Source organism: Staurois parvus, unplaced genomic scaffold (genome assembly GCF_062004578.1).
Source record: "Staurois parvus isolate SC_StPar_1 unplaced genomic scaffold, SC_StPar_1.0 ptg000549l, whole genome shotgun sequence".
NCBI lineage: Eukaryota > Metazoa > Chordata > Amphibia > Anura > Ranidae > Staurois > Staurois parvus.
In genome coordinates, this window is record NW_028318345.1 from 4,688,034 (window position 1) to 4,760,122 (window position 72,089).

The 72,089-nt window shown below is 43.5% G+C and overlaps 1 protein-coding gene across 3 annotated transcripts; it reads right to left on the reverse strand.

The window, feature by feature from the left end:
* Positions 1–18,211: 18,211 nt before the first annotated feature.
* On the reverse strand, positions 18,212–53,765 carry LOC149451077 (uncharacterized). Of its 3 annotated transcripts, XM_089691030.1 has the most exons (8): positions 53,592–53,765; positions 47,287–47,478; positions 44,133–44,246; positions 40,244–40,368; positions 30,217–30,297; positions 25,753–25,875; positions 22,906–22,998; positions 18,212–18,498 (listed from the first exon to the last, which is right to left on the reverse strand). In XM_089691030.1, the coding sequence occupies exons 2-8, from the start codon at positions 47,351–47,353 to the stop codon at positions 18,493–18,495; spliced, it is 609 nt and encodes a 202-aa protein (XP_089547156.1). In that variant the 5' UTR covers positions 47,354–47,478; positions 53,592–53,765; the 3' UTR covers positions 18,212–18,492. The 3 variants fall into 3 exon arrangements, with proteins under 3 accessions (XP_089547156.1, XP_089547158.1, XP_089547157.1); XM_089691032.1 differs by lacking the exon at positions 25,753–25,875; XM_089691031.1 differs by lacking the exon at positions 22,906–22,998.
* Positions 53,766–72,089: the final 18,324 nt, after the last annotated feature.

Sequence of the window (72,089 nt, forward strand, 5' to 3'; positions counted from 1 at the left end):
GTACTGCTCCAATGGGTGAACATTTTGACAACTGCAGATAGGCAGAGAAAAATGAAAATAATCCATCATTTGCCATATGGCCCGCACAGTGGCTTAGTGGTTAGCACTTTTACCTGGCTAAGGGTTGTAGGTTCGCAGCCCAATCATGACACTACCCACATGGAGTTTACATGTTTTCCCTGCTCTTGTGTCCCAAGCCAGCTTGTAGATTATTTGGCTCTTGCCTATATGTCTAAATTGGTCCCAGTATGTACATAAATGTGAGAGCTGGGAGAGTACTTGCGCAAGGACAGCTCAAATTGGGTGCCAAAAAGCTCTCTAGCTGGCAACTATGCAAGCATGTTTTAGATGCCCTACTGGCACCCAACCAAAAACCTCAGCCATATGACTTAGACCTACATGTACTCTTCTGAATACAGTCTCAAGGCACCTAAACAGTCAGCGTAGTAGAGTGGCTCCTAAAAATTGTGCTTGTGCTGTAAAGGCATTGGCAGTAAACTCTCTGCACAGCATGTATCCCTACTAGCAATGCTTTACCTGCATAAGTGCTCTCCCAAACACAGCCTCAGGGTATGCGAACCAACAGCTGCTCTACAGGACACAGTCCTGGGTATTAAGAGTACTGAGGCTTTGTTCAGGAGCTGCTCTGAAAACAGATAAGCAGAGTTTATAAACTGACAGCACTGATTCTGTTTCCTTTATTAGAAGCTTATTTGAACTTATTAGAAGAGGTGTTGTGACACTGCGACAATAGCTTCAAAAATTTACTGCACAAAAATAAAAAAATAGAAAAACAACCCTACATTAGGAGGCTCTCTGCTGTACAGAACAAATGACACAAATTTTATAGTCCTCCCAAATCAATAAATGGTGAACAATCAACTTCACCACAGGTTACTAAAAGAACAGTTACAAAGTTTGGATTTTATGTAAAACCCTTTAATGGCTAAAATGAGATATAAAGGCTGAATTCAAAGAATTCAGATCCTTTGTAAAAAGTGAAGGTATACTATGAGTTAAGTCCAAGGAGGTGCATGACATCTACTGAACTTATCTCTATTATTTGCATCTGGCAGGTTTACGTTAATCCTGGAAGACAGATATTGTTGTATTTCCAGGAGTCCGATGCTGATTCTTCGGGTCTCAGTATCTTCAAGAATAGAGTCACTTTAGCTGCTGTGCCTGCCCCTCCGCTTCTCCTGCCCAATCACAGAATCATTTGTATTATGTAAACACATTCAAGGCTTCTCTGAATAGGCAGCAAGGAGGAGGGGAGGACATACAGTAGCTGTCGTAGCTGCTCTCCCCTCTCTCAAAGCCCCTGGTGTCTTGTATATCTTCCAGCAGAGTAATACACCTGTCACATATAAATACAAGAGGTAAGTTCAGGAGATGTTTCACATCTCCTTGGACTTAACTCATAATGTACCTTCATTTTTTAGTGCCTGAAGTGGCTGAATTTCTGGAATTCAGCTTTAAAGATGCAAGCTTACAGGTCCCTTAATTAGGAAGAGAAAAGCAAACATTTTCATTGAGAAAAAAGCTTTGAAGTGGCACTGACATACAGACCAAGCATCACTAGGTTGATTTTAAAGATGTAACCAAAGATGTGTCAAGAATGAAGGAAAAAAGTTACAATGCAGTGAAGTATAAGACTAAGTTATAGAATTTCCAACAGTGAAAAAAACAGATTGGTTCTTCATGCACAGTTGTTCCCTGAATCCTAAAAGAATGGCTTACATGGCTCTGCTCACTATCCTAATATGTTGAATATATTGAATTTATGATGACATTATTCACATGTACATTCCTATTGCTTTACAAGGGCTTTATAATAAAATAAGGTATGGCACTAAACATACATATTAGGTGAACAATATTCCAACTGTGATATAAACGTAAAAACCTAAAAGTGACATAAATTAATGAGTAAACAATCAAGAAGAAAAACAAAAACAAAAGTCCCACACCAGGTTGTAGATCAAAACAAGGCATATTCTTCTGGTGCCAAATAAATTGCTCCATGCAGATCCTTTGTGCTCCACTACCATAAGACAATATATTGCACTCACCAACCATCCATGACCTCTTAATTAAAAGAAAGTCTAATGCGCTTTGTGTCCCCAAAAGTTTGGAACAACTGTATATCTTCTCAATGGTCTCCCAATTTACTCCATAGTTGAGGTTAGCAAGAAGGAGAAATGTCTCATAGTATAGTAGGTTTATTAAAAAAAAATCAATAAAATCAACCAAATATGCACTCACATTAGTTTGTGCCCAATCCTCGGCACTAATACACTCAGCTCAGGATAATAGCACCACTTGACAGGAACGGTGACATGTGTTCCATAAACTGGAAACAGAAGTGGTGTCACTGGATCCGGATGTGACTGGACGCGATTCTGCCTCTACATGTTTTGCCTACCAGGTATCTTCAGGAAGCTCAGTGTCCAGCCACATCCGGGTCCAGTGGCAACACAAAGCCCATTAGACCTTCTTTTAATTAAGAGGTCATGGATGGTTGGTGAGTGCAATATATTGTTTAATGGTGGTGGAGCACAAAGGATCTGCATGGAGCAATTTATTTGGCACTAGAAGATTATGCACCATTGTTTTTGATCTACAGCCTGGTGTGGGACTTTTGTTTTTTTGCTTTTGTTCTTGATTTTTAACTCATTAATTTATATCGCTTTTAGGTTTTTACATGTTTCTATCACACTTGGAATATTGTTCACCTAATATTCATCTTTAGCACCATATCTTATTTTATTATATGGTCACAAGTGATTTTCCAATCCAAGGGGCAGCTAACATTTTTTGGCACACTAAATGGTTGAGTAATTATTTATTTTTATTTTGTTGCATAGAAGATACACTGTTTGTGTAAGGTAGTATCTCTGTTTTGCATGTAAAGAGAAGGCACTTAGTTTCTCACAAAATTGATTACAAAGGCTTTGCTGTGTTCTGGATTAGTGGAGGAGTTTTTCATTTTTTAAAGGACAAGTTAATTTTTAGAGAATGTGTCCTTGATTAAATTCTCCCCACCACCTGAGTTCATCCTGCCATGTTACTTATCTTCCCCCATGTTCCAGCAATCATTACTGTGTGGACTTGTCTAGTGTTGCACAGCCTTTCTTCCAAAAATGGCCCAGTCGGCTCCTCTTAGTACATGTACTTGCTGCAGCCCCATTCACACCTAGAGGTAAGCTGTATTCCATCTATCCTGCAGAATAAAGCTCACCTATAGTAATGGATAGTACCATGGCACATCTACGCATTAAGAGGAACTAGTGGGGACCTTTCTGGAACGAAGGCTGTGTGGGTCATATGATGGTCATGGTGTCAGACCCCAGCCACCTTCACCAACTTGTGACAAATGGCTGGTCAAACTTGCACCTCACTGTCACTGATATACGATGATGGCACTCTTGGCCTCATCCTGCACATAGACTTTCAGCTTGTGGCTTCACAATCTAAGTAACAGCAAATTGAGAGCGATCGTCACTTGGTTTGGTTACAGTGATATTAAAGGCAAAAAAAAAACATGTTATACACACCTGCAGTGTGCATTGGTTTGCTCAAAGCATCCCCAGTGCTCTTCTTCTTGGGTTCTCTGCTGGTGCTCCAAGCCCATTCCTCCTGCCAAGTGTCTCCAGAGCAAGCAGCTTGCTATGGGGGGACCCAAGCAGGCTCACTTACGAGCCACTGCTCTGCATATCCATTTACACACAGGGCCACGACTCGACCCCCTCTCTCTTCTCACTGGCTGTGATTGACAGCAGCAGGAGCCAATGGCTGGGGGCCCTGCTGCTGGGGAGATCACATGATCAGACCAGAGCACCCTGAGATTAGGTAGGTACAAGCATTTTTTTTTCTACTAGGGTATTAAGAATAGGAGTTAGGAGGGGGTAAGAGCAGTTTGAGGCTTAGTTAGAACTAGAATGAAATTCCACTTCAAAGTTTTTTCAGTAAATTACTAAATCTAGGAAAATCATAGCTGTGTGGGAGAGTCCAAAACCACACATCTGAAAAAGATGTTTTACAAAGTTGACTGTTTTTATTGAGATGTATTTGATGTAGCCCAACAGTTAAAATGTTATTCAGGATATGTGTATTGATCTTGTTGTAGACTTTATACCCTGAACATTGTCAACAACATTTATACCCTCCTTGAGATCTTTAACCGCTTTAAGACCGCCCTATAGCATATATACTGCTACAGTGTGGCACCCTGGATCAGGATTACGTATATATATATATATATGTATTGCATTTCCTTCTAGGGGGCTCACGCGCCCTATCCGCGCCATCATTTGCGGCTACGGATGTCAATCACCGGGTCTCGGCTGGTAATTACCCACCGATCCCCGGTCATTACCAAGCTTCTCTGATGGAAAGGAAGATTGTTTTGTTTACAATCTTCCTCTCTGTCAGCTCGAGTACACTGCTTGGGATGGCTGTGCACAGTACAGCCATCCCGATCAGTGTGCTTACAGTGAGGAACACGCCTCCTAGTAAAACACTCTCAGCACACAGTTAACCCTTTGCCACTCACATTAACCCCTTCATGCCCAGCGTTATTAGTACAGTGTCAGTGCTTTTTTTTTAGCTGTGCTGGTGTCACTGGGGTGTCAGTGACATCAAGTTAGTTCCCCCAGTGTCAGAATGTCCTCCACAGTCCCGCAAAAAGTCGCTGATCGCCGCCATTACTAGTAGAAAAAAAAATCCCAGTATCTATACCGCCATTTGTAAACGCTATAACTTCCACTTAAACCAATTAATTTACACGTATTGGGATATTTTTTTAGCAAAGACATGTCGCAGAATACATTTTGGCCTACATTTATGATGAAATTTGATTTTTTAAATTTTTTTACTGCACATGTTTAATAGCAAAAAAGTCCAAAATATTGTTTTTTTCTCAAAACTGTCAGACTTTTTTTCTTATAGCGCAAACAATAAAAAACGGACAGGTGATCAAATACCACTGAAAGAAAGCTCAATTTGTTGGTAAAAAATGACATAAATTTCATTTGGGTGCAGAGTTGCATGACCACGCAACTGTCACTTAAAGTAGCGCAGCGCCATAACACAAAAAAGTGGTCATGAAGTGGGTTAAATCCAGAGGAGAGAAAGTGGTTAATAAATAAAGAATTCAAGGTGGCACAAAAGACGTATGTACACATTTAGTAGATCTGTAAACAAGTCACAAGTTTGTTTGTTTTTTTCTTGAATTTTGGTGTGGATCATGTTATCCCACTCATGATAGCTAATATTCTGTAGTATGATTCTAATATAGATTTTGTACTACTTTTTAATGTGTAACATGTTTGTGAAGATTTTTTTTCCCTGAACAATCAATAAAATGTTTAAAAAAAATGTCACAATGTCAAAAAGCCTGTTGCTTATTATTATTATTATTATTATTATTACTATACAGGATTTATATAGCGCCAACAGTTTGCTCAGCACTTTACAATATAACGGGAGACAATACAGCAACAATACAGTTCAATACAAGAGAGTTAGGAGGGCCCTGCTCCTTGGAGCTTACTTATGTTATTGAAGTTCAAAGACTGCAATGATTGTATTTTTTAACATAAAAATGGACAATGAGATAAAGAGTTAAAGTGATTAAGTAAAACAAAAAGAAAAAAAATAGGCTGATGCATACATCTAATGTGGTACTGGCACCCGAAGTTACAAGGAATGGTTTCCAAGTATGACATAGTGTATAGAGAAACATTTGTCACTAGTTTTTAACTGATGTTAATGATCCATCTAGCGGTCACTTTGAAGTACTGCATAATATACAGTAGGTTTTACCTTACAGCAGTGTTCAATGATTTCAATAAAAGTATTAAAACTCGGAGTATCATACATAATCATCTGCTGAGCTGCTGAGCTGCTGAGCTGCTGAGCTGAGGATGAGCTGCAAAAACCAAGTATGGTGTCTTTACAGTGTCTGAGCACAGGAACATTCTTGAAACTCTGTGGTGCAGCACAGGACTTACCTTGCAGCAAGCATTAGAAATTTGGCAGCTGGGGTTGAATTGTGGAAATATTGTGTGCTGCCTTTACAGTGTCAGAGCACCAGAATGGGCCACAAACTCGGGACAGATCATGGGAATAGGCAGCATACTCTGTGGTGCAATGCAGAATCTACCCTGCAGCGAACAGTAGCTACTTATAAAGAAAGGTTATCGTTGGTCCGTCTGCACCACATCCCAAATAGACTTATCAAAAATGATTTAACCACGTGCCTTCCAGAGGATTTACCCCCCTCCATGACCAGGCCATTTTTTGTGATATGGCACTGCATTACTTCAACTAACAATTGCGTTGTCTGGGAATCACATAAGGCGGTTATAAGGGGGGTCCTTATAAAACATGGAGCAAGGACCAAGAAGGAGCGAGAGGCGCAATTATCTGCTTTTAGCAAAAATCCAAATTGTGGAATCCCGTCACAAGCACGCTCTGACTCTTGACTTGAAGAAGGAGTTACTTCCTTTCCACAAGCAGTTTGCAGAACTTTTGCATTTTAAAGTTAAAGCTGCTCTCCAGTCAAGTGTTCTATGAGTCGGGCAATAAATGTGGCCACATCCTAGCTCGATCCTTAGCGATTTATGTGTCTTGTATCCAGGGGTGGACTGACCATTTGGAAACTCGGGCACTGCCCGAGGGCACGGGGTCAGTAGGGGACCCCATGAGATGCCCCTGGTACATTTTTCATAGGCTTTTTGAGTTTTGGCAAGGACACAGGGGCCCCATGATCCCCTATTGCCCGGGGGCCCCATGAGTTTTCAGTCCACCCCTGCTTGTATCACAAACTGATAACCAGGTGGCCACTCTTTCTACACAAATAGCCACAGCCTTTGGAGAATTTAATTGCTCCTTAAACAGTGGAGAAAATAATTTTTTGATCCCCTGCAGATTCCGCAAGCCCACCTACAAAGAGCGGGCAGAGAGCTGTAGTAATATGTATATACTTTATTTTTTTGTGGCTGGATGCTGGAGGTGTGGGGTATGGAGTGGGCACATGAAATTGCCATTTGAGTTTTCCTTGTGTTCCACTCTGTTATTTATCTCTTTGCTGGTCAGTTTTTTAATATATTTTCTTACATCCTTATTATTGTTTTGTTGCATTTTTTTTTACTTAGACCCTCAAAGAAGAAAAGTCTTTTTGAACATCCTATATATTTTGTTATACGTCCCTAGAAATGTAGGTTGCTTCTCGTTCACTGTGTCTCTCTATACACAGATGTTGACATGTACTCTATCTATTTAGGTAATTAATATCTGATGTTCTCTGATGTATTTCCAGTTCCTGTTTTGCTTTAAATTGGATTGTTTTGTTAGATGTGTTTTCCATGCCTGAGGAAGGGCAGACAGTCTGAATCTGTTGCAAAACTAGGAAAATACTTCTGTGAACTCACTTTATTTCATCATAAATCTATGAAGAAGAATTAAGCCCTCAGCATTTTATAGTTTAACTCATTAAGCACAAAAAATAAACATTCCCCAGTAAACTATTTATTAACCATTTGCCCTCCAGAAGTTTTGCCCCCCTTCCTGACCAGACCATTTTTTGCGATATGGCGCTGCATTATTGTAACTGTCAATTGCATGGTCATGCAACGCTATACCCAAATGAAATTTATGTCCTTTTTTTCCCTCAAATGCAGTTTTATTTCAGTGGTATTTGATCGCCTGTGCGGTTTTTATTTTTTGTGCTATAAACAAAAAAAGACTGACAATTTTGAAAAAAAAAACAATATTTTTTACTTTTTGCTATAAAATGTCCAGTAAAAAAATGTCAAAAATCGAATTTCGTCATAAATTTAGGCAAAATGCATTCTACCACATGCTAAAAATTAATTGATTCCTGTGAAAGTTAGTGTCTACAAATAGCGGTATATATACTGTAATAGTTTTTTTTTTTTTTATACTAGTAATGGCAGCCATCAATGACTTATAGTGGGACTCCAGTGGGCATTCTGACACTGGGGGGCAACTGACTAACTGTCACTGACATCCCCAGTGACACTAATACAGTGATCAGTGCTAATAAAAAGCACTGACACTGTGCTAATGACACTGGGCAGGAAGGGGTTAACATCTGGGGCAATCAAATGGTTAACTGTGTGCTGTGTGTGTTGTACTGTCTGCTGTGTTTTACTAGGGAGACATGTTGTTGTGTATTGCTCTGCTATGCAGAGCAATACAAAGCAGCATGCTGGAGCTCACAGGGGAGAGATCTGTATTGTTTACTTGCAGACCTCTCCCCCGTCAGTGATACTCGGCGATCGCCAGGTGCCGGCGGGGAATCTCAGTCTGGGACCCGTTGATTAACAGCTGTAGCCCCCTACCTGGAAATACAAAATCACGTATATATACACGTGATTTTGCACAGTAGCAGTATTTGTGCTATAGGGCGGCAGGGAATTGGTTAAATGATCACCCCAGCACTTGTAGTTTACAAGTAGTGCTGGCTCATTTTCTCTCAAATACAGTTGTCACAGGAAAATTTACACTGGACAGTGCAGTCTGCAGTCAGTCTGTTAGTTTGGTAGGCCTGAAACCTAAATTATTCTGGAACAATAATTAGCATTTTTTAAATAAACCAGCTGGTTTTTAACTTTCTATCATTTATCAAAGGTGAAATTGAATTCTGAGAAACTAAGCGATTAATTTATATCAAAACAAGCATTTAAAAAGTAACTACCACATACTAGCTAGGGACCGTTCACTTATACTTTCAGGACACAATTATGAAACTCAGAACGAATGTTTTCAATTGAAAGTTGCCATATTAATGAGAAATATACATAGGTTTATGAACGGGGAAACAGCCATTCAAAAGTGGCAGTAGTGGCAATATTATATATACTTACATTTTCTCAATAATAAAAATGATACCCTTTATCCTGGGTTCACATATGTGCAGTGCAGTATGTCACATGTGATTTGCACAGAAAACGCACTGCATTCCTGTGCAAATCACATGTGCTTTGTGTGCGGTGCGATCAGAGCTCCAATCACACCGCACCCGCACCAAAAACGTGCAGGACCCTTTTTTGTGTCCACACTAGAATCGGATTGCATGTATATTCACACCTATGCAATTCGATTCTGCACATCGCACCGTGTTTTGCGGATCACTTTCGGGGTGTTGTTAACTTAACATACACACCCACAGCGGTTTGCATGAATGGGGTGCGATTCTGATGCGGTGTGGAATTTGCACAGAAAACGCTGCAAATCCCTCACCACATCAGTGTGAACCAGGGCTTAATCTGGCAAAATAATTTGTCACCATTTTGTAATATAAGAAAATGAACTGATTAGTTTTATATCTCTTTAGTATTTATTAAAATTTGCAAAAAATACTGACTTGCCTATAATGTCAAACATGTTACCGGTTTGGGTTGTGTACACTCAGACAGTACCTGGACAGGTTCATCTGGTGCCCAGGGCAAGTATAAGGAACTGCGTCCCTTTCCCCAATTTTAATGCATGCCGTAGAAAAGGTATACTGCTCTGGGGCCATTCTCTGCTCCCTTGCTCCACTGTCCCCACTGTACTGATAAGGTGGCACTGGTGGGCATTGATGAGGAGGCGCTGTTGATGCACTTATATGCAGCAATGATAGGCGGCACTGATAGGTGGCACTGATGGGCAGCACTAACTGATAACACTGACTGGAGGCACTGACAGATGGCACTGATTGGCAGCACTGCTGGGCAGCACTGATGGGCAACACTGCTGGGCACTGATGGGTGGCACTGCTGGGCACTAATAGGTGACGCCACTGGGCACTGCTGGGCAGCACTGATTATTTGTGCAGATCTCCCATCACATTTGCCAGTTATCAGCAGTATTTTCCTCACTCTGTGACAGCATGAGGAAAGTGCAGCCGATTACTGGCAACTGTATTTACACTGTGATCTCATTGGACACAGCTGATCACGTGGTAAAAGGCCGATGTGATTGGCCTTTTACCTGATTACATGATCAGCTGTATCCTTAGGACACAGTGTTCACCGACAACTCCGAATGCACGCCGCTGGGGGCGTGTTCAGGGAGGACGTCCATGGACGCCCTCCCAGAATTAGACAACCGTGCTGTAGCTGTCTTTTGGCTATAGTGCAGTAGGGATGCAGTTAAAAGAGGTTTGTCTTTCTGTCCTAAGGACCATCTTAGTTGATTTCAACTTAATCAAGATTTATATAGTCTGTTTAGGAATGGATCCAGCTATGTATGAACAAAAAATAAACAGACAAATGAGTGACACTGCAGTGTATAGGAAACTGACAGGTGAAACTACGTGGAGTATAAAAAAGTGTCTTCTGAGACACTTCACAGGTCCCAGAAGACTGCAGGATCAGTCAGGAGGTGCAGCGTAACTCGTACATGTGCATTTTTTGCCACATTTTGCGTTTTCCAGCAGCGGGTGGTCACAACATTCCTATCCTGAATGCGATTCTTCCGCTTTGAGGAGAGGTGGGTTTAACCTCACCTAAACGCGGCAGCTCCTAAACTCTGCTAAAAGCCTATGTGTACATGGACACAGGCTTTGATGGAGTTGAGTTTAGGAGCTTTGGCAAAAAAATACCAAAAGCTCCTAAACTCGAGTTTAGCAGCTACTTGTGTGCATGAAGCCTTATGGTGTATCCATTACCTGTGCACTGGATTTCATTGTGTATGTTTTATTTAATGTCTCGATGGTGACACCTAGTGCCAATTCATAGTTACAACAACATATTTCTGTATTTATTCACCCTTTTACTGCCAGAGCCATTGTTGTGTTTTTTCTTTTCTTTTTTTCTTTTTTTTGCAGTCATGTTTAACCACTAGCCTACAGGGCACTTATACCCCCTTCCTGCCCAGGCCAATTTCCAGCTTTCAGCGTTGTCACACTTTGAATCACAATTGCGCGGTCATGCAACACTGTACCCATATTACATTTTTAGCATTTTTTTTGAGACAGATAGAGCTTTATTTTGGTGGTATTTAATCACCTCTGGGTTTTTTATTTTTTCTTAAACAAACCAGAAACCACTGAAAATTTTGAAACAAAAAGTTTTCTCTTAGTTTTTGTTATACAGTTTTGTAAATAAGTGATTTTTCTCCTTCACTGATGTGCGCTAATGAGGCTGCAGTGATGGGCACTGATAGGCTGCACTGATGGACACTGATAGGTGGCACTGATGGGCACTGATGAGGAGGCACTGGTAGGTTGCACTGATGGGCATTGACAGGCATCGCTGATTGGCGCTGAAAGGCAGCACTGATACATGACACTGATACATGACACTGATATATGGCACCGATAGGTGGCACTGATAGGCAGCACTCACTAGCACTGATAGGCGGCACTGACTGGCATTGGTAGGCGGCACTGACTGGCGCTGATAGGCGGCACTGACTGGCACTGATGCGCACTGATATGCGACACTGACTGGCACTGATAGGTGGCACTGATTGGCAGCACTGATAGGTGGCACAGATTGGCATTGATAGGTGGCACTGACTGGCACTGATGGGTGACATTGAAAGGCAGCTCAGATGGGCACTGATATGTGGCATTGATGTGCACTGGTATGCACTGATATGTGGCATTGATGTGGCACTGATGGGCACTGGCACGTGGCACTGATGAGCACTGACAGGTGGCACTTCTGGGGCCACACTGATCATCAGGGCACACTGATCATCAGTGCCATGATGATCAGTGTACATGTCCCCTCTGCGGAAAGCCGATTACCGGCTCTCCTCTCCTCTCGAGCAGTCAGCGTGACAGCTCAAGAGGGGAGAAATGCCGATAACCGACATTTCTGTGTTTACATGTGATCAGCTGTGATTGGACACAGCTGATCACATTACTGAGCCGACATCTTCAGCTCTTTCCGTGATCCGCTGTGTTCGAGGGACACAGCGCACCAGCGATCGCCATGCTGCGCGCTCCCTGAGCCGCGCATGCGCAGTGAGAATGGTAGGACGTCGTATGACGTCCTATCAGAACGAGAGAACCACCTTGCACCCGTCATTGTACTATAGGGCGGGCGGAAGGTGGTTAAAAATCTATTTAGCACTGAAGGTTGCATAAACATGCCCCACCCAAACATTATATATTTTCTGAAATAGGATACCCTAGAGAATAAAATAGTGGTAGTTCAAATTTTTGTTACATGATATTATATTAGCGCAAAGGCAAATTTCCGTAATAAAACACACTAAAGGTAATTTTAGGGCACACAAAAGCAATAAATTACCCATTTTTGGTAGAATATAAAAGATGATGTTGCGCCAAGTAAATAGATACCCAACGTGAAAACTTAAAATTGCGTGCAGCCGTGAAATGGTGACAAAATTTAGTACCCTAAATTTTCCAAAGGATAAACTTTAATAACCCCTTCAGGTCATCAGTTTGGAGTTACATAGGGGCTTTGGTGCTAAAATGATTGCTCTCACTCCGGCATGCTTAGCAATATGTAACACAATTGTGTATCACAATTGATGGGCATAGGTGCCACTGACACATGCATTTATATTCGTACATGTGTGAATGTGGGGGTGGGGCTCAAACATGTTTTGTGGAGGAATTTATGTGATTGGGTGTAACTGTTTTTCACAATTTTTTTTAGTTACTGACAGACTTCTTGAGAAGTCTTGTAAAGAAGGCATGCCAAATTTGAATATTTGAATATTTATTGCACATTTATTGGATGCACTGATATGTGATGCACTAACATTTTTAGTTACTGTATCATACTTTGACACTGTATTTGGTTTGGTTATTTACTTATATATTGATAGTTGGGAATTGATTGTTGATTTATATTAGGGTAGCACCGCACTGGTTTTTGGTTATAGACACGTTGGAAAGTTGCTGCAGATATCACACTTACCAGTCAACATCAGGGCTGGGACAAGGGGTGGGCAGGAGGTGCGGGTGCCCTGGGTGAAGCAGGGATTTTGGGAGGTTTGTGCTAAAATGAGTGATTTGGGGGGGGGGGGGGTGGACTAGGAGAGTGGATTTCTGTTAAGAAGGGGGGTTGTGCTAGGAGAGGAAATTGGGGGGGTTGTGCTAGAAGAGGGGATCTGTGGGGGATTTGTGCTGGGAGATGAGGTTTTTGAAGGGGTGGGACATTTGAGGAGCAGATGAATTGTGGTAGGAGGGGAAAGTTGGGGAGGGATTTGATTTCAGCCAGGAGGAGGGATTTGTACTGTAAGAGGGGGAATCATTTTGGAGGGAGAAATTTGGCTTGCAAATTTTTTTGAGGGGGAGGGAAAGGATTTTTGCTGACACATAATGCTCATACATTTAGGGGCAGGGGCGGACTGACCATTCGAGCACTCAGGCACTGCCCGAGGACCGGGGTCAGTAGCGGGCCCTATGAAATGCCCCTGGTACCTTTTATAGGCTTTTTTTGAGTGTGGGCAAGGACACAGGGGCCCCATGATCCCCTATTGCCCGGGGGCCCCATGAGTTGTCAGTCCACCCCTGTTTGGAGGGGTGTAGTTTGGCATCATTGCCCTGGGCGCTAGATGAACTGGTCCCGGCCCTGGTCAACATGTTGTGGGACGCAAGGCTGATCCCTTTTTGCTTTATTGGAGAACATCAGGAACATGGAAACAAGATAAACTACATTATAACCATGTAGTTCTACTAGAACTTGCCTACCATTGCGCCTAACTTTTATTAAATATGCAGTGAACACTATGGTTTTTGGCTTTTGTGTTTCTTACATGGGTGCCATGCTACATGGAGTGGAAATGAGTTAACCCTTTCCAACCATTGTGCCTACCTTTCATAGAGTTGGATGTGAGGAGTGTAGCTGTCGTCGTAACAAAGCACAGTTAGACATCTTATAATTTTCGGGGTCTAACTAGAAGGTGAGTAGGGTGCGCATATGTTTCACAAGGTGGGTTTGGGAGCGCATGGTTTTTCACAAGGAGTTTGTATGCTAACAAGTGGTTTTGCTGTATCATATTATCACTGTTTTGTATTTCATGAACTTTGATCCAAAGCGTTTGATCGATCCATATCTGTTTGATTGCATGTTTCAGCACTTATGGGATAAGAAAGTTGATGATTTGGATGTTTATTAATGGATACTTGTTTTTATGCTAATTTTTACTATTTAAAGTAGTTCTAAAGGCAGAAGGTTTTTTTACCTTCATGAATTCTTTGCATGAAGGTAAAAAGCCTTCTGGGTTAACACCCCCCCAGCCCTCCTCCCCTTATACTTACCTGAGCCCCATCTGCATCCAGTGATGTGCACGAGAGCAGCGGCTCTCCTGGGACTCTCTCTCTTCATTGGTTCATACAGCAGTGGGAGCCATTGGCTGCTGCTGTTGTCAATCACAGCCAGTGAGCCAATGAGGAGAGAACAGGGGCAGGGCCGAGCTGCTTTCTGTGTGAATGGGCAATGTCCATTCACAGGAATGTGGCTCAGGAGCAAGCCTGCTCGAATGCCCCCAAAGCAAGAGGCTGGTTATTGAGGGCACTCAGCAGGGAGGACGAACCAGGACAGCTGGAGGGGAACCCAAAAAGAAGAGGATCGGGGCTGCTCTGTGCAAGACCACACAAAGAGCACAGAGCAGGTACATATGACATGTTTGTTATTTTGTTTTTTTAAATTAACCTCTTCCTGTCCAACCCATGTCAATAAACGGCTGGACGGGAGAGCTGCCGGTGCGGCTGTATATTTCTAAACATCCTCCCACATCCATTGCCTGTGCACGGCACCTTGATCAGTGCCCGCTGTGTCTGGAGGAACACAGATCACTGTACGGGACCTCTGTGTGAGGTCCCAATCAGTGATCACATGAATAGTAATAAACAAGATGTCACTTGCTGATATTATTGCTTACTACGTGTGAAATCTGTGAATGATCACAGAGGTCACATGGTACAAGGCTATTCACAACAGCCTTGTACCATGTGACAAGCTGTGCCCAATCACAGCTCGCATAGTATTTCTCAGTGGCTGCAAGAATGCAGCTACAGAGAAGGTGAAATAATTGCTTTTACAGCCTTTATGGGTATAAAAGCAATCAGTTTAAAAAAAAGAAAAAAACATCTTCATCACCCCCCAGTGACACTATACTGCTAGGGTGACAGTATATTAAAAAAAAAAAAACACACACACACATAAATAATAATATAAAAAAAAATAAAAATGTAAAGAAATTTTAAAAAATTATAATTTTTGGTTATAAACTAATTTGGGTTATTCTTTTTTACTAAAAAGATAGATGAATACTTTTTCACCAAGATTTATGAAGAAAACACTTTTTTTTTCAAACTTTTTGGACTTTTTAATTTTATATACAAAAACAAATAAAAATCCCAGTGGTGAATAAATACCACCAAAATAAAGTTTTACCTGTCTCAAAAAAATGCAAAACAATTCATATGGGTACAGTGTTGCATGACTGCACAATTGTCATTGAAAGTGTGATAGCACTGAAAGCTGAAACTTGGCCTGGACTGGAAAGGGGTGAAAGTGTCCGGACTTGAAGTACAGTAGTTAAAACCTTAGAATCACTTTAAGCCTGTTTATTATTTTGGAATTGGCTTATGTTCTTGTATTGTTTTTTTTACACAAGTGCTGTTGAATTAGCTTTTTTTTCTGAATAGTACTGCACTAGTTTATATATTTATGAAAGTTTGTTGTGGGTTATTTAGTGCTAGCAGACTGTTCACTTTTATCACATACACCGATTTAGGTTAGGTTTGTGACCACAATTTATTAAAGTTTTTTAGCATAGTCTATAGAATGTGTGCCGTTTTTAGGCAAAGCATGCAATGCCTGTGTTATTATATTATGCTATATACTGTACATTCCCTAGACATTGCATATAATGCGTAGGATTCATACAGAATGATCAGTACAATTTATGCAAAGTATGAAAAGAAAGTCATGAAAATACCTTTAATGAAAAACAGCTGTATATGTAAATGAAATAAGAAATACAAAATAAAGTACAGGTTTTTCCTAATGAAAAAAAAAGAGAAAAATACCAATATTGTTCTACTTGTTGCAACAAGGAAGGCTAGCATGTTCTACTTCGCCAGTTTGCCTTTTAGCATTGTTTAGATGGCCTAGGAAATATGTGAAATATTAAGCATTTCATACTTTAATGTCCCACTGTTGGCATCCTATAGATTTTCTAGGCATTCTATACAATACCTAATTTCACACATTGAAGGCAACATATACACAAATCAGGCTTTTTTCGCTGAAGAGCTTTTCACTTTTTCATTACTGTTACCAGTAAATGAGGGCTATTTTCTGAATGCTGACTTGTACATTGTCTTTATGGGTACTTTGTGGAGATTACAGAATTTAATAAACTTTGGAACTCCTAGATGTCATGGTTTGCTAGTGGAGTAAGTTCCCGTAAAGTACTGTGATATATTTTAGCAGTATGGTGAATTCTAAAATGCACACAACAATACTCAACAGATACTGTCAGGACCCAGGTCTGAACCTGCAACCTCTGCTGTGTCTGGAGATGTCTCTTCCTGCTGAGCCACCTGGGATACTGGAATGCTCTGTGGACAATTCTTTGAATGATCTTGCCTTGAATCATGTTTCTCTTGCACCTTAAACCCTTTGCTGCCATCCGTACCTCTGCTACCACTCATTACTGACCTTTGGGATGTTCCTCAACTACGCTTCTGCTTGATCCGTACCTGTGACCACCTATTACTGACCTTTAAGTTGTTGCTCAACTACATTTCTGCTTGATCCGTACCTGCGACCACCTATTATTGACCTTTGGCTTGTTTACTGACTACGCTACTGCTTGATCCCTACCTGCTAAATCTTCTACCGGAAGCCAGCTTGCTCACCTGGTACTAACACAGAGAAAACTCCATCTCCACCATCAGGATCTCTGGTGAATACTGGTTAGTGGTTAGACCAGGGGTTTCAAACTGGCGGCCCTCCAGCTGTTGTGGAACTACAAGTCCAGTCATACCTCTGCCTTTCGGAGTCATGCTTGTAACTGTCAGCCTTGCAATGCCTCATGGGACTTGTAGTTTGGCAACAGCTGGAGGGCTGCCAGTTTGACACCCCTGGCTTAGACCTTGTACCTCAGGGGAGCCCGCATCATCTGACCTGCTGTTGCATTTATCCTGCTGTTCAGTTGGAGTTTCTCTACTACTTTAGCTTCTGGTTTCCAAGCTTGGCCCCTGACCATGACAGGTACACATCTGACCTAATTTATTTCTTGTACTTTTGATGAGTACCAGATTCAAGATTCAAGAGCTCCCTCTATACGTTAAAGTACAGGGTATTTCTCCTTTCTCCTAGTGGCACAAAATCTGTACTTCTCCTAATTAATTACAGTGAAAATAACCATAACTGAATCATTCAGATTCATTGGATCTTGTTACCTAATTTATATTTACCTTTCTGTTTCAATAAATGTTGTTTTGCTTACAGAAAAAAGTTGTGCTTATAATCATCTTTCTATTTAACAGCTAACTATACTCTGAATAACCCAAAATATATAAATGAAAATTTCACACATAGAATGCACAACAAATGATATCACAATATCTGGTGTTATGTGCTCATAGAGTAAATACTATGTGCAACAGTCCATAAATTCAAATGATGGTGAGAAATCACAGCAAACTCCGTGAGGTGATCAGAGTGCCACTCAGTATGCAGACAATCCACAAATGGCCAAGGTGGCCCCTCACCTCCTTAATGCGACCCAATGGGCCAACCAGCTATATAGGTGACCTTATACACCAAATAAGGTATCATCATATTATTTGGTGTATAAGGTCACCTATATAGCTGGTTGGCCCATTGGGTTGCATTAAGGAGGTGAGGGGCCACCTTGGCCATTTGTGGATTGTCTGCACACTGAGTGGCACTGTGATCACCTCACGGAGTTTGCTGTGATTTCTCACCATCATTTGATTTTATGGACTGTTGCACATAGTATTTACTCTATGAGCACATAACACCAGATATTGTGATATCATTTATTGTGCATTCTATGTGTGAAATTTTCATTTACATATTTTGTGTTTTAGTATAGGTTGCTAGCGCTGCACTATTTTTTTGTAATATTTATGTTTTTTTCTTGTGGTTGAGGCGAGTGTGAGCTGCTTATTAATAGGCGTTCCATTTAGCGCAGGAGTACTTTTTTACATATACTCTGAATAACGATTCACTGATTGGTACAATGAGGACACCATTTTAATGTATTAAAATATTTTTTTTCCTAGTTTGCAACTGCTTGGAGAAATGATAACCATCTCCGAGATGTTCTTTGATGCAGATAGATATTCTACTACAAACTTGAAAGACTGGGCGTTATATCATGGGTCTAGCTCAGTATAATATGTATATGTTTCTGACGTCCATACTGATGTAATATCATTCAGTGAAGGAGCTTCAACATGCTGAGCAACTGAAACCATTTTTCCTTGAAAATGCAGCCCAAGCCTTTCAGAAGTTAAAGCTGAAAAAAGATAAGAGTAGATTAAAAAATCAACTTATAAACATGAGACATCTATTATACATATTAGAATTTTCTAAAAAGGAACACCAAAAAAAACAGCTAAAAACTTAGGGCAGGTTCACACCAGAATTGCACATTTTCATTCAATTCCTTCACTTTTGCAGCCTATTCACTTGAATGTGCGTCAGGGCCGGATCTAGCCTGTCTAACGTGGGGGTGCAGTAAAAAATGTCAGGGGGGGCAGGGGACAGAAAACGAATGGCCATTGTCTGCCCTGCATCTGACTGGGAGAGAGGAGGAGGAGGAGGCCTAGGAGAGCAGATGGCAGTTAGTGTGAAGGCACCTCTGAAGTTCACAGTGCCGAGGGCTGCGCTGCCTGCCACTGTGCGTGATCGGGCAGTGTCTGGGAGTGGAGGCGGGAGAGGGCTGCTGGCTTTGGGGGGGCATCACTAGAATCTGGGGGGCTTAGCCTAACCCAACACCCCCCTAGATCCAGCCATGATGTGCGGCAATTTGCACCAGAAAAAAGTAGTGCATGCACTACCTTTAAAAACACGTTGCACCAAATCCGATGGTTCTGCAGTACCATGGGATTTGATGCCCCCAAATGCACTGTATTTGTGATCTGCATTTGAGGTGCCGTGAACAATACATTGGCATCTGCAGCAAATTGCAAGGACAGTGTGTTCCAGCATGGTGACAGTAATGTGCATGGAACATGCCTTTTCTATATGGCATTCTGGTATGAACCGACCCTTACAGTTTTTACACTTTGTCCTCCAAATATTTTTGCTTTTAAATGTTGAGTTAAATGTGAACTCTTTTCATTTATTTTTTAAATGAACATGTAAAAGAGATAAGCTTGATGTTTAGAATCTTGTTTCTGTTTACAGTTCTGATGTAAATGGGCCTGCCATTTTTGCTCAATTCATACAATTACATTATTTCTTTGGTAGCAGTACTAAACAATGTTTGTGCATTTTTTTTTTGCACAAGTTTAAAAAAATCATTTTAGGCTATATTACACAAAACACCCATACATTATATACAAAGCATACACCCTAGAGAACAAAATAGTTGTAGTTCCAATTTTTTATCTCACATGATATTATTGCAAAGGTCTTGGAAATGCCAAATTTTAATAAAAATCACACTAAAGTGAATTTTAGGGCAAAAAAATGCATTAAATTACTCAAATATTTGGTAAAATATAAAAGAGGAGGTAGTGCCAAGTAAATAGATACCCAACATGCCAAAAGTTAAATCTGTGTGCGCCTATGAAATTGCGCCAAACTTCAGTACCCTATGTTTTTTATAGACGACACTTCAAAAGCCTCTATAGGTCATCGGTTTAGCGTTACGGAGGAGGTCTGGTGCTAGAATTATTGCTCTCACTCCAGTGTGCACGGACATATGTAACATGCGTTAACGTTCGTACGTGTGTATATGTGGCAGTGGGAGAGGTCTCAAAAATTTTTTGGGAGGGATTTTAGCTGCTTGGTTGTAACTTTATTTTTTTTACATTTTTATTTTTTTTTATTTAACTTTTTTTTCATCACATACGGGGCACAAAGCCCCCTAAGTGATGATTTTTTGGTGACAGGTTCTCTTCATTGAGACATGCAGAGTGTAAAAGAGCCTGCATGCCTCCTCTGTGCTCCATTAGATGTATGGCAATGCAAACCACATAGCAATACATCTTTCCTCCGGCTATTCTAGCCAGGAAATTGACAACCATGACTCGGAAGTGACATCACACACGTCCAGGTCACAAGAAGGGGAGCGAAGCAAACGTTCATCCACTCTTCTCTTTCCCCCCACCTGCCGACACCCGCAGAGGGATGCACTATCACTGGGAGCATGCCCACGGAGGGGGGTACTGTCGCTGGGGGCTGTGGAAGAAATCGGCAGCAGTAGAACTGCCTCTTTGCTTCCACCTGACAGGCAGGAGTCTGCATGTCAGTTTTATACACAATCCCGGTGGCTGCAGCCAGGTTTGCACAGTGTATGCACCTGGCAGCGAAAGGGTTAACATACAATAAGACAATCATTAAGAAACCATGAAACAGTCACATGTACAGTCAGGATAAATATTTAGACAGTAGAGATATTTTTTTAGTGGTATTAAACAAAAAAACAAAAATAAAATTGCAGCTTAGCAATCCTTAGATATGGTGGCTGCATTTGTTTTCTTTTTTTTAGGCTTTTCCCCTCTGTTTTCACCTGGTGATCTGACCAGTAATACACCTCCTGTATTAGAATGCTTCCACTCTGGATAAAGGAGCACAGGGTTCATCTTTGGACAACAGCATTGTCAGCCTGGGGGAAAGGGGAGTGTTAGATGTACTAGCACAGTGGTGGGCAACCTTTTTTTTCAACTGAGCCAAATCTCGCCAAAACCACGATTGAAATTTATTTTGAGAGCCACATTTTTAAAACTGAAAATACATCCCCCATATAGTAATTCATCCCCCATAGTAATTCATCCCCCATATAGTAATTCATCCCCCATATAGTAATTCATCCCCCATAGTAATTCATCCCCCATAGTAATTCATCCCCCCTATAGTAATTCATCCCCCCTATAGTAATTCATCCCCCATATAGTAATTCATCCCCCATATAGTAATTCATCCCCCATATAGTAATTCATCCCCCATATAGTAATTCATCCCCCATATAGTAATTCATCCCCCATAGTAATTCATCCCCCATATAGTAATCCATCCCCCATAGTAATTCATCCCCCATAGTAATTCATCCCCCATATAGTAATTCATCCCCCATATAGTAATTCATCCCCCATAGTAATTCATCCCCCATATAGTAATTCATCCCCCATAGTAATTCATCCCCATATAGTAATTCATCCCCCATATAGTAATTCATCCCCCATAGTAATTCATCCCCCCCTATAGTAATTCATCCCCCCCTATAGTAATTCATCCCCCCTATAGTAATTCATCCCCCCTATAGTAATTCATCCCCCATATAGTAATTCATCCCCCATATAGTAATTCATCCCCCATAGTAATTCATCCCCCATAGTAATTCATCCCCCATATAGTAATTCATCCCCCATAGTAATTCATCCCCCATATAGTAATTCATCCCCCATATAGTAATTCATCCCCCATAGTAATTCATCCCCCATAGTAATTCATCCCCCCTATAGTAATTCATCCCCCCTATAGTAATTCATCCCCCATATAGTAATTCATCCCCCCTATAGTAATTCATACCCCCTATAGTAATTCATTCCCCATATTGTGTCAATTCACTTACCTTTGCTCCGCGCGTTCCTCTCGCCGTGTTCCCGCGCCGTTCCGGTCTTCAGGGCGGACTGTGAGAGGAGAGGAGTTTGTCACACTGCCCCGCCTACATCCTGACAGCCAATGTTTGCCACGCTCCGCGGGCCAGATTAAAAGGTCCGCCGGGCCGTATACGGCCCGCGGGCCGTAGTTTGCCCATTGCTGGGCTAGCTGCAGAGTCCTGACTTTTGGGGCGGCCGCCCGAGAGGAGGGAGGGGAGCGGGCGCCCGGCACACAGAAGAGCCGCATTAAAATGTGTAAAGAGCCGCATGTGGCTCGCGAGCCGCGGCTTGCCGACCACTGTACTAGCACATTTAGACTAACAAATTGAAACTAAACTCCAGCTCACACAGCAGTTACACAAGAATTTACAGCAATAGTTTGTTTTCTTTTGGGATAAATGTTTCACATGATTAAATGACAGCTGACCATTGTCAGTGCTCCTGCTAGTGGTAAATGGTTTGTCTAAACACTTTTAATTGCTACATTTGTTCTTTTGAAAAACAACACCCTTACTAGCTGACACCAGGTTAAAATAAAAGAAAGACAACCTAAAAAAGGAAAACTAATGCAGACATCACATCTAAGAACTGGTAGGCTGCAATAAGTTTGCTTTTTGGTTTATTTCCACTTGTCCATATAGTATCTTTGGTCAAAAGTTAAAAATCATATACAAAGTGTACTCTTTTCTACATTGAATTTCAATTATTTCTAGCCTACTCCTATTAGTCCGAATGATTTTCAGTTGAATGTACTTTTCAAAGAATCCAGCACATTTACTTCCTCGAATTTTGGGACAGATATTCACTATGTCTTTATACACTGGTGTGCCACACATTTCACAGAGCCTGTCTTTTGAACTACAGAGGTGTTAGGGAGGGGTTTGAGGAGGAGGTAGACTCATGCAAAGCATGCAGGGAATCCCAGAAGTTGTGGAAAGAGATGACAGTGGAGAGGCAGAACTCACAACATGAAAGAAGATTTTTCAAGTAAACTTAAATTGGATTATCATTATAACTACTTTGTGTATTGTTTTTACAATGCTGATGAGATAAAATTAAGGCATGTGTCCTGACTTTAGATATCCTTTAAGTACCTTTTCCTGCCCCAGTTTCTCTTTTAATTCTTGTATTTCATGGAGAAGGAATGATTTTTCCTGTATCCACTGATCTTTTTCCTTTTCCAAAACCTGCAAATATATTAACTAAGTTTACTTTTTACCTGCATTTTTTGCAACATAAATACAATGTGAAACTGTATACAACATATACTTTCATAGTTCCCAACGGTCCCTTATTTGGAGGGACTGTCCCTCTTCTGAGACTCTGTCTCTTGTGCAGCCTCAGTTGTCCCTCTTTTCAGTCTGATCTATACATATCTATACAAAATGCACTATTTTTCTACCAAAACTGTGTTTAACATTTCATCCAACCTCTAGATTACTGCATTTTGTATTTTGAAAAGCCAATTTAAAGGAAAAATAGAGGTAAAAAAAGCACTTGTGCGATTTAGCCGATTATTTTCTTCATATTAGATCTTTGTAGTCTGTACAACCAGGGCCATGGCAAGGACCTTTTTCTGCATGGTATGTTCTAAAAGGTGTCCCTCATTATCATTTCAGAAAGGTGGGAGATATGCACGTTACACAAGCAAATATGTGTAAAACTACATGAAGAGATACCCTCTCGAGGGTAACTGTGTTTCTAGGTCCCCTAAGCTCCGCACAGCCAGGCAACATGCATTTTTCAAACTTTCATCCACAGACAGTTAACAGTCAATGAGCTTGGTGTTTGTTAATTTATTAGGGGATGTAACTTGGATAGGGTAATAGGGATTATGGGATGTCCAACTTGACTGAATCAATGCACAGGGACAACTTCCTTCCTTCTTACAGAAACACATCCTGGACTATTCTTTTCCTTGAGAGCTGTCAGACTTTTCGGATCAGTAGCAATTGCCCCTTGTGGGCTAGAGACTCACAGCCCCCCTGAATGTTAGCTTATCTTGTTGCAAACTACATGCAGAGATGTCTCCTCTCCCCTGTAGAATTGCTTCCAGCTTCACAGCCTGCAGACACTACCAGCCCTCCTGGCTGCTCTGAAGACCTCCCAGGACCAGGATAAAGGATTAAGCACAGCTCTATCCTTTGAAGGCTTGCTACACATGGCCATCTCTCCTTTTGTAAATCCCTGGGTGTGTTGATGTACTCACTTTGTCTTCCTTGCTCCCTCTGCTCCCAGGCCTTGATCCTGTGTGTGCCGTATTGCTGAATGAACCCTCCTGAGCCAGCCCAAGCCCACCCTGAAGGCCAGCCCCCCTGGACCTAGGGGATCCCTCCCAGGCTACAGACAGTCTCCCCAGTACTCCATCTTCCACCCAACTCCAGTGCCAGCCTAACTCTCCCATATTTATAGGTTAGTCTACCACTCTACCAGGACCTCCAAATCTGGGATTGGTTAAACTCTTATAAACATGCAGATTAGGTGTCCACCTCTTCAGCCCACTGGCTTCTGGAAGGTTCCATGGTTCTCCAGAACCAGGTGGAGGCAATAGAGTCCCAATCTGTTAAGTCATCCAGCCTGACCTGCAATAACCCGACCTGGTTTACAGACTCACACAGTTACCATGAGTCATACACAATAGATTTACCTACACTACTCTAACAAAACACTAAAGGGTGCTAGATATAATCCTGTATAGTGCTCTTCACAGACCCAATTTCATATGCAATTAGCCAGTCTAAACTCTCTATACTTCTTCAATATAAATGTGTCATTTACTTGCTTTAGTACTGAGAAAGACTTATGATTGACTGATTTGCAAAAAAAAGGTCTTCAGGATCATACATCAGCTCCCTACATCTAACCAGGAACCTGGTCTTGTCAGGTGTGTGTATTGGGACGCCTCAGAACTTTCACCTATAGGAATACAATGCGGCATATCCAATAGTGAAAAAGACTTCAGCAAAAACTAAGCTACCACTCTTCTTTACCTGTCCATGTATCCATCACTAAGCTTCTGCTACAGGGGCTATTTTATGTGCCCAAATATTGCCCCTTTCCAGTCTATATTTTTTCTACATGTGTTACCTAATGATGCAGAAAATACTCCTGCAATTGACTGGCTTGTATAGAGCCAGTGCAGTATTTATTTCCTCAAGTTGCATAGTAAGCCCTGTACCACTGCACCAAACTCTATATAGCCCTGCCATGTTTGCTTCATAAAGATACACAAGCATCTTCCATCACAGTGTACACTCACCGGCCACTTTATTAGGTACACCTGTTCAATTGCTTGGTTACTTGGTAATACAAATTGCTAATCAGCCAATCACAGGGCAGCAACTCAATGCATTTAGGCATGTAGATGTGGTGAAAACGACTTGCTGAAGTTCAAACCGAGCACCAGAATGGGAAGACAGGGGATTTAAGTGACTTTGAACATGGCATGGTTGTTGTGCCATACGGGCTGGTCTGAGTATTTTAAAAACTGCTGATCTAGTGGGATTTTCATGCACAACCATTGCTAGGGTTTACAGGGAATGGTCCGAAATAGAGAAAATTTCCAATGAGTGTCAGATGCGTGGATGAAAATGCCTTGTTGATGTCAGAGGTCAGAGGAGAATGGGCAGACTGGTTTCTGCGACATTCAGATGGTAGGGTCTGAATTTGGTGTAAACAACATGAAAGTATGGATCCATCCTGCCTTGTATCAACGGTTCAGACTGGTGGTGGTGGTGTAATGGTGTGGAGGATATTTTCTTGGTACTAGCAAGGTGTACCTAATAAAGTGGCCGGTGAGTGTCTATCACCTAAGTATCTACTGCAGGCTGTTTTTTTAATATATCTTTCTTTTAAAATGCAGTCATTTGCAAATTATCAAAATATGAGAAAAAATAAATTTAATTAAAAAAAAAAGTGTTGAATTATTCAAAGAAGTTCACCTGTATTTTGTCTTGCAAGCATCCTGTTTTTTGTTCCATAAATCCATGATAGGTCTCTAACCTAGTCTTTAGGATCTTCATTTTATCACGGTAATGGTTTTTCAGTATTAGAATCTCTTGTTCCTAGACATAATAAAATGCACATTTTCAACAACATGAATGAAAAAAAAAATGTAATGGCCAGTAAAAGATTAAAAGCTATGGTTTTAAAAAATATATTAATTGAGCCAGAATTTACATAATAACTTTTCTAGCACCACCACGACCATGTATACCAGCATCCCCAGCTATCCAACTATCCCCATTACATTCCACTGGTCAGCTTTTCAAAAAGTGGCTTATTTTTCACTCCATTTCTGTAGGCTGCACATGGACTGTCTGCAAAAACTCCATGGTTGCCAACCATCCTCTGTCCTGGACAAGCCAGAGGTTAAAAGTGGAAGCTCTGGCTTGTACAAACTGTGCACATGAGCAGTGCACTCTCTCCCCATCTAGAAGCAATATTGTACAACAGCTGTTGTTAGAGGAAGAAAGACCGCACTGAACTTTTGCATAGTTTGAATGAGCCAGAGGGTCCAGTAGGGGTTCACTTCTATCCTCTGGCCCATCTTGATATTAAGGCAAGACAAAGGGGGTTCAGCTACCTTTTAAAAAAGCTGATCAGTGGTATGTAATGATCTGGGGATGCTGTTATACATGAGGGGTTTTGCTGGAAAGGTTTAGGAAAGTCAAACTTACTCATCAAGAGCCCATTAAAATGTTTTACTTTGTAACATTCAATAACTGTAGCAACTTTTTTTCCTAATGTTTTTACAACCCACTGCTAGATAAAAAAAACTATTTAGTTAGAAACAGCTAAGCAGAGTGGTGAGCTTCAGTCTTTACCCTGATTTTTTTCCTTGCTGAGTTGTGAGATGGGGAAAGAGCTTTCATTGTTTGAACACTGATTGAAGTAAATTAAAAACGTTCTGACTGACATTCTGCAGCTTAGCCACAAGATGTCACTGTTTTTTCTAACACAACCTCAGACTGCATAGAGATTTCTATATTCATGAAGGGTGGGGTTTTACACTTGGAGAGTGAACAGGAAAAGGTGATCAGAAATTCAGTTGAGTGAAGCTGATGGTGTTCAAGACGCTAACCCTGTTCAAAGAAAGGAAGATTGCTGCCAGGAAGCTGAGGAACTAAGCAATATATATACTGTGATATCGCATGCTTAGTGGAGAGACATTTGTTCTGTTCAGAATCACCAGCGTATGCAAAGCAGACCCGGGTTCGTAAGATCGTGCACGCACCTCATTTCAGTGTTGGCGCCTTGAGACTGAGACAGGCCTATAGTTAATCAGTTAGGGTCTCTGTTTGTGTCAGGCCACAAGTGTTGTTACTGATCATTGGAAGGACTCCACAACTTAAAGTGACATTTCACATTGGAGAGCAGATAAACTCCTACAAACTCAAGACAGACTGGCGTTTTGCTCAGAAGGAATACTCAGGCACGTGCTACAGGACCAGTTATGGGAGAGGGAATACTGTAGATTTGTGTAAGATTGTAAGCTGTTGTGCTGCACCGCAGGCTTGCCCATACCATACACCCATATACTGATTCCTTCTCTTTTAGGGTGATAACAGGTAAGGTGTGGCAGCTTAGTTATGCCCGCCAGTAGGTAAATTACTACACTTTCTACCTTCATCCATCAGAAGGCGCCGTGCAGCACAGGGGTCTCAGCCTTTGGGCTGGGTGTATGTAAATTTATTGTATATTCCAGCATTTGTGGTTGTGTTTATTTGCCACATCTAAGTAAAATTCTGTTGTGACAAAACCTGGTGTTGGGGTTGCTTTCCTCGTTCGTGACTTCACTGTATCTTGGGGAGCCCACCCCGGTACACGGTTTACAGAGTGCCACCATCTTGCCTCTTGACCAACATAGAGAAGGTGAAGCCAAGCTGTCTTTGACAGCCTGTACATTAAAGATAATTCTACCCTTTCTGTGACAGTCATGAGTCATTGGTTTCTGCTGAGCACTAGGCATACGTCAGCTCCCAGAAATAGTGGTTAGGTTAGCCATACACAGTTCGAATTTTGGGCCAATTCCTGCTGAATCTGCCAAACTTTGTGTTGAGGGTGGTCCTATCGGCACCACTCTGCTTGAAAAACTTTGATTGAGTTTCTGAAAGCACACTAAAACCACAGGACTTAATGGATGTCTATTGCAAAGTGCAACTAACCTGCACCAAAATCGTGGGTGTAATTAAAGTGGAGCTCCAGTCAAAACTAAAAAAAATAAACATCAGCAGCTACAAAAACTGTAGCTGCTGACTTTTAAAAAAGAGACACTCACCTGTCCTATGATCAAGCAATGTACTCACTGCAGCCTGTTTCACTGGCCATCCTCGCTCCCCAGTGCCAGCATCTTCAGTGTGGACACCCAGATGTGACAGGTTGCAGTTTCACAGCCAGGTGCCCAATGCACATGAGCGAGTAGCACTGCACCTTGTGAATGATCCTGAAGTCTTCTGGGACCTGTCACATGTCCCAGAAGACTACGGGGAGGGAGGGGGAATGACCACTTTCACTTTCGATTGCATAGGCGGTTGCAGCGGAAGTGGTAGCAGGTGCCTGTCAAAATAGGGTACCTGTCCTCCTCAAAGGTGCCAATTCTGCACGGGGAGTGGGGGACTAGTACTTAAAGTAGAACTTCCCCTTTTGAGTGGAGCTCCGCTTTAACTTAACATTGACACCTGATGCAGAACGCTGCTACAGTGTGTTTTGAACATGGTTCAATGCACGATCCATGCACATTTCCTGCACTGCATTTTGGGCCTTATAATGGATCTTGCTGAGAGAAATCAATTTTGCCATTTCTACTGGGGCTGTAGGGAGCACCGATATGTAAACATAAATATGTAGTAGTAGTGACCTCTAGCAGTCTCATGTAATTTCTAGTCTTGTTTCTCTAGTCTTTAATGTTCTCCTTAAAGCTGAAATCTGGAATTTACACAAAAACTACCATTGCAGTGGAGCTTTTCAACGCTGCAAGGATTAAATGTTCATAAAGTTTAGGGGTAGAGGAATAATGTGTAATACTTACCATAGTCCTATTTACAGTAGACTCCCTCCAACTGTGCAGCTATTCCCTAAAAGCCTTGCCTCTGGTTGCTGGGAGGGGGGCACTGCATGTGTACAGTATGTGTAATTCCTAGAATTCAGCTTTAAAGATGTCCCCAATTTCTGACAACTCCCATATCCTGTAGCATGGCTATAGTCTCTGACAACGTCTAGTAGCAGGCCTTGACAGATGTTTGTATCTCTTTCTCTCTCTCTCTCAAAAAAAAATATAAATAGACACTCACTGTCAACATTATTAGGTACACCTTGCTAGTGCCAAGGAAATCTCCCCCCACAACATTACACCACCACCGCTACCCTGAACCGTTGATACAAGACAGGATGGATCTACGCTTTCATGTTGTTTACGCCAAATTCTGACCCTACCATCTGAATGTCACAGCAACCAGTCTGCCCATTCTCCTCTGACATCAAAAAGGCATTTTTGTCCACATAACTGCTGCTGATTGGATATTTTCTCTTTTTCGGACCATTCTCTGTAAACCTTAGTGATGGTTGTGCATGAAAATCCCAGTAGATCAGCAGATTTTAAAGTACTCAGACGACCTGTCTGGCACCAACAACTATGCCACATTTAAAGCGAGTTTCACTCGACCTATCAAAAAATAAAAGTCAGCAAATACAAAAATTGTAGCTGCTGACTTTCAAAAAACAGCCACTTGCCTGTCCCTCGGTCCTGTGGTGTGTCCCCCGCAGCTTGTTTCACCGGCCGTCCTGAATTCCAGGCGCCGGCATAGTGTGGGCACCCAGCTGTGATAGCTTGCGGCTTCACAGCCAGGTACCCACTGCTCATGCGCGAGTAGCGCTGTGCTTCGTGAATGGTCCTGTAGTCTTCTGGGACCTGTCACGTGTCCCAAAAGACTACAGGGAGGGAGGGAGGGCACCTTCCATTTCCAATCGCCTAGGCGATCGGACCGGAAGTGGGAACGGGTACCTGTTAAATTTGGGTACCCGCCCCCCCCCCCCGCTCCCCAAAGGTGCCAATCCTTAATGGGAGAGGGGGAGCAGTCCCTAAAGTGGAACTTCCCCTTTTGGGTGGAGCTCCGCTTTAAATTCACTTAATTCCCCTTTCTTCCTCATTCTGATGCATGGTTTGAACTTCAGCAAGTTGTTTTCACCACGTTTAGATGCCTAAATGCATTGAGTTGCTGCCATGTGATTGGCTGATTAGAAATTTGTGTTATCAAGTAACCAAGCAATGGAACAGGTGTACCTAATAAAGTGGCCAGTGAGTGTATAATCAATAAACATGCAAATAGACATTTAAAAAAAATTAAATTAGCTTATTTGTTATCTTCGTTTGTCTTAATAGAATGGACTGACAATTTTTACATTACCTGATTCCTCTTTGCATTTTCCTCAATTTCACTAATGACTTGTATGTGTTTTAGTTTCATTTTTTGCATATCGTTCACCACCTAACATGAAAGAAAATACAGTGCATGTACATTAAAAAAAAACGTTATTGCTGTATAAGTTGAGCAAAGCAGAGAAACATATAGCAAGGCATAAATGTAACACATTGAACTGTTAAAATTAGTTAGATGTTTACTGGTCACCCTTTTTTATCTATCCCAAATTATATTTTCTTTAATAACTTTCTTTAATAACTAATTGCCTTCAGGGCAGGGACTGATGTTCAGTGTTGTCTGTAAAGAACAATACTAATAATAACATATATAATAGACAGGTTCACATCTGTGCAGGTGATTGTTGCTGTGGAATTGCATCTATTCTCGCAACTACAATTACCTGCACAGAAAAACGCAGGAGATGTGTGCGGGCGGCATTAATCCTAATGGCAGGCCACACGCACTGGAAATTGTTCCTGCACTGCACTTGCAGTTCCCATGTGGGCTGCAATTCCAAAAAGGATGCAAGGACCTTTTCCCTGTGTTTCAGGAGGCATGGCAGCCCATTCAAATGAATGCAAAACTTGGCTCACAGAGCCACATCAGCCTAAACATGATTCAATACCAACATTTGCCACTACATGTCTTTAGTCTGCGTAAGAATAATATTTCAGTTTATTAATGTATTCAGTGGGTAAAGTACGCATCCACATTGTTCCTTCTGTCACAAAAGCAAAGAAATTTCACAATTCTATTGTCTCTTTTCTCTCAACATACTATCAATTATGTTAAAATGTAGTTATTGTTGTGTAAACATAGATGACTAATCCATAGTTCTTGGATCCCAGACAGGGTGATCTCATGTGATTTGGTTCAGTAAATACCTATAATTACTGTATTCTGACAATTGAGAAAGATATTTTATTTACAATTGTGATTCCATACTATTATAGCAAAGTCTGCTATAGTTTATTATGTCTATAGTACGCAGTGAAGGTACAGTAGCATTATTTCCGCAGGAGCTGCTGGCAAATGATGGGCTCCCCTTCTTTTTCCAGTGATGACACACACTGTACCTTTACCCAACAGTTACCTGAAATAACAAAACAGGTATTTCCTTGTTTATGTAGACCGCTTGTACACACCATGAGGCCCATGGGCCTCATGTAGCCAAACGGTCCTCTGTGTGTGGCCTGCCAACTATTGGACAGCAGAGCGGCAGCGGGGTGCTGGGCACTGGAACATTTCAGCACCTGGCACTGAAACACTGTACTGTGGGGTGAAGCTGTCTCCACCAACAGTAATAGAAAAGTCACAACTTCAGAGACAGAGAGAGGTACAGGAACCTGTAATCAGGCATGACCACTAATGAGGGGATTTAGCTTTCACTGCCATTGACCACAAATATCAGGGCGAAATTTCACTGGCACTGACCACCAATCCAGAGGAGATGATGGTAAATTCCACTGCCTGAATGCAGGGGGGAAGATATATTTTTGCCATTGAACCAGTGGCGGACTGACCATTTGGGGCCCTAGGGCCCGGGGTCAGTAGGGCGCCCCATGAGATGCTCCTAGTACCTTTTTCATAGGCTTTTTTTCAGTTTGGGCAAGGACACGGGCCCCATGATCCCCTATTGCCCGGGGGCCCCATGAGTTGTCAGTTCGCCCCTGCATTGAACATCAATGTAGGGGGTTAAAGTACTGGTATCAGAGTGGGGGATTCACTGGTAAACAAAATAAAAAAAAAAATTCTAGTCCTTTTTTTGGTTGCGAACTCAGATATCTGCTTAGACATTCTCCATCACGTAACGTTTTGGAGTGACATTCAGTTGAAATTTACACTATGTTGCTTATATTTGCAATTATTATTATTATAGAGTATTTTTATAGCGCCAAAGGGTTTGCTCAGCGCTGTACATTAGAATGGGGGACAAGACATGAGACAATACAGTAGCAAAACAATACACGAGGGTTAGAGGGCCCTGCCCTTTCGAGCTTACAGTCTAGGAGGAAGGGGATGGTGGTACAGGAGGAGATGGCTGTGGGGGGATGGAATGGAGTGAGGAGTGGAGGGGATCGGCTGTTAGGTGAGGGTGGGATAGGCTTCCCTGAAGAGGTGGGTTTTCAGGGTGCGCCTAAAAGTGAGGAGGGTAGGGGACAATCTGATGGATTGGGGTAGTGAGTTGCAGAGGATGGGGGAAGCTCTGGAGAAGTCCTGCAGTCGGGCATGGGAGGTGGAGACCAGGGAGCTAGAGAGTAAGAGGTCTTGCGAGGAGCGAAGATTACGGGTAGGGTAGTATTTGGGTATCAGGTCGGTGAGGCCTGGGGCAGTGCCATGAATGGCCTTGTATGTCAGTGTTAGTAGTTTGAATTTGATGCATTGGGCAATCGGGAGCCAGTGGAGAGAATGACAGAGGGGGGTGGCAGAAGTAGATGAGTCTGGCCGCTGAGGTCAGGATAGACTGGAACGGGGATAGCTTGTTTTGGGGTAGGCTAGTGAGAAGGGAGTTTCAGTAGTCCAGGCGTGAGATAATAAGGGAGTGAACGAGTTGTTTAGTAGTGTCTGGGGTTAGGAACAAGTGTATTTTGGAGATGTTACGGAGGTGGAACCTGCATGTGGTAGTCAGCGATTGGGCATGGGGTTGGAAAGACAGGTTGGAGTCTAGGATGACACCTAGGACCTTGGCTTGCGTGGCGGGACTGATGGTAGCGTCGGTCGTGATGGAGAGGGTGGGGGGGGGGGGTGCAGGCAGGAAGGAAAATTAGGAGCTCGGTTTTGGAAAGGTTCAGTTTGCAATATGGACATATAGGTGTATATTGTAACGTAGTCTTCTAAAAGGTATTTGTATATGATTTTCTGCTGTGTTGCGCCTCAGGAACATCCCTCTTAAGGGTCCAAAAATAGTCTGCAAGCATACTAGAGCTACAATTGCCCTGGTACCTATTTTCCATTACTGAAATATCCTGATGAAACCATTCCGTGTTCATTACTGACTGCTCCTAGATTTGCAGGGAAAAAATCCAGGTGTGAATCCAAGAAGTGCATTTTCAAAGACATGTTACATCCCAGTTTCTGGTTAGATTTCAGTAGAGTATCTACTAATTCTGCGTAGTTGTCTGCCTTGTTATTTCCCAAGAAGTCTCGGCAAACAGTCTTAAATGACTCCCATGCAGCTCTGTCAGTTTCATTCAACTGACCGTCAAAGTTTTCATCTTTCATCAGTTTCCTAATGTCAGGTCCTACAAAGATCCCTTCTTTGATTCACTTCACTGATCCTTGGAAATGTCTCTTAGATACAGTGAGGAACAGAAGTATTTGAACACCCTGCGATTTTGAAAATTCTCCCACTTAGAAATCATGGAGGGGTCTGAAATTCACATTGTAGGTGCATTCCCACTCTGAGAGACAGAATTTAAAACAAAAAATTCAGGAAATCACATTGTATGATTTTTAAAGAATTTATTTGTCTTGCACTGCTGAACATAAGTATTTGAACACCTGGGAAAAACAGTGTTAATATTTGGTACAGAAGCCTTTGTTTGCAATTACAGAGGTCAAACGTTTCCTGTAGTTTGCACACACTGCAACAGGGATTTTGGCCCACTCCTCCACACAGATCTCCTCTAGATCTGTCAGGTTTCGGGGCTGTCGCTGAGCAACACAGAGTTTCAGCTCCCTCCAAAGATGTTCTATTGGATTTAGGTCTAGAGACTGGCTAGGCCACTCCAGAACCTTGATATGCTTCTTACGGAGCCACTCCTTGGTTATCCTGGCTGTGTGCTTCGGGTCATTGTCATGTTGGAAGACCCAGCCATGACCCATCTTCAATGCTCTGACTGAGGGAAGGAGGTTGTTGCTCAAAATCTCACAATAAATGGCCCCATTCATCCTCTCCTTAATACAGTGCAGTTGTCTTGTCCCCTTCGCAGAAAAGCACCCCCAAGCATGATGTTACCACCCCAATGCTTCACAGTAGGGATGGTGTTCTTGGGATGCAACTCATCCTTCTTTTTCCTCCAAACACGACGAGTGAAGTTTAGACCAAAAAGTTCTACTTTGGTCTCATCTGACCACATGACTTTCTCCCATGCCTCCTCTGGATCATCCAGATGGTCATTGGCAAACTTCAGACGGGCCTGGACATGTGATGACTTGAGCAGAGGAACCTTCTGTGCAATGCATGATTTGAAACCATGACGGCGTAGTGTTCTACCGACAGTGACCTTTGAAACTGTGGTCCCAGCTCTCTTCATGTCATTGACCAGCTCCACCCTTGTAGTTCTGGGCTGATTCCTCACTTTTCTTATCATCAGTGATACCCCACGAGGTGAGATCTTGCATGGAGCCCCAGTCCGAGGGAAACTGACAGTCGTCTTTAGCCTCTTCCATTTTCTAACAATTGCTCCAACAGTTGATCTATTTTCACCAAGCTACTTGGCAATTGCCCTGTAGCCCTTTCCAGCCTTGGAGGTCCACAATTTTGTCTCTGGTGTCTTTTGACAGCTCTTTAGTCTTGCCCATGGTAGTAGTTGGCGTCTGACTGACTGTGGGGTGGACAGGTGTCTTTAAAGAGCTCAGACAGGTGCTACTAAGTTAGATTAATGAGTGGAGTAGAGGTGGACTTTTTAAAGGCACAGTAACAGGTCTTTGAGAGCCAGAATTCTTGCTGTTTCTTAGGTGTTCAAATACCTATGTTCAGCAGTGCAAGACAAATAAATTCTTTAAAAATCATACAATGTGATTTCCTGAATTTTTTGTTTTAAATTCTGTCTCTCAGAGTGGGAATGCACCTACAATGTGAATTTCAGACCCCTCCATGATTTCTAAGTGGGAGAACTTGCAAAATCGCAGGGTGTTCAAATACTTCTGTTCCTCACTGTATACAAATCCAAGTCCACTTCTATCCATTGCTTTTACAAAGTTCTTCATAAAACCCAGCTTTATATGGAGTGGAGGTAGATGTACTTTACAAGTGGGTCATGTGCAACATTTTTCTGTCCTGGGACTAGTGATGTTCTCTTTGGCCACTGTTTCTGGATGTATTGTTTTCTCCTGTCCCTACTGTCCCACTCATACAGAAATACATGACTCAGCATTTTTGCTTGTATCAGCCAGGCCATTAGGGCAAGGGGCCAGGTAATTATAAATACATGACTCAGCATTTTTGGTTGTGGCTGACAACATACAACAATGTAATTTTTCATATTAAACCTCTGCTCTACCCAAACAAAACTGTAATGGCTAATTTACAATAATGTACAAACTTTACTAGAACATAACTCCGGAAGTATGGGTGATAGAAAAATTCTGATACCATATTTATAAACAAGAGGTAAAAATACACATGGAAGAGGTCAGAGCAGGTCTGTGACAAAAATTGTGCTGAACAGTGATTGGGTCCACTGACACCAATACTAGGGGTTATTATTATATCCACTGACACCAATACTAGGGGTTATTATTATACCCTCTGACAGATTGTTGTGGATAAATAATATATTCACTGACACATTGCTGGGAATTATTATTATATCCACTAACACCAATGCTGGGGGGGGTATTATTGCTTCCACTAGAAATTCTAGAGGAACCCTCTGCACACCGCTATACTGTATATCCTTTTCAAGCAAACTTGCAATTAAAAAATAGGGATTTTTAGTTCACACATATTGCAATACATGTTTAAGCTGGCCAACTGCATCAAAGTAATCCCTCTATGGCCAGTCCTACTCTGTTCTGCCAACGCAAATGCTACTGTGGACACAATGCCAACATGGGCAAACAGACACAAAGTGGGGGGGGTGAGCTGCTAGGTTTATGTCTGGCTAATACAACAGAAACAAGATTAGACCTAAACTTAGTAGCTCGCCCCTACTTTGTGTCTGTTTGCCCTATGTTGGCATTTTGTCCACAGTAGCATTTGCATTGGCAGAGCAGAGTAGGCCAAACTACTACTGGCCAAAAGGGATTACTTTGACACAGTTGGCCAGCTTAAACACACTGATTAGGGTTCACAGCCATCGGCTACCATCGCTGATTGGATGCTGGTTTTTTGACAGAAACCAGACGTTAGACTGGCTTCTGTCGGACAGGCTGCTGTACACGCCGCCCGAATGTCAGCTGGTTTCTGTTGAACCAGCTGATACCGGCCGATATTTAGGCCCATGTGTACCAGCCTTAAGGCATGATGCTCAACATACTAAAAATAGATTTTGGCTTTATATACACTTTAAATATTTTACTTCATTTACACACAATAAAGCAGGCCCTTGCTCTGCATAGTTGTTGGTAGAGCTAATAATCCCATAATCAAATAATTACTTTTCTCAGTTTGGCCTTCTAGAAAAAAGGAAGAGTTGCTTGTTAAAAGAATAAAGAGGCAATAAAATAAAATATAGAGACAATAAAATAAAAAATAAAGTAGAGAGTCATTTCTTAATTGTTGTTTGCACTGGTTTAGTGCTGTTTCTTGCATAGGAGCAGGTTACACTAAGCCCTGGTTCAAACTGGATCTGACTTTGAAATCATGCAACTTCAAGTGAAGTTATTATTATTACAGGTACTTATATAGCACCGTCAATTTACGCAGCGCTTTACATATATATTGTAAATTCACATCAGTCCCTAACCCTCAAGGGGTGTACAATCTAAGGTCGCTAACTTACATTTGTACATACACATACTAGGGACAATTTAGACAGGAGCCAAATAACCTAGCAGTTTGTCTTTGGAGTGTGGGAGAAAACCCATACAGGCACAGGGAGAACATGCAAACTCCAGGCATTTGGTGCTGTGGTTGGGATTCAAACCAACAACCCTAGTACTGCCCGGTGGAAGTGCTAACTATTTAGCCACTGTGCTGCCTGCAGTTGCATGATTTCAAAGTCGCATGTAAACACAACTTCAGGTGCGACTTGATAGATTTCACAGATTTGAAACTGTCAAATCACATGAAACGTTGCACTGGTGTGAACTAGGGCTAAGACTTTATAGAAATATGACAGTTCTTATTTTTTAAACTTTATAGAAATGCAGTATATGCAAGCTTATTGTGTATGGTCAGCATCAGAGTGACATTTCGACTTTTATAGCTTCTTGTATTGTTGTTTTATAGTTTTGCACACAAGCTGTCATTGTGTCACAGCAAGAGGTTTCTGTGTATCAGATGTCTACACCGACAGGTTTAACAGAGGATTGAAATAGAAGTGTGAGTTCCTTCCAGTCATTTTTAAAGTAGTAAAAAAAGGAGGAATCAACCAAATCATGAAATGGAAAAAACAGTGGGAAGCCTTTACTGGCACATGGGTTTGTCCATGCCTTTCAGACCGTACTACACAATGGATGTTTATGCAGTCATAAAATAAAAAAGAAAATATAAAAAAGAAAGCTTCACCCTAAAGTGTTACTAAACCCACAACAGTAAAATCAGTCTGTATATGCAGTAAAGCGTGCTTGATATACTCACTGTGGAACCTAAGGGGTTAATCCTCTGCATTGTGTAAAAATGCTGTTTGATCCTGACTTCTCTGATCCTTCTTTCTTCCAGTGTTCCCCTCATCTCCCGATAAGACATATTGTGTGGAGTCACTCTACATATGCTCAGTTTGGTGTGTATTGCTAGAAAGGTTTTTGTTTTTTTTTCTTGGGAGAGTGCATGTGATCAGTACAGGGCCAGTCAGCACTGTCCAGACAGAGGTAAGGGGTTCTACATCCTCCTAGAGCAGAAAGAAAACTCCTCCTAAGGATGAGAAAAGGTATTTTAGCAGTTTATACTTACTAAATTAATTGTGTTTCCATGTTGTGTGTACTGTGGGAGACCAAATATAGTGAATGCAGGGTCCTGGGTTTAGTAACACTTTAAGTAGTGACACTAATATAATAACTTTAGCACAGTACCAGGTAGTAGGCTAAATCTAGAACAGCCTCCTTTAATGGGATGGTTAAAAGGGTAGATTGCATAGTAACCCATATCATTAAAGGCATAGTAAACCTTCCTACCTGCACCTTGTGTTTTTTGCTTGCATAGGATGTGCATTGATCATGTTGTTTCTTGTCAATTGTTTCTTTGTATGCACAGCCTCTAGTGGATTAAATCTTCACATTCCCATGTCAGTTTCTGTTTGTGTTCAAACTTTAGACCATGCAGGATGGCACTGCACAGGTTAACCACTTCCCAACCGCGCTATAGCCAAAAGACAGCTACAGTGAGGTCGGTTAGTTCTGGGAGGGCGTCCATGGACAACTTGCCAGAACCACACACACACCCCATGCCCCCTGGGGAGCGTGCCGTGTACGATTTGTGAGCTGATCACATGTCCAAGTAAAGGGCTAATCAGAGCCGCCTTTTATCATGTGACCAGCAGTGTCCAATCACAGCTGATCACACTGTAAATAGGAAATGCCATTTATTGGCAGCCCTCTCCTCACGCTGACAAAGTGTGTGGAGAGGGGAGCTGCTAAGCAGTATTTCTCAGGGGGACATCTACACTGATCATCAGGGCACTAATCATCAGTGCCCTGATGATCAGTGTAGCATCATCAGTGCGGCCAAGTAAAGCCTATCAGTGCCCATCTGTGCTGGCTATCAGCTATCAGTGCCCATCTATGCTATCAGTGCTCATCTGTGCTGTCTTTTAGTGCCTATCAGTACTGGCTATCAGTGCCTCCTCAGTGATGCCTGTCAGTGCCCATCATTGATGCCTGTCAGTGCCCATTAGTGCCACCTATCAATGCCCATCAGTGCCCATCAGTGCCGCATATTAGTGCAGCCTCATCAGTGCCTCCTTATCAGTGCCCATCAGTGCAGCCTCATCAGCGCATATCACTGAAGGAGAAAAATCACTTATTTACAAAACTTTATAATAGAAACCTTTTTTTTTCAAACTTTTTGGTATTTTCTTGTTTGTTTAGCAAAAAATAGAAACCCCAGTGGTGATTAAAAAACGGCAAAAGAAAGCTCTCTTTGTCTCAAAAAAATGATAAACATTTTGTTTGGGTACAATGTTGCATGACCCCACAATAGTCACTCATAGTATGAAAGCGCTGAAAGCTAAAAATTGGCCTGGGCATGAAGAGGGTGATCAGTAGACAAGTGGGGCAGCACAGTGGCTGAATGATTAGCATTTTCACCTGGCAGCACTAGGCTTGTTGGTTCTAATCCCAGCCATGGCACCTCCTACCTGGAGTTTGCATGTTCTCCCCGTGCTTGTGTGGGCTTTCTCTGGTTTCCTCCCACACTCCAAAGACATGCTGGTAGGTTAATTGGATCCTGTCTAAACTGGTCCTAGTATGCGTATGTATGAATGTGAGTTAGGGACCTTAGACCTTGAGGGTTAGGGACTGATGTAAACGTACTATATATATATATAGCATTATGTAAATTGACAGCACTATTAAGTACCTGAAATAATTAAGTGGTTAATGTGTTACCTCTGTCTGTAGTATAACAACTGACACTTCCCACAAATACACTACATTGCTATCTTAGTCTAGCACTGGTGCAGGTACAATATTTAGAACTGAAACATACAGAGCATTCACAGAGAGATCCACAGTGGATATGGAATCTGGATAGGTTTCATATCATTAGCACTGGACAGCATGGACTATATGCTCTGTGACTTGGAAACAAGAAGTTGCCTGTGCCTAGAACATGTTAAGTAAATGAATACATGGATGTAGAGGTATCAATCAGCCATAACACTACAAACTGCAGACACAATATGTGAGCCTGTCATTCCAAGGTAAGGCAAACAAATGACAGAATAAAACTGCAGTAGTACCTCATTAATACAATGAACACATTTGAAAGCGTACAATACCCTTAAGAAATCAATTTACATTAGTCGCTGCCATTTTAAACCAGTAAACACTAAAATCTGGTAAGCACTATGAGTTATTATGTAAGAACATTGCATAATATTTCATGAGTCCTATATTGCTTGACCTGTTTTCAATATACTTTATCTACCACTATTTAGATATTCTGAAATCTTTCCTCTATACAAACCTTGGTAATGTACATTTTTGCTAGCTGATAGGGAATATAAGGCTGTCCATCATTCTCCTCACATTCGGCCAGATCACTTGGACCACAACTTTCATTTAAAGAAGTATTTTGAAGTTTATGAATGTCTGCAAAATCAGCATATAGATATAATTTATTAGACAGCAATAGAAATAAATTTTTTGCTGCTAGTTGTAGGATGTTTTCTCACAAAATACTGAAGGTAATTGCTCTCAATCAGTAAGACTACACAAGGTTTGTACTCTTTCCAATCCAACCATGCCATAAAGTACACAAATGCATGGGTCTCATCTGTGCCTTTATTGAACACACAGAATCTTATTTTGATCTTTTTTTTTCCCATGTCAAATAGTTGGGTGGCATTTAAATAGAAAAGCCACATAGATTCTCTAATGACTATACACATAATATAGAATACATGACTGTAAATGTTACTACTTTTTATCTCTGGGGCATGGTCCAAGGTTTGTTGGTAGCAATAAAGAATGGTAATTAGGTTGTAATGGGTACGGAAGAACAATACTATGCATGGAATAGAGAAAATATTCTGCTTTGTGGTGACCTAAAGAAAACATTTAAAACCCAATGCACTGCTGTGTGTTATCACATGCTCAGTAAGGTTTGGTATTTTGCATATTATTATGCTTTGTAGTAAGGCAGCCCATGATTTTGAACTGAGCTGCCTATGCACTGCAACACTCAATTTAACAGCATACACCTGCACATCACATTGTTATGGTCGACTAAAATACGTGCATTGTGGTAGGGTGTGTAGTTGAATTGGGGTGCCATTCAAAAATGAATGGCCCCCGCAATACAACTAACAGCGAGTCACACGTTAATGCACATAACCACAGCACTTATGGTCCATTTTTTTTTTTAAAAACCATAAAGTGCCTGAAATTGTCAGTGTTATCCAGAACACCTCCTCTGTAAAGGAAAGTATTTTAACTCTTCGTACTTTTCATTTATATATTGTAAGCTCTAACGAGCAGGGCTCTCTGATTCCTCCTGTATTGAATTGTATTGTAACTGTACTGTCTGCCCTCATGTTGTAAAGTGCTGTGCAAACTGTTGGCGGAGCTTTCTGTGACATCACCTTGTTCTGGCCGGTGGTCTGACACCACGGGAATTTGAAATGTTTACACTGCCTTTATGCACCTTATCTATGTAAGTGCAATACTTTAATAAATTCTTTGCTGGTTTATCAGGTCGCACTATGACATTTTCTTCTTCTGTTTTAAACCTTTCCTTGCATGATGTGATGAGCTGTCTGATGTGATGGATTTGTTCAACTGAACCTGCAGTCGTCCATACATCTCCTATTCATCTCCTAACTAGGGTGTCAGTGTGGGATCTGAACACCATCCGCTCCTTTGATCTCTTGATTGGAGATCAAAGTGTCTGGTAAGAGGCTGATTTTTTCTTTGTGTCAAGCATTTGTGGACACCTATGCACTTTCCGTTGGAGGATTTCTTTAGCACACAGCACTGTGTTATTGGATTTTGGGACTCTTAATTATTTAATTTATGAATGTGGACTTATATCATTTCAATTAATCTATGCACATTTTTTATGTAGCAGTATTTATTTGATTTATTATTGTTCATGATTTTTTAGTGTACAGCGCAATCATTTTTTATATGCTATATAAATCTTGTATAATAATAATAATAATAATATATTGCTGCAAGAATGTAATCATAGCTCTATGTTATGTTTGATTTATTTATTGAGTATAATTTTACTTAAATGCCCACATTCCATTATAAAGAGATTATGAACTAAAAGAATTTTAGAAACGTTTTTTGAAGATTTTTAGCTGCGTGATTGAGCAAGGTTCCGCCTTAATTTTGATCACTCTCAGCTTTGCAATAATAAAATTGTATTGCTTTAGAACTGCATCGTCTAAGCCACTGGCATAACATTCAGGGTAGTATACATAAGGGGATGGTTGCGTAAGGGGATGCTACCCTTTGTTTAACATTTGACCTCCATGCAGACTTCTGGGTAAGAAAATGAGACAATTGAAAGAGAAAAAATTAGAGGATTTTGAGAAATTCTTTCTGCAAAACAACACTTTAGGCATGGTTGTAAGAACAGTAATTTAAATTCTTTGGTATTGATGAGCAATTATTGCTGGTTGGAGTACGAAAACAAAAGGTCATTTTTTAATGGATTTTAGTGGAAACACATTGGTCGGAAAAAAACGCTTAGTTGTGAATTAGCCGCAGTGTTCTATAGATGTTAGTTGTGCTTTACTTCTTTGTGGAAGGCAGTAATTGCAGAATAAATTGTAACTAAAGGCAAACGCTTTTTTTTTTCATTATTTTGGATAGAGTATAGGAGGGTTATAACCCTGTTAGTTTTTTTGCTTTTGTTTTTTTGGCATCTGTATCCCATTGGGGAAATTTCCCTTCACTTCCTGACCTATAGCCAAAACGGAAAGTAAGAAGAAATTCCTCCAAAGTGAGGGAATACCGGGGTTTCACCAAGGTCACCAGGATCAGTGTCCTCATTGGAGGATTTCCCCTTTATTACTGTCCCAGTGTCAACCCAAAATTTGGGATTTTCTTTTTCACTTTCAATGACAATGATAAACAGCACCAAAAGCTAGGGTGAATCTCTGTAGCAGTGGCACAAACAACAACTGGCAGATGTTCTAATCTTTCTCCACTTTATCCAAAACTAGAAAAAAAAGGTTTGCCTTTAGTTACATTTTAACTTTGAGATGTTTTCATACACAGATAAATTATTAAGGGCCCCTTCAAATCTTTCCATTCTGGTGCATTACATTAAAACATGCATGTTAACATATGATGCAATAAAGAAGCTCCCATCCTGTTAGATGGTAAAAAGTTAATTTTTTTTAAAATCGGGCGCATTCAGGGTGATATAGCGGTGGGCAGCTAAATGTGCTTAGGCCAAAAAGATATTGTAACCCCTACGTATAAAAATTCAACCAATAGTGAACATGTGAAGTAAATAATAAAAAAAAAATGAATATAATGACAACTCTTGTTACAAGAGTTGTCATTATATTCATGTTTTTTTGTTATTTACTTCACATGTTCACTATTGGTTGAATTGCTATACGGAGGGGTTACAATATCTTTTTGGTCTAAGCACATTTAGCCGCACACGGCTACATCACCCTGAATGTGCCCAATCTTGTCTGATCTCGGAAGCCAAGCAGGGTTGGACCTGGTTAGTACCAGGGGCAGACTGACCATTTGGAAACTCGGGCACTGCCTGAGGGCCTGGGGTCAGTAGGGGGCCCCATGAGATTCCCCTGGTAGCTTATTCATAGGCTTTTTTGAGTTTGGGCAAGGACACAGGGGCCCCATGATCCCCTATTGCCGCATGAGTTGTCAGTCCGCCCCTGGTTAGTACCTTGATGGGGGACCGCCTGGGAATACCAGGTGCTGTAGGCTAGCATTTTTTTGCATGGACCAAAATTGAGATAATCCTCAGGTGGTATTAATTTTGTACTTATTGCACTATATGAAGTTTATTGTTTGGGCAAATGTAGCACCTATTTATATTTTATTTGCATGTTGTAAGTGTTAATCACACTTAATTAGGGGCAGCTTCACTTAGAATAGAATAACACTGAGACAAGATTTGTCTACGGTCACTATAGTTGGCCCAAGTTTTGGGGGCCATACACTATATAGAGTGATTAATTATAGGGATTATTTGTATACAGATATCCCTTCTACATTGTATTTTGATTTTGGTAGATTATATATATATATATATATACACGGCGCCTACCTATTATATCTTTATTTTTAGATGTATGAAGGGATGCTAAGTGTAACATAAAAAGGAAAAACAATGTTAATGCATGGAAAGTCTGTGAGGGCACCTCTTTCAAGCTCTGTTGTGTCTTCTTTCACACCTTTCCAACAATTCAGAAAGGCCATCTTGCTTGTGTACATTCCAATTTTGTTGAACCAAGACTCACCTTGTTTCTCTGGGCCTGCAAAGCAAACAAACCTGATTATATAAAGGATTTTTTAAAATAATATTATATTAAGTGCAACTATTTTAAGAAAATAGCTTTGGGTTGCTAGAATCTGGGGGTGAAATCTTCTAATCAGCCTGTCATGGAACAGCATTCACCAGAAATCAGTAAAAAAAACCTGTTGAAAAACTCAGTGACGACTTCTCCCATCTGATAATTCCATCCTCTCGCAGCACAGGAAAGATGGAGATCTACTTTAAGAACACTAAAGGTTGATCACCTATCATGATAAAATGTCTGTGTTTTAGGGCTTAAACTATTTTAGACATTTAAATGCAAAGCAAAGTTAGTTACAAAATTGGCCTGTTGTATGACTATATTGATAAACAAGGCAATTCAACAGTCAGAAGTTATATACCTGATAACAATCAAGTGACGATGTGAATTGCTTGTCAGACTTTATCACCAAGATCTGCACTCTACACTATAGTGTAGAACTGGACTGGAAATTGCAGTATACCATTGTGTATTAAATGGTGGTAAAATAAAATATATTCTGTACATTCATGGACTAAGAATGGTACACATGGGGATATTCATGGACTAAGAAAGGAAAGCTGGATGTACAGAGTTCATGGTGGAATGTGGGTCAGTGATGAAATTGTCTGAATTGTGAACATTCCCTAAACTCCATTGAAGTCTATAGGGAATGAACCCTGCAAATTTATTTTGCCACTTATTAAGGCTAATAGGAAAGGGATTGTCAAACAAAGGGCATGGGGAGCTGGGTACTGCCAAACTGAAACATGCACCAATCCAAAAATGTTTTGTACAAATACAGCATTCAGCAGGGAGTAGGACTTTAAAAAAAGGTTTAAAGGGCAACATTAAAAATGCGAAATTCCTTAAAATAATAAACTTGAAGGATGTTCTAAACCTGCCTGTGAATTGATGCATATGTACTTAAGTAAGAGTGACATTTACAAATAAAAAAATTCAGTTTATATTGGTTCTGTTTAGAAATAAGTGGCTGCGGATTCTCACCATTATCTTTTCCAATCCCTTAACTAGAATAAAGGTCTGGTATGGTTTGTAAGGGAGACCCCACATTTAAAAAATAAACATAAAAAGGCATAGATTCCCCTTCAAAAATTTGATCTGATATAGGGTTTAAGAAGATACTGCATGCAAAAAAAAACCAAACTAAAACAGCATGGTGTACCCTCTAAAATCCACACCAGACCCTTATCCCAGCATGTAGCCTGGCTGGTCAGAAGAGGGGGCAATGCACTCCCCTCCTCATCAATACCAGGCCACATGCTCTCAACATGGGGAAGATGCCTTGCCAGGAGGTGCCCACAATGTCCAAAAAATAATGTTCTACGAAGTTCATAAAATAATGTCCCAAAATGTCCTAAAAATAATGTCCCTCAAAGACCAAAAAAAATGTCCCACAATGTCTAGTGTCCTGCATGGCCATACTTGGTCAATGACGTCAGTCAGTATACCTAGCCCCACTGTTTACATTCATCTGAATGGAGTCTGAGATTCATTCTAGCAAACACAGCCCTGAGTGGGAATATGTCATCCATTACTGGTGGTAGTAATACTACCACTAATTAATTACTTCCTGCACATCTGGGGTTTCACTGTCGCAGGTGGGCAAACAGGCCTTTTTACTTCACCTGTGAGAACAGCTAGAGTTCAGTATGAATCCTGCATAATTCTGAATTTGAACCTCACCCCTATCCAGATGCCTTCCACACTGACATCTTGTCAATGATTGATATGAAACTGTATGTACTACTGTCAGAAACATCTTATGTGAACATATATATTGTAAAGTGGAGAGGCTTAACTAGTAGAGGCATCAGTGAACCATACAGACAACAAGGAAACCCGGGAATAGTCAAAGCAGGCTTGTCCTGTACTTTTGTTCAGCAAAGCTGAACTAACAGGGTGTCCCTAATGGGTTCCCCCCCAAAAAAACCCAAAACAAAACAGCCCATTTTTGTGTTTTGTTAGCACTCAGCCTTTTTTTTCCCATAAAACTGTTTATTTAGGTCACATCAAAAATGTCACATCAAAAAAAGTACAGTATCATAGAAGCAGGGGCGGACTGAAAACTCATGGGGCCCCCAGGCAATAGGGGATCATGGGGCCCCTGTGTCCTTGCCCAAACTCAAAAAAGCCTATGAAAAAGGTACCAGGGGCATCCCATGGGGCCCCCTACTGACCCCAGGCCCTCGGGCAGTGCCCGAGTTTCCTAATGGTCACTCCGCCCCTGCATAGAAGGCAAATCAACATGACCAACTGTATATAGCAAGGATGAATAGCAAAGCACTCAGCCTTTTTACCCTGCAGCAAGCAGAAAGACCAAGAGAGAAAGTCATTGAGCATCAGTCAGCTTGCAAAGACCTGTTTATAGCCAAGACTAATAACGAGGTCTGGAAACCAGGTAAAACGTAGACCTAGGAATGGAAACTTATTCCCACACAAAGCTTTAGAAAGCCTCCAGGCCTCTCCTAAAAAGTCTCCTTCAAAACATGTTCTCTACTTTCTTTTCTGTTTTCATTCTTCAGCTATTGCTGCAAGCCCCCCTCAGATCTCTGCTTGGGTTTTAACTGGTACATACCATTAAACTTGAGAAATTAAGGTAGAACCGGCAGCTAAAAGGTTTTATTTTTTTAACAGGTAATGGCTAAGAAGAAAAACACCAGTTTTCATTATAATGTTCCAAGCCCGTATTGGAAGCCTCAATCCCAAGTTTAGTTAGCTAGTATGCCACCCATGAGCAGGCGTGTTCACTAAGATTAAAACTAACAGCTAAGGTGGTTCTTCATTGAATGAATCTTAGTGCAAAATGCTTAAATGGCCCCTTAAACAATATCATCATATGTGTGCCCGACAAAAATGTTTCCACAACTAGATCTGGCATATGCATTTTCCCACAAAATATAGACCTGTAGGAATAAACAATATACAATGTGATGAGGAATATTTGTATTAAGCTCTTCTGATAGCCCATTCTAAATGAACAATATAGGCCACTTACTTTGTATTGAATCATTGTCTATGGCGATGCTTTTAACTATGCAGGATGGAAGAGCTTCATCAAACATGTCAGTTACAATTCCAGGTAAGTCAGATTGGAACAACACTGATGGCTCATTGGCTTCATTATCACTTCTGTACAAGTCCCTGCATGTTTGTGAAGTGGAGGGAATTTCAGCTTTTCCCCAGAGTTCTGTATTAGGAAAGAATGGAATTCATTAAAAGTAAGTATACCTATAAAACAATATAAACAACAAGAGCAAATGTTGTTGACACAGTCTCTCGTGGAACTGCAAAGCAAATTTAAAATGTTAGAAAGCAGTAGTGGGAACTATAGCTTTTGTGGGACTAAAAGGGGATCATTTATATCATCAATTAAAAAAAGCTAAAAGATACAAAAGTTTACAAAGAAAATAAGATTTTGGATTCAATTGCCAGGAAAAAAAAAGGTAGAAAGCAGAAAGTAAAAAAAATATTTTCCATTATATACTGTACATTAATAAAATTTACATTTGGGCACATTAACATTTTCCCAAAAATGTAAAAATTAATTGCCAAGCAGTAGCAGGCATATTTTAACATATGATCAGTTAAGAGCTGGCTTCTGCAAGAAAATTTAGCAAAACACACATATATAGACCCAAATCAGATATATTGCTGAAATATATAGGATACTGGTCATGGTATACTACACTCACCAGCCACTTTATTGGGTACACTTGTTCAATTTCTTGGTAACACAAATTGCTAATCAGCCAAATACATGGCAGCAACTCAGTGCATTTAGGCATCTGAACGTGGTGAAGATGACTTGCTGAGGTTCAAACCGAGCATCAAAATGGGGAAGAAAGGGGATTTCAGATGAGCTGGTCTGAGTGTTTCAAAAACTGCTGATCTACTGGGATTTTCATGCACAATCATCTCTAGGGTTTACAGAGAATTGTCAGAAAAAGAGAAAATATCCAGTGAGCGGCAGTTGTGTGGACACAAATGCCTTGTTGATGTCAAAGATCAGAGGAGAATGGGCAGACTAGTTCGAGATGATAGAAAGACAATAGCAACCAATGTCAATATGGACCAAAATCTCTGAGGAATGTTTCCAACACCTTCCAACACCTTGTTGAATATATGCCATGAAGAATTAAGGCAGTTCTGAAGGCAAAAGAGGATCCAACCCGCTACTAGCAAGGTGTACCTAATAAAGTCAGTGTATAATATGCATGTCATCCTCGACGGGTAATGACTCTGCTCTGCTCAAAAGGGGATATATGTGCAGATCCCCTTCTGATCAAAACCATGCGGGGCAAAAGTCATATCCAGGCCCGCTCAGTTTATAAGAGCGGAAATGGGCAGACCCCACTGAGCTCTATGGGCGGCTGGGTGTAAAGGGACTTTGCTCTCTGTTTACATCACGTTACTTCCAATCTGCTATGCAAAAATGAAAAAGGATGCAGGTCCCATGCACAGAATGTTTTTTACCCTAATGAATAGAATACAGTAAGGTAAAAAACCTTAAAGCTGAGCTCCACCCAAAAGGGGAAGTTTCGCTTTAAGGACTGGTCCCTCGCTCCCCGTTAACCACTTGCCAACCGCTGCGTTATAGCCGAATGACGGCTACAGCCTGGTTGTCCAGTTCTAGGAGGGCGTCATATGACATCCTCCCAGAACGCACCCTCCCACGTGCACCCCAATGGTGCACACTCGGCACTCTCAGTGATCCTATGGAAACAGCTGGTCACATGATGAAGCAAAAGGCCAATCACAGCAGCCTTTTACCACGTGATCCAATGACACAGCAGATCACAATGTAAATACAGTTTCCGATTATTGGCAGCACTTTCCTCACACTGTCACAGGGTGATGAAAGTACTGCCAATAACTGACAAATGACACAGAGGATATCTGCACTGATCGTCAGGGCACTGATGATCAGTGTCCTGATGATTAGTGCCAAGCAGTGCTGCCAAGCACTGCCACCCACTAATGCCCAGCAGTGCCTCCCACCAGTGCCCATCAGTGCCACCCATCAGTGTCCAGCAGTGCCGCCAGTCAGTGCCGCCAATCAGTGCTGTCAGTCAGCATCACCTATCAGTTCCCATCAGTGCCCTCATCAATGCCCACCAGTGCTGCCTCATCAGTGCCACCTCATCAGTGCAGCCTATCAGTGCTATCAGTGCTGCCTCATCAACGCACATCAGTGAAGGAAAAAAATTACCTGTTTGCAAAATTTTCTAATAGAACAAAGAAAAGATGCAAAAAATAAAACACCCAGTAGCGATTAAATACCATCAAAAGACATCTCTATTTGTGTGAAAAAAAATGATAAAAATTTCATATGGGTGCAATGTTGCATTACCGCACAATTGTCATTCAAAGTGCGACAGTGCTGAAAGATGAAAATTGGTCTGAGCACAAAGGGGGTAGAAGTGCCCAGTAGGCAAGTGGTTCAGGATTTGCATCTTTGGGGAGCAGGGACCAGAAATTGACAGACTTCCGCTGCGATCACTTAGTCTTCCTCCCCTAGTCTTCTGGGACATGTGACAGGTCTCAGAAGACTACTGGACCATTCAGAAAGTGCAGCACTACTCACACATGTGCAGTAGGCACCTGGCTGTGAAGCCACAATCTGTCACAGCCAAGTGCCCACACGGAAGATGCCGACAGGGTGAAATGGGGTTCAGGGGGGACACCGTGAGATCGAGGGAAAGGTAAGCGGTTTCACTGGAACTCCGCATTAAGGCTTTAAAACTACTTTAAATATATTCCTCAATAGTCATAAAAGATATAAATCCACTTCAAGTCTAGAAAATACTTTTTCATCTAAGGTTATTGCCTTGTAAAGGTAGAGGTGACACCATCACTGTACTGTATACAGGCTGTGCAGACAGCCCACAGGCTCCACCTACTGCAGCCGACCTGCAGAAAACTATAGGAGGGGCGGAGACAAGACCAGTCACCCTGCACCAGGGAAAAGATCAGTAGTGACCAGTCTTTTTTATTGGGAGCTCCTGCATACAGCCAAAGTTTCACACTGGATTGCTGCCCAGATCTGGAAGAAATACACAAACCACACAAAGGTTCTAGTAAGAACATACATGTCTTTTGTATTAGATGATATTTGCTTATCCCAGAGTTCAGCTTTAAATACTAAATTGTGTGTTTTGCTGGTAGTATTTTTTTTGTTTTTCAATACATTGCTGGTAGTGTTTTCTTTTGTTTTTCATTACATCGCTGGTAGTATTTTCTATCTAGTCTCCTGAAAATTGTCGGCTGCATGTGTGATTTTGTACCACTGGGTGGAAGCAGTTCAGTTGTTATGAGTCCTTTTATATGAGGTTTGGGTGTGTCTAAGAATGCTGCTCAGACAGGCCTTGGTTACGTTTTACTGGAGAAAAACCTGTAGAAAGAACAGTCACAATGAAAAGTATTCAGCTTTATGTTTTCAAGACAGGCAAACACCGAAGATGCTTGTCTTTGTAAAGTAAATATCAGCTAACAAAAGCATGGTTGGCTGAAATGGTTACAGTTGCAACATCAGGATGTGAATAACCCCCATCCAGTGAGTCACTGTGAAGTTACGCATTTGTGCAACTATTTTCCAGAGGGCTAGAGAGAGCGAAGGGTGAGGAGGCAGGATGTGGCTGCTGGCCAACTGGCCTGTAGAGGAGGGGGGATTTGAGGGATTATGCAGAACTTGAATGATGTTTTAAAGGAGAAATGTGATCAGTAAATCAGCTCATTTCACACAATAAACCGAGTTCTGGGGAAGGTTCTGAGCACTGATTGTATGTGTAAAGAATGCACTAAGCTAAACAGAAGAGATCCATCAAGAACTTCTCCTTAAAATGCTCATAGAAATGTCCTTCAATCTGTTTGTTAAAATGATTCTAAAGGTTGTCATTTTTCTTTTAATAACAAACATGTTATACTTGCCTGCTCTGTGCAGTGGTTTTGAACAGAACAGTCCCAATCCTCTTCTTTTTGGGTCCCCCTCAGGCAATCCTGGCTCCTGCCGAGTACCTCCAATAGCAAGCCTCTTGCTATGAAGGCACTCAAGGCACAGAGTGCGGCTTGGTTGGCCCCCCTCCCCACATTCTCCTCATTGGCTCACTTTCTGTGCATGAGCCAATGAGGAGAGAGAGACCCGGGAGAGCCGCAGCTCTCATGTGCATCGCTGGATTGAAATGGGGCTCAGGTAAGTGGGGGGGGGGAAGCTGCACCCAGAAGGTTTTTCGCATAAAATGCAATAAGGTAAACAACCTTTTGCCTTTATAACCACTTTAATTAATCGCCTCCCGCCCGCCATATAAGGAAATGACGGAAGGTCGGTGGTTCCCTCATTATGGGAGGACATCTTATGGCGTCCTCCCACTCTAACCACGTCTCCCACTCTAACAGCTGATCGCATAAATAAGGAAATGCCGGTTATCAGCGTGACAGCTCGTGAGGAGAGGAGAGCTGGTAATGAGCATTACTCAGAGGGGACATCTACACTGATCATCAGGGCACTGATGATCAGTGCCCTGATGATCAGTGTAGCCCCATCAGTGCCACCTGTCAGGTTCAGGTCTGGCTACTGACCCAACATCTTGTTAACATTGTGTTATATCTTGTTTGTTGTATTGTTGGCCAGACCTTAACCTGGTAGCTCTCCCCCACTTTGTCTTTTCCCCTATATTGGCATTGTGTCCACAGTAGCATTTGCGTAGGCAGAGCAGAGTAGGACTGGCCATAGAGGGATTACTTTAACCACTTCTCGACCGGCTGTTGTATATAAACGGCCGGACGGTGGCAGTGCAGGGTCGGGTGGCCGTTTATAAACGGCCTCCCCGCACCCTGCTTGTGCGCACTCCCTGGGAGCGCGCAGCACCACGATCCGGTGCCCGCTGTGTCCACAGTGAAACACCGATCGTCCGACGGGACCTCTGTACGAGGTCCCGATCATGTGATCCCTGATTGGCCAATCAGTGATCACATGCAAAGTAGTAAGCAAGATGTCACTTGTGACATCATTGCTTACTACCTGTGAAATCTGTGAATGATCACAGAGGTCACATGGTACAAGGCTATTCACAACAGACTTGTACCATGTGACAAGCTGTGACCAATCACAGCTCACTCAGTACTTCTCAATGACTGCAAGAATGCAGACAGAGAGAAAGAGAAATGATTGCTTTTACATCCTATATGGGTGTAAAAGCAATCCGTGTTAAAAAAAAAAAAAAAAAATCTTCATCACCCCCCACAAGTAGTGCAGTGTCACCATGATGACACTGTACTGCTAGGGTGACAGTATGTAAAAAAAAAAAAAAAAAAATTAAAAATAATAATATAAAAAAATAAAATAAAATGTAAAAAAAAATGTTTAAAAATTATAATTTTTGGTTATAAACTAATTTGGATTTTTTTTTACTAAAAAGATAACGGAATAAATTTTGGCAAAGATTTATGCTGAAAAATTATTTATTTGCAAAATTTTATTAAAAAAACACTTTATTTCAAAATTTTGGGACTTTTTCATTTACATAGCAAAAAAATAAAAACCCAGCGGAGAATAAATACCACCAAAACAAAGCTTTATCTGTGTCAAAAAAATGGTAAAAAATTAATTTGCGTACAGTGTTGTGACTGCGCAATTGTCATTCAAAGTGTGATAGCACTGAAAGCTGAAAATTGCCCTGGTCAGGAAGGGAGTAAAAGTGTCCGGTCTGGAAGTGGTTAACACAGTTGGCCAGCTTAAACATGTGTTGCAATATGTCTGAATTAAATATCCCTATTTATTGCATAGTCTGCTTGAAAAGGTATATACCAGTGTGCAGAGGGCTCTTCATAATTTCTAGTGTTAATATGTGGTTGCACCCCTTTAGCACCTGATAGATAAATGCATGTACTAGCTGTTGGGATTTGAGCACAGGAATATCTTGTTTGTCGTTTACACCCGCCAACATCCAATCCAACCCGCATAAAAGGACAAATAAGGATCCAATTCCCCTTCCGTATGTCGGATTGGGTCAGATGGAAACAGACAAGAGGTCCGTTTTCATCTGACCGACCGTTGAGGAGAACGAGCTGCTCTGTGCCCTCTCTGCAGCAGCAGAACGGACACAGATCTGTCATCCGCTTAGTCAGCGGGGATCAGCGGAACGATCCCCCGCTGAGCAAGCGGATCCACTAAACAGGTCTGCCCATGTGAACGGACCCTAACTGTGACTTAAAGCAGTATTAAAACCAAAAGCAAGGGGGCGTGGCCGAGCCGCGAGTGAGGATGGCCGCATAACTTCAGAGCTCCCGCCGGCCGGTTCCTACCTTGCTGCCGCTCTGCACGGACGGGTGAGACGTCTCCCCTCTGCTATGGGGAAGTCAGACAGGGCACCCTCTGGGGCCAGATCGCGGTCCCCGCGGGGTCAAAACACACAGGGGAGGCATATAAAGGAGCTCTTCCGCTCCCAGCAGAAAGACGGGCCGCAGCCCTCTCCCTCTCCAGCGTCATCCCCCTCTCCCCCTCCCTCTGCAGTATCTGACACAGGCTGCTCTACAAGCACAGCCGAATATGCTGTGCTGGACACAGTGCCACAGCTGGATTCCTCCTCTGCTACACATTCCCTATCATTAAGGGACCTCCAGGCTGTGGCAGCTGATATTAAGTCCACCTTAACCACCACATTAACCTCTGCCCTCTCTGAATTAAGGGGTGACCTCCGCTCTATGGGCACAAGAGTGGAACGGGTGGAGCTGGCCACCAGTCAGAATCAGGCCGCCATTACTGATCTACAACGACAATCAGCGCTGCACATGTCAACCATTCGAGATTTTTATAGACACATTGAGGACTTAGACAATCGTGGACGCAGACGCAACATTAGGGTCCGGGGCCTTCTTGAATCAGTGGAACCTTGTGACGTCCCTAAAGCGGTAATAGCGATCTTTAATGACCTCCTAGGTCGCCCACCTTCAACCATGATTGCTATTGAACGTGTACACCGGGCGACCCGTCCTAGGGGGGGAGACACAGACCCTCCCAGGGACATAATTTGCTGTCTTGAAAGTTACCCGCTTAAAGAGGATATCCTCAAATGCGCCAGGGGGAGAAGACACCTTGCCTATGAGGGGGCGGAGATACAGCTGTATCAAGACCTATCCAATCTGACCCTGCGACAAAGGCGGGCGCTGCGCCCCCTATTGGATACTCTCCGCACGCGCAACATCCCCTATAGATGGCGGTTTCCGTTCTGCCTTTCTGCTCAAGTGAATGGCCGTAATTTCAGCCTGCGAGTTCCTGAGGAACTGCCATCTTTTTGCTCTGCTTTGGATATTCCTCTGATTGCCTTACCCGATTGGAACGGGTCTATGTGGTTGCCACGTGCCCAGGATTTGAGAGCTGAAGATAGTGCAACGGGCGGACCTAGCCCTGCTCAACGACGGCGCCGGACGGTCCCTTCGACACCCCCAAGACTCCCTGCAGGGGCCTCTATGGACACTTCCAGTCCCACGGCCTCCCCGGCGCACAGGAAGCCTCGGCACGAGACCCAATGATCCATCACGCCAGCAGGCGTTAGGCCTCCGTTTTTTCTAGTTTTCCTGTTGATTTGTGTTTGGCCAGCTACTTTTGCTTTGACTTGGGCTTTATTGGTTTGCCCCAACGGTTACTGTTGCCTCTTTACAGTCGCTCCCGCGGGCTTTAGTCATCCATGTTGATATACCACCTCCCCAGATTTTGGGGTGATATTTGTTTGCTTATAGGTCAGGAGACTTGTTCAAGATCGACACCCAGTGTACACCCCATCAGTTTGCAGATTCTCCTTGCTCTAACAAGCCTTTTGATCTTGCTATGGATCTCTCCGCCTATTGCATCGTGGTGCTATCTCTCAGCAGCATACTGACTATTGAAGAAGGACGGTCTTGATCATACGGCGGGGGTTTCTATCTCCTTCCGGGTGCCCGGTTCACTTCCTGTTCTAAGTTCCTTTCGTTCAGGTTTGGTGACAGCTCTCTGGAAGGCCGGCTCCTTCAAATTTGTACTGCACTGCAAGCCCAGACCGTGACCCGGCTTCGTCTGAGGGATTTTTGCAGCCTTTTGGGTTTTTTTTGACTGGAGGGAGTTGCCTCTGCTCCTGCTCCGGACACGTGCTCTATATGATACCCGTGGTTGCATCTGATATCCTTTTTGAGTTCTGCACTAGATACGGGATTTTGATGGGGGGTAGTTGTTATTTAGGGGGAGGGGGTGGGACGGGGGGGAGAGGGATCTTCTTCACAATGTTGCTGCCAGGGGATTGATGGGAGCTCTGTTACACTCTAAACGACGCCGCGTGAATGACCATCACCTCTGCGCACTTTGTTTGAGGCCTCACGGAGCCGGTTGGGGTACCCCCCTGGGACCTGCTCTTCTGTAAGCACTTGTGGCTGTTTTAGGGCTCTATGCATCCCCCCAGTCCTAGGGGTGTACCCCCCCTCCTTTCAGCATTGGTTATGCGAGAGATGCTGCTCATTCTCGTGGATGTCATAGGGGTTGTGGTAGAATCCGCTCCATATTTTGCAACACTTAGATGAGCTCTTCCCCATTGGGTAACAGTTCTGGCATCGAGTCTGGGGATCCTAAGTGGTACGGATGCCTGAAGCTGGGGTATAATGTTTCCTAGGGTTCTCTCCTGACCTCAGTTTTTATATTGAAAATTGAAATTTGTTTTTCCTGTATGGCATTGTTATTATGTTATATTATTGCCTCTTTAATTGATAAGCCTGTCTTACTCCTTATGGCCTCTCACAGATCCCCATTTAACATGTCCTGCATGTACGTTTTGCTCTTATACGGATATAATTTGCCCTGTCCTCACGCAGGGTTGGTTAGCCCCTAGATATCTTCTCAATCCATATATTGGAATGTCTGTGGCCTATTATCCCGTCACTGTTGCCCCTTTTTGCCAGCTTGCCCGCCGCGGGCACCCGCATACGCATCTTGGCTTGTCACCTCTTGGGGTTATCCAAGGTCTTTTCCCCTTTCGCTTGGCCTTTATAGTACACAGTTTACGTGCCTCACTTGAGCCCCCCCTTTTTCAACACTCACCCTCCTTTTGTTTTGTCTTTTTGGTTATGCACTTTACAAGGCAGCCGGCCGGCGGTTGCTTCACCCTTGGCTCAACGCTTACTTCGTTCCCCACACAGTGAGCTCTGTGAGCTTTCACTGACCACATACGTTAGGCTACTTTTATTAGTTTCCTCGCCTCTACTTTTTCTTTTCTCTCGTTTTCCTTCCCTTTTTTTTTTTTTTTTTTTTTTTGGCTCTACTCTTTTTCTTTTTCTTCATTTCCTCCCTCCGTCTGTACTCTTCCTTTCCTACGTGGACTAGCTGGTCTTCTCCCCGAGCCGTGTAGTATTTTCCCTCCTTTTTTCCCTCTCCTCTTTTTTTTTTTTTCCTTTCTCTCTCTCTTGGGAGTTCTTTTATTCTCTTTTCTCCCGCTCTCTACCCCCTTACCTCTCTCCCTTTTCTCCTCCTCCCCCCTCCCCCCTTTTTTTTTTTTTTTTTTCCTGCACGTTTGAAGCTTGTGTCGTCAGGCTTCCGCGAACAAGCTCTGCAGTCATGCTTTCTCCCGCCTCTAACGCGGGACTGCTGTCCTTAAAAATTCTTTCACTCAATGTTCAGGGTTTGAACACTCCCGAAAAGCGATCTATGTTGCTTTCTTACGCGCATAAGCAAAAGGCGGATATACTCCTCCTCCAGGAGACGCATTTTCGCCGGGACTCCATACCCAAGCTTTTTAACTTCAGATACCCTACTGTTCTTCATGCCACCAATCCATTGGCTAAATCGAAAGGAGTGGCTATCCTGTTTGCCAGACATCTCCCATTCGTGCTACAGGATTCCCTTGCTGACCCAGAGGGCAGATATCTGTTTGTCAAGGGCTCTTTTTCCAACAGACCCATCACACTTGCCAACATTTATGCTCCTAATACCAAACAGGTCACGTTTATGCGTATGACTGCTGCTACTTTGGCTGAGTTTCAATCGGGTATGCTGATACTGGGGGGGGACTTGAATGTCCCATTAAACCCATTGCTAGACTCCTCCTCGGGCAGTTCGTTTTTGCCTTTTAAGGCCCTTAGGCAGATACATTTACAATTGCAACACCTGCAATTACATGACTCCTGGCGCACACTCCACCCCACTGTTAAGGATTACACGTTCTTTTCTCCGCCGCACAATAAGTACTCTAGGATTGATTACCTTTTTCTGTCGCAGTCGGACCTCCCATTTCTACATGCTGCCTCTATAGAGCCGATGGTTCTCTCCGATCACCACCCCATAACCGTAACCTTGCGGCTCCCGGAGAAACTTGCTCGCTCGAAGCTATGGCGCTTAGACGCCTCGCTTCTAGCAGGCTGTGCTATTGAACAAGACATTCGCTCTCATCTGCGTGAATATTTCTCTTTAAATGGCTCTTCGGATACCTCCCCCCTTACACAGTGGGAAGCTCATAAATGTGTTATCCGGGGTTGCCTTATAGCGGCAGCGACGAGACGTAAGAAAGACAGACAGCAACGTTTGAAGCTACTTACAGATAGGATACGCTCTCTGGAGAGGGCACATAAACGGACTCTGGCTGCGTAGACTCTTTCGGAACTCACAACTGCCCGCTTGCGACTTCTCACTGAGCTGGGCAAAGTGGTCAAAAAAAGATTCATCCTCTCCCAAAAGCTTTATTATGAGTTTGCCAATAAAAGCGGGAGGTTTCTTGCTCGGGCTCTTCGGGAGAAACGATCCCATATGACTATACATAAAATAAGAGGCCCTGAGGGTGTGCTGGCCACATCTAATCCTGATATTGCCTCTCAGTTCGAACATTTTTATAAGTCCCTTTATAATCTTCCACCAGAATGTCCCCCGATGCACATTGACAGGCCTAGAGCGTCTCTGATCTCTGAATTCCTTCATCTTCATGGTCCGAACGCTCTCTCTGAGGAGACGGTTTTATCGCTGGACCAAGATCTGACCCTGAGCGAATTGCAGTGTGCAGTACGGCAGTTGAAAGCGGGCAAAAGTACGGGCCCTGACGGCTTGTCCGCGGCTTATTATAAATCCTTTCTGGACATTCTGAGTACCCCATTTCTTTCCGCTTTCAATACTCTTTCTCAGTCCCCTAGGCCACATCATAGGCTGTTGGAAGCACACATTTCCGTCATCCCCAAAAGCGGTAAAGATACTTCCCAGGTATCTAATTACAGACCCATCTCCCTGCTAAATGTGGATATTAAGTTGTTTGCAAAGATGCTTGCTAACCGACTTCTACCTTTGATCCCCTCCCTCATTAACTTGGATCAGGTGGGATTTATCCCTGGTAGAGAAGCTAGGGACAACACTATCAAGGCCCTTAATCTCCAACACTGGCTTTGCAAATCTAACTCTCCGGGCTTCTTCCTTTCATTAGACGCGGAGAAGGCCTTTGACAGGATTGCTTGGGATTATTTGCGGGGATCATTGATGGCTTTGGGCCTGGGCGAGAAAATGCTGAATTTTATTATGACCCTATACTCAGGCCCTACAGCTCAAGTTCGTGTTAACGGACACTTGTCAAACCCTTTCCGCCTTGGAAATGGCACTCGTCAGGGTTGCCCCCTATCCCCGCTTCTGTTCGTCATTTCCCTTGAACCTCTTTTGAGACAAATTCGCGCTAACCCAGATATTAAGGGGATCAGGATAGCGGACAAAGAATACAAGCTTGCTGCTTATGCGGATGATATCCTCCTTTTTTTGGCTGACCCTCGCACCACACTACCGAGTTTGCTGAAAGACTTTGCCTTTTTCCGTTTTTTGTCGAACCTGAAAATTAATTTTTCCAAGTCATTTGCCCTCAACATAACCCTTCCCACTGATCTCGTCTCCTTCTGTGAGTCTCATTTTCCATTTCAGTGGGTGAGGGATGCCCTTCCATATCTTGGTATACAACTAACCCGTAATCTGGATGACCTTTATGCCAGAAATTTCTTACCGGTTTTCAAAGTCATTCAGGAAGACCTAAACAAGTGGCATCGCCCCTGCTTCTCTTGGTTTGGTAGGGCTGCAATTATTAAAATGAATATACTTCCGCGTCTCCTATATCTCTTCCAAACTTTGCCAGTTCAACTTCCAATGACATTCTTTGCTTCTTGTAAGAAACTATGTTCCTTATTTCTATGGAATCACAAGCGTCCGCGGGTCTCGTTTTCTCAGCTAACTCGTCCCAAACTCAGCGGGGGCATTGGGCTCCCTGACCTTCACCGCTATTACTGGGCATGTCATCTTTCCCGCATAGTCGACTGGCACATTCATTCTGCTTCCAAAGACTGGGTCCTTTTGGAGAAGGCCTTTTCGCCCACTCCCCTACCATCGATCCCTTGGCTATTGCCGAAACACACACCTCAAGTTCTCCTTTCCCATCCTTTGATAGGTCCCACGTTAGAAGTTTTCCGCAAGGCTTGTAAATTGTCGTCCATTTCGGACTCGCCTAGTCCCTTGACGTCGATCCGCCTGAATCCAGATTTTCCCCCAGGGTTGCACAAGGATTTTTTATCCAATTACTGGCCACACGATCAGATTCTAGTAAAACATTTTCTGCACTCAGGCAAGGTGAAATCATTACAGGAGCTGAAGGTTAGCTTGAATATCCGCGAATTCCCTCTCTGGGCCTTTCTTCAGATTAGACACTTCCTGCTTTGCCATAAATCCCGCCATAATTGGACTCGCCCTGTTACTCCATTTGAATCCTTATGCTCTAAATCCGAACCGCGGACGCATTTGATCTCTGAGATTTATCCTCTCCTAGGGGACAGCAGGACTTGCAATTCTTTCCCCTCTTGCCGTGCTTGGAACAGAGACCTAAAGACGGATTTATCGGAGTCGGATTGGGATCGCATATTTATGTACTCCCACACCTGCTCGAGTAATGTTTCGACTCAGGAAAATGGCTACAAATTGGCCACTAGATGGTATCGTACTCCCTCCAGACTTCATCGGTTTAACTCATCTGTCCCTGACGTGTGCTGGAGATGTGGGACACCTGATGGCTCTCTCTTACATATTTGGTGGTCCTGTCCACTTATTCAACCATTCTGGCAGGAGGTCCACCGGTTGGTGACTTCAGTGACCACTCTGCCCATTGTTTTCTCTCCTGCTCAGCTATTGCTTCATCATACCCCCATTCCTAGGAGTCAATATTTTAAGTCCCTAGCTATGCATATGATCAACGCAGCCAGACTCTGTCTTCCTGTGCTATGGGGCTCCACCCACCCCCCAACTGTACGCGATTGGCTCAATCGAGTGGGCAAAGTGGCAGAGATGGAGGAACTGATTGCGACTGCACTTGATATGCCAACTAAATACTCACATGTTTGGGCCTGCTGGACACACTTTGTAACTACCCCTGAATTCGGATCTCTCATGGGTCGGGATACCTGATTGAGCTCAGCCCTACCTCTGGTTATGCCCCTGGTTCTTTCATAATCTGCATGGTTATGACCTCCTTTCCGGTAATTTGTATTTGCCTGCTTCGCTTTGGTGAATGTTTAGGTTCTTGACACTCTCATTTACGATTTCCAATAGCAATGTTGACACAAACTTCGCAACCCGGACCGTTCGCTTCCCTTGCTTACCCCTTTTTTTTTTTTTTGCCTCTTATCCCCCATTCTCCCTCTCCCCTTACTCTCCCCCCCCCTTTTTTTTTTTTTTTTCTTCTTTCTCTACTATGACTCCCATTCTTCTCCTTTTACTGTTCTTTTCTTTCCTTCTTTCTATTCCCTTTTTTTTTTCTCTTCCTTTCTCGACAAGCTCTTAGTCTTCAATCAGGCTTAGTCTTCGTTTCATTCAGGATTACTTGGTATATGGTCAGCTTACCTCTTCTAGGATAGTCAATGGTACTCACGACATCTTCTCTTATACTGCGATGCTCACTTAGCCTCCTGATAGCGTACTGCTTTTGGTTTAGGCTCCGAAGGTTCATTTCCTCCCTGCATAGGCCAGTACGCCATTAATCAATTGGTGGCAGTAAGCTGTTATTACCTTCTATATTGTATATTTGTGAAACTTGAGTACTACAGGCCTATCTCTGCCGTAACTTGACATGCTTATGTTGTCCACAGTGTCGCACTCTACCATGTTGTTTCTTCCTGTATTTTGGTTTAAGCTGTGTCTATGACCTGATTGAGGCTGTATGTGCATTTCTGTATATTTTACTGTAATATGTTGTCACTTCTAAATAAACTTTTATGGAACAAAAAAAAAACCAAAAGCAAATGTTTATTACATTGCAGTTTACCATTTCTTAGATGTAAAGTCTGCATTCATTTTCTTTTTTTCAGGCTTTCATTCATTATTTTCACCTTTTGATCTGTCCAGTAAGTTTTCTGTTTTTCAACAGAACAAGTTGTCCTAAAAATGTAGCAGTAAGAGGGTTGTGACAAACCATTTATCACTGACAGGGGTGCAAACAATGATCAGCTTTTATTTCTGTAGCCCTTAATCCCAAAAGGATTAAAACTGTTGCTGTGAAAAAGTGTTAGATGAATTTGATTTTCATTTGTTAGTGTATCTAAATCAGCTAGTACATCTAATGTCCCTTTCCCCCCTAGACTGAAAATGCTGTTGTCCAAAAGTGTCTGTTGTTCTTTCATCCAGAATATATTATCATTCTAATACAGAAAGTGTGTTACTGGCCAGATCACCAGGTGAAAACCTTTTGTTGTGTTTTTGAAGCGTCTGAAAAGCTTCAAGAATATTGCTCCTCTACTGGGAAGTGCTTAAAGGAGAAGTGATGTGGAGGAAATGATCTGCTTTGAGGTAAGGTTAGGTTGTGGTGTGATAGCGGGCATTTTTGGGAATTCTTTGCAAGATGGATACATATATTTTGATCTCTTTGACACTTGGCTTGATCCAGCTCAGCTTTGCTGACACACAAAGCTATGCCACTGACAATAATAATGCTCAATGCCTCTGCTCCTGCCTGGCACTGTCAGTATTGCTGGCTGGTATTATTACTGAGTCACACTGCAATCCCCAAAAGTCTCTGCAGATATCTGGCTGACAATGGGAGCTTATTCCATGAAACTAGCAAAGGAGATACCTTTAAAGTGGAAGCCAAATCTTTCCCTCCTCAACAGGTACCTCTGTCTAATAATGTTCCTGCTCTCTCACTATCCAGTGAGGACTCTGTCTCTATCTTACTCCAACACTGCAGGCACCACACATTTTGCAGAATCTCCTTTTTTATATATAATTATTCTGGGTCAAAATGGCCACCTAAATCTCCTGGGATTTTGGTATCCAATAGGATTTCCAGCCTTCCCAAGATACAGTAGCAGCCTGGAGCCCATAGCAGGGGACAATTATTCTTCAATGGGCTCTTGCCAGTCTAAAGAAATGGCACAGTGCCACTTTCAACCTGGAGGAAATACTGTAGCCTACACCCCTACATGCTTCCTCTATGGAATATACTCTGATAAAGGGGCACAGCATAAAATATGTCAGTGAAGGTATCACTTGCCCAGGGTACAACCATGGACCCTATTTAGGTTGTTGTTCTTGGATGAGGTATGCAATGTTGTAGTGTCTCTTTCAATGGTGCATTCAGCATTCACTCCAGAGTTTCCATACATGTTTGAATTCAGCAGTTTTAGATGTGACTTGATATCCCACGAGAGGCCTTTCTTGGTGATAAGTCCCGATTAAATATTTGTTTGTAAATGCATTTTAATTTTATTCATTAAAAGGTGATTTATCGGAGTAGCTCTACCTTCTTAGCAGTCGCTAGAGATTTGGGTCCCCCTATAGGCATGTACAGCCAGGCAACATGCATTTCCTTCCAAACTTGCACTCCAGAGACAGTAAACAGTCCTTGAACTTGTTTTTTCGGATTTTATTAAGGGATAACTTAGATGGGGATGAGGTACACATGGGATGACCAAGGTACTGTAAAACTAAGGACTATTTCCTGGAAATATGTACAAGCCATCAGAAAAGGTTTTCACTTCTCTTCTTGGATAGCTATCCAGCTGCTTCTGAGTACCTCCTCAGACCCCAGATGAAATCTCCTATGCCCAGCTGCCTGAGGGAATCCCTGGCCAAGAGGTCTCAGGATCTGATTCTTTAGGAGCAGTGGACCCAGATGGGGGTTAGTCAGGTTTCCCACCCAAATGCACCTTCCCCTTATCCAGTTCAGGGGGCGGGGTTTACTTACTCAATCTCTCCTGTGAGCTTTTGGGTTGGTGGCTGTGTTTAGGCCTTACACTCCTTAACAACTACAGTTGCAAGAAAAAGTATATGAACCCCTTGGGATTACGTGGAGTTTTGCATGAATTGGGCATAAAATGTGCTCTGAACGTCATCTAAGTTACAAAAGTATCTCCAAAAGCCTTGATGTTCATGTGTCCACGGTAAGACAGACTGTCTACAAATGGAGAAAGTTTAGCACTGTTGCTACTCTCCCTAGGCGTGGTCGTCCTACCACGGAGGAAGCCATTGCTGTCCAAAAAGAATATTGCAGCACGTTTGAAGTTTGCAAAAGAGCAGCTGGATGTTCCACAGCACTACTGACAAGATATACTGTGGACAGATGAAACCAAGATTGAGCTGTTTGGGAAGAACACACAACACTATGTGTGGAGAAAAAAAGGCACAGCACCCCAATATCAAAACCTCATCCCCACTGTAAAACATGGCGGAGGGAGCATCATGGTTTGGGGCTGCTTTGCTGCCTCAGGGCCTGGACGGATTGTTGTCATTGATGGGAAAATGAATTCCAGAGTTTATCAAGACATTTTGCAGGAAAATGTATGACCATCTGTCCGCCAACTGAAGCTCCGCAGAGGATGGGTGATGCAACAGGACAATGGCCCAAAGCATACAAGTAATTCAGCAAAACAATGGCTGCAACAGCACAGAATGCGCCTTCTGGAGTGGTCCAGTCAGAGTCCTCACCTCGACCCGATTGAAATGCTGTGGCATGACCTTCAGAGAGCAATTCACACCAGACATCCCAAGAATATTGCTACACTGAAACAGTTTTGTGAAGAGGAGTGGTCCAAAATTACTCCAGATCGTTGTGCAGGTCTGATCTGCAACTACAGGAAATGTTTGGTTGAGGTTAATGCTGCCAGAGGAGGGTCAACCAGTTATTAAGTCCAAAGGTTCACATACTTTTTCCTCCCTGCACTGTGAATGTTTACATTGTCAAGGTCCTACCTTTTCCCTGAGGTTATGTTACTCCATGTGCTGGCGTCCATCTTGGATTCTGCTGTGCATGATGGGAATCCTTTTTATGTCTTTAGGTCTCTGAGGTCCACCCCCCAGAGGGGCGTGGCTGATGACATATAAGCCTGTGGCCCGCACATGCTCTTTGCACTTGTGTCTTTGTGTTACTATTACTCTGTTCTGACTCTCGTGACTCTCCTGGTATTCTGATTCGGCTTGTGACTTGACTATTCTTTGTATTCTCCTTTGATCTGACCCTCTGTTGCTGAACCCGGCTTGTGACCTGTGATTCTCGTCTGCTGTCCTGTACTGTTTTGTCCTGCTGTTGTTGACCCCGGCTTGTCTGACTACTCTTTTGTTTCTTCCACCAGCTACACGCCATTGGCGGCAGCCATTACCGCAGCTGAGGTGTCTCGGGGGCCGCGACCTGGTTCCTGGCTGCGTCAAGTCCATCCCCACCATCAGGGGCCCTGGTGAAGGGCAGCCTGGGACTTAGACTCCGCGCCCTGGGGGACTTCGGTCTGTGGGTGGTGGTTGTCGTCAGCCAGTGCGTTACATTGTTAGGCCTGCCTGTCCGTTCCTCGGCTCCTGCCCTGACATTACACAAGTGCCATGAACCCTGACGGTGCAGGCACGCCTTCGCTCCCAACGCTAGTCGCCAGACTCGATCAACAGGATCACCTGTTGGATCAGTTCGCTCAGGCGTTGCAAACTCTGCTTGCACGCACTGCACACCTTGCTCCTGGTGCTATTAGGCCGGTAGTCACTCCGGTGGTCTCTCCCGCTGCTTCTCCGCCTATTGCGTCCACCATCTCGGTGGCTGCAGCAGCGGCACCCAGAGGTATGACTGGCTCTGCCCCTCTTCCACAGCGCTTTGGGGGTGAGCCGAGTCAGTGTTGTGGGTTCCTCAACCAGGTGGGTATTTATTTTGAATTAATACCCCACGCCTTCCCGTCTGAGAGGTCAAAGGTTGGGTTCCTAATTTCACTACTCTCAGACAAGGCCTTGGCCTGGGAAAATCCCTTATGGGAGAGGAACGACCCGGTGATTCAAGATTTTTCCGGTTTTGTCGATGCCTTCCGTAGGGTATTCGATGTACCGGCTCGTTCCGCCTCGGCGGCCAAGCTGCTTATGACCATGCATCAGGGTTCACGGACCGTGGCCGAGTACGCCATAGAGTTTCGTACCCTGGCGGCAGAGGTCGGTTGGAACAATGAGGCTCTGGTGGCTGCGTTTTCCCATGGTCTTTCTGACACACTGAAGGACGAGATTGCAGCTAAGAAACTGCCTGTGGTGTTGGAGGAGCTCATCTCTTTCCTGATCCTGATTGATACCAGGCTCAGGGAGAGGCCTTCACTCAAGGAACGCCTGCGGAGGCCTTCCAATCAACTGGCACCTGCGTTTTCTGTCCCACTCGTTCCTCCCTCTCATCCCACGCCTCCTGGGGATGGATTGTCTGGCGGTGAGCCCATGCAGCTGGGGTTTGCTCGCCTTTCCGAGGGGGAGCGGGCCGCTCGGCGTCGGGAGGGTCGCTGCCTGTACTGTGGTCTTGGTGGGCACTTTCGGCAGTCCTGTCCGGTCCGTCCGGGAAACGCTCGCACCTGAGATCCTGTCGGGGACAGATCTTGGGTGGAGTCTCCTCGTCCCCGGTGTTCCGCAGAGATAAGCCACTGATCACCGTTGTCCTCTCTTGGGCGGAGGGCTCGGTGACGGCCCAGGCGTTGGTAGATTCTGGGGCCAGCGGGTTGTTTATGGACAGCTCGTTTGCTGCCCAGCACTCCATTCCCCTGCAGGCTCGAGTTACCCCATTGGTTCTCGAGGCGATAGATGGCAGGCCCCTGCATCCACCGCAGGTTACCCACGAGACTGTGCCAGTGGAAGTAGCTATTGGGGCTGTTCACAGGGAGTTGGCCTGTTTCCAGGTGATTTCTTCTCCGCACTATTCGGTGGTTTTGGGGTATCCCTGGCTCCAGATGCACAATCCAACCTTCAATTGGCAAACAGCCGAGATTCTCTCGTGGTCTCCACAGTGTGGGGCCGGGTGCATCCGTGGGCCGGTTAAGGTGTTGTGTGCCTCCTCGGACTCTGCGTTGCCCTCTGATTATGGGGAGTACCAGGACGTGTTTGATAAGGTATGCGCTGGTGCCTTACCTGCTCATCGTCCTTACGACTGCGCCATATCCTTGCAACCCGGTGCCACTCCTCCGCGTGGCAGGGTGTATCCTCTCTCGGTTGCGGAGAATAAGGCCATGGAGGAATACGTTGCGGATGCGCTTTCCCGGGGGCACATTCGTAAGTCTACTTCCCCAGCAGGAGCGGGCTTTTTCTTTGTAAAGAAGAAGGGTGGTGAATTGAGGCCTTGCATCGATTATAGTGGTCTTAATCGAATCACCACTAAGAATGCCTACCCGATTCCCTTGATTACTGAGTTATTCGACCGCCTTAAGGGGGCAACAGTCTTTACCAAACTTGACCTTAGGGCGGCGTACAACCTCGTACGGATCAAACAGGGGGATGAGTGGAAGACCGCGTTTAACACCAGAACCGGTCACTACTAATACCTGGTGATGCCCTTCGGGTTATGTAACGCGTCCGCAGTTTTTCAGGAATTCATAAATGACGTCCTTCGTGACTTGTTGCAGCAGTGCGTGGTAGCTTACTTGGATGACATCCTGGTTTACTCTGCCTCCATGGAGTTCCATATCCAGGATGTCAAGCAGGTGCTGCAACGATTACGTGAGAACAAACTTTTTTGTAAACTTGAGAAGTGCGAATTCCATCGATCCCAAGTTGCCTTTTTAGGCTACATCATTTCTGCGGAGGGATTCTCCATGGACCCTCAGAAGGTTTCGGCGGTTCTGCAGTGGCCTCGTCCCAATGGTCTTCGGCCCATTCAGCGTTTTTTGGGTTTTGCCAACTACTATCGGAAGTTCATCCGGAACTTCTCCACGCTGGCAAAGCCTCTCTCAGACCTAACCAAGAAGGGCAGTAATCCTCACGAGTGGCCACCCGAGGCCATCGTAGCGTTCGAGGCTCTGAAATCCGCCTTCGCGTCGGCTCCGATACTGTCTCATCCCAATCCTGGATTGCCCTTTGTCCTTGAGGTTGATGCATCCGAGACGGGAGTAGGCGCTCTCCTGTCTCAACGTCGGTCGCCCGATGGACCCCTACTTCCCTGTGGGTTCTACTCCAGGAAGCTTTCCTCTGCAGAGTGCAACTACCAGATTGGAGATAGGGAGTTGTTGGCAATCATTCTGGCTCTCAAGGAATGGAGGCACCTGCTCGAGGGCTCCGCGGTTCCGGTCCTCATTCTTACCGATCATAAGAACCTGACTTATCTTTCGGAGGCCAAAAGATTGACACCCCGCCAGGCCAGATGGGCTCTGTTCTTGTCACGCTTCAACTATGTGGTTTCTTATTTGCCTGGTTCCAAGAATGTCAGGGCTGATGCGTTATCACGGCAATACTCTGAGTTGTCCAGGGAAGACTCTGAGCCAATCTCTGTTATTCCTCCAGATCAGATCCTGGCCGCCATTCGCACCAGTCTGACCTCTCCTCTTGGGGAGCAGATTTTGGCGGCTCAATCTGATGCTCCTCCCGGGAAGCCGGAGGGTAGATGTTTTGTACCCGAGGGATTGCGCACCCGCGTGCTGCGTACCTACCATAACGCCAAAACTGCCGGGCATCCGGGGAAGAACCAGCTGTGTTGGGTTATTCTGGTGGCCAACCCTCCGTGCCGACATTGCCTCTTATGTAGCGGCATGTTCGATCTGTGCCCAGAATAAGTCTCCACGGCATCTCCCTTTGGGTCTTCTGCAACCCATTCCCAATGGGGAGCGTCCTTGGTCACACCTAGGTATGGACTTTATTGTAGACCTCCCGGTGTCTCGGGGTCATACGGTCATCCTCATGATCGTCGATCGGTTTTCCAAGATGTGCCATTGCATTCCACTCAAGAAATTACCAACAGCGCAAGAACTGGCCACGGTCTTTTCCAGGGAGATTTTTCGCCTGCATGGGTTGCCTAAGGTGATTGTCTCGGACCGCGGGAGTCAGTTCGTGTCCAGATTCTGGCGCGCCTTCTGCTCCCAGTTGGGTATTAGTCTCTCCTTTTCCTCAGCCTACCACCCGCAGTCCAATGGGGCTGCGGAGCGTTCCAATCAGGCCTTAGAACAATTCCTTCGATGTTATATTTCAGACCATCAGGACGATTGGGCCGATCTCCTGCCTTGGGCAGAGTTTGCCAGGAACTCGGCGGTCAACTCCTCCTCCGGGATGTCGCCCTTCATGGCCAACTATGGGTTCCAACCCGCAGTATTACCTGAGAGGTTCTCACCACAGGACATTCCGGCTGTGGAGAACCATCTTGCTGCCCTGCGTTCTTCATGGGGGCAGATCCAGAGGGCCTTGAGGGAATCAGCTCAGCGCCAAAAGTTCCAGGCTGATCGCAGATGGTTGCCCGCTCCTTCATACCAGGTCGGCGATCGGGTGTGGTTGTCTACTCGCAACCTCAATCTTCGGGTGCCCACATCCAAACTAGCTCCCCGTTTTGTCGGTCCTTTCCATATTCTCCGCAAAGTGAATCCGGTGGCCTATGCCCTTGCCCTTCCGTCTGGGATGCGGATCTCCAATATCTTTCATGTTTCCCTGTTGAAACCTCTGATCTGCAATCGCTTCACTACCTCTCTGCCTCGGCCCCGTCCTGTCCGGGTTGACGGTCATGAGGAGTATGAGGTGAGCCGGATCCTGGACTCTCGATTGGTGCGCGTTCGATTACAGTTCCTGGTTCATTGGCGCGGTTATGGTCCTGAGGAGCGTTCCTGGGTTCCTTCCGCGGATGTCCATGCTCCTGCCCTCCTCCGCGCTTTTCATACCCGCTTTCCTCAGAAACCTTTTGTTGAGCCGCGGAGGGGGAGGGGCCCTTGAGGAGGAGGTACTGTCAAGGTCCTACCTTTTCCCTGAGGTTATGTTACTCCATGTGCTGGCGTCCATCTTGGATTCTGCTGTGCATGATGGGAATCCTTTTTATGTCTTTAGGTCTCTGAGGTCCACCCCCCAGAGGGGCGTGGCTGATGACATATAAGCCTGTGGCCCGCACATGCTCTTTGCACTTGTGTCTTGTGTCTTTGTGTTACTATTACTCTGTTCTGACTCTCGTGACTCTCCTGGTATTCTGATTCGGCTTGTGACTTGACTATTCTTTGTATTCTCCTTTGATCTGACCCTCTGTTGCTGAACCCGGCTTGTGACCTGTGATTCTCGTCTGCTGTCCTGTACTGTTTTGTCCTGCTGTTGTTGACCCCGGCTTGTCTGACTACTCTTTTGTTTCTTCCACCAGCTACACGCCATTGGCGGCGGCCATTACCGCAGCTGAGGTGTCTCGGGGGCCGCGACCTGGTTCCTGGCTGCGTCAAGTCCATCCCCACCATCAGGGGCCCTGGTGAAGGGCAGCCTGGGACTTAGACTCCGCGCCCTGGGGGACTTCGGTTTGTGGGTGGTGGTTGTCGTCAGCCAGTGCGTTACATTGTTAGGCCTGCCTGTCCGTTCCTCGGCTCCTGCCCTGACATACATGTTATGTGCAATTAAACCATGGCAACATCTAATGTTTGTGTAGTATTATGTTCAGCAGACTGTGTTCTTCTACTGTTGTGACTTAGATGACATTCAGAGCACATTTTATGCCCAATTCATGCAAAACTCCACGTAATCCCAAGGGATTCACATACTTTTTCTTGCAACTGTATGTTCAAGTCCATTAGACAAAAATCCTCTTCTTGGAGAGTTATCCAGCTTCTCCTGGTGTATCTCCTCACAGCCCCAGATGAAATCTCCTCTTCATGTAACTCCCCAGTAGGGAATCCCTGGACAGGGAGGCCCAGAATCTGCCACTTTAGAATCAGTAGTTCCAGATGGGGGCTACTCAGGTTTCCCACCAAAATGCCCTCTCCCCTTATCTGGCCAAGGGTGTGTGGGATTACTCACTCAGTCCTCTCCTGCAAGCGTGTGTGTTGGTGGCTGCCTTTAGGCCTTACCCTGGGCTGGATCCTTCCCTGCTTACAGGTTGTCCTCTCTCTGGAGACGATTGAGGATGAGAGATCCTCCCTTCCAGCTCCTCTGCCTGTAGGTAGGCCCCTCTCCTGGTCCCCCTACCAGGCTCCACACTCCAACCTGCTCAGTCCATCGTCCACCTGAACTCTCCTGCTGCTGAGCAGGCTCAGTCTGTCAAGGATCGTCCTGACCCCATGCCAAGCCTCCTGCTTAGGAATTGGTCAGGATCCTTAGAGATTGCAGAGCAGACACTTTTCAGCCCCACCCACTGAATTCTAGAGACTTCTCAAAATCTCTATATCAGGGGGAAGTTCCAGAGGGCTGGTCTGCAGTTCCTCTCAGTTCTGACCAAAATTTCACCCCCCTATTCCACCAGGCTGCTGTTCAGCCTATTACTAAAAATAATCATCTAGCTCCCCCTGTAGCAAACTTGCTCATCAGAGATGGACGCAGATTCCCCCCTTTTTATTAAAAGTATTCATTTATCCTTTATTCTCCTTCCCCCTCCCTTCCTGAGAGGCACAGTGACAGATGTGTGTGTGTTAAAAGTTGCTGGCAGGCTAGAGCAGCAGGGGGCCCAGAGCTACAAAGGCCCCCCAGAGAGATAGAGCCTGGCTGTCCAAAAACATGTGTAAGCTCTCACCTCGTAACCGAGATAAGGTAGCTTTCCCCAGGACTTGAAAGAGATTGTAACCTCATAAAACCTACCAGCATAAGTGACAGAATTAAATGAACATTCCTCAAGTCAGTTTGTCCCCTATGTTTCATATCATGGATTATGAAGATGTTGGTTTTAATTCAGAGTCCGCCCGATGATCCCTTCCCTAAACAGAGTATTGGTCAGTGACTCAGGGCCACCCCCCCCTGCTGGGGGACTTTAAAACACAGGCTAGCAGGCCTAAAAAATAAAGTTGAAGACATCTCCCAATTGTAACATCAATATACCACCTGGGGGGACCCTTTGCTCTGAAACTTGGATCTGCTTACGGCTAAGGCTTAATTGGCAAGTAACTTAACACTTTAACTTCCTCTCTGATATCTCTTTGCTGTGCTATGGTTCTTTGTATGTATATATATATATATATATATATATATATATCTTAGTTACATCTTTTTCTGTAAATATTTTATTGCACCTGTTTGACTCTTTTAGTAATAAATCTTTCTTTCTGAAAGTGTTAAACTGTTTCTAAAGCGCTTAATTGCAATTTACGAATTCCTGCCTCTAAAGAGACGCTACTGTGTTTGTTTAATCCTCTGCCCAATCGGCATGCGGTGACCGTATTGGACAGATGACTTTTCAACTATTACAGTGTATATTTGATAAAGAGAGGTTCCCCTTTCTCTGTACAAAAAGGGGTGGTGGCAGTGTAAGGGTCAGTTGCGTAATTACCTTGACCCAGTAACAAGCGCATCCAGGCTGCAGGCACAGATTGAAATCCATTAACTGGAATGGCCCCTTCCTGTTCCAATATGAGTGCGCACCAGTGCACAAAGCAAGGTCCATAAAGACACGGATGAATGAGTTTTGGGTGGAGGAA

Bases quoted from the DNA above. Each gene is read 5' to 3' on its own strand.
- LOC149451077 (XM_089691030.1), bottom strand. From the start codon at position 47,353: ATGTTTGATGAAGCTCTTCCATCCTGCATAGTTAAAAGCATCGCCATA. The intron at 30,298-40,243 runs GTTTGTATAGAG...CTTTCATGTTAG, and splicing joins CAAAAATGTACATTACCAAG to GTGGTGAACGATATGCAAAA. The intron at 22,999-25,752 runs GTGAACTTCTTT...ATATATTTGCAG, and splicing joins GCTTGCAAGACAAAATACAG to GTTTTGGAAAAGGAAAAAGA.